The sequence below is a fragment of the Cyrtonyx montezumae genome, unplaced genomic scaffold (genome assembly GCF_038088225.1).
Source record: "Cyrtonyx montezumae isolate F1298 unplaced genomic scaffold, pur_monq_1.0 scaffold_7, whole genome shotgun sequence".
Lineage (NCBI taxonomy): Eukaryota > Metazoa > Chordata > Aves > Galliformes > Odontophoridae > Cyrtonyx > Cyrtonyx montezumae.
In genome coordinates this window covers 18,838,439-18,910,527 of record NW_027072078.1, presented here as the reverse complement: position 1 = coordinate 18,910,527, position 72,089 = coordinate 18,838,439, and the positions used below count along the sequence as shown (strand labels likewise).

Sequence of the window (72,089 nt, the reverse complement as noted above, 5' to 3'; positions counted from 1 at the left end):
CAGGATTATAAAAAGCATTTGCAGGTGACAAATTACTTGTAAGTGATAATAACACCTCTGACACAGAATCATTCTTAAAATTTGAAATACTATACACACATTAAGAAAATATTTTTTATTCAAATTGATCATTGCCAGAAATATTTCTGTTCATGGAAGACATTTCTGGAAATGTTGAACTGCTAATTGTTTATAAATTTATCCCTGCGTTAAAAGGCAGAAGAGTTACCCCTTAGCTTTACATTTCAATTGAAATCTCTCTGGTCTCATTTATAGTTTGTGTGTATTTCACATTTTACAGGTATAGCTCCTGCAAAATGTTGCAGTTTAAAATTAACTGAACACCATAAAACAAAATAGTAAATATTTAGACAGTAAGCACAATATAGTAAAAAATCTTTTAGGTATTTTCAGATGCCTACAGGTTTAGTTCTGAACATAACACTGAACTTAGTAAATTTATCCCCACTTTAATAGTAATTTAGTGTATTACGAAAGCATCCAATGTTCAGTTGTCCTAAAAGATCCTTCTTATGCATCATTAGAAATATAGCATAGGATATTCAATATAACAACTGACTTCTAGAAATCTCCAACTAACGTTTAGACAATACTGAAGGCTTTTTTAAAGCAACATTTCCCATACCTCAGATTTCACTGGACATACTGGTATAACCAGGTGCTCAAGCTCTACACTAGCAGTAAACAGTGTCAAGAAAATTCATAAGGTACCTATGTATTATTTTAAAAGCTCCTTTGATGGCTCCTTAAACTTTGAGTCATCTGATGATGAGCTCTGAAACAATCATAAGACTTTATCAACACGAGCAAGAGCTGAAGAGCTTAATCCTTGGATTGCTTACATTTTTAATGTTTTAAACTTATACATTACACCACAATTGTAGAAAACAAAAATGTATAGATTTCTCAATCATATCAGCTGCTTCAATGCTAAGATAAAGGGAAACAGACATGATTTCCTGCCCTCTACATGCAAAAATTCAACTTGAATTTTTACTGTCTAAACAAATGAGAAGTTTTTGATAGCTTGTAAACTAAAATAATTTCTAAATCAAGGAAATCTGCAATACTTGCATTTACTTCATAAAATTTTGTCTTCCTGTGGGTGCAGTAAAGATTTCTTCCACCTTGGATGCTGTAGGAGCGAACATCTTAATGGCTGAAGTGACAACCCAACAGACCCAAAGGAGATCCCATACTTGCTCTGCACACAAGGGACATGGTTGTTAGGCAAATCTCCATTACTTCAGCCCTGAGTTTTCAATCTTGCAGATTTCAGAGTCTGCAGACCTGACAATATTGCCTTAATGGAAATTGTGGTTCACAAATCCTCATGCAAATATTTATCTGGTTTACTACTGTCTCTGCCTCAGTAATTACCATGCACATATTTAAGAGAACTGGTGAAGAACAGCTCAGTAAGTTACTGGTGCAGTTGCCACAAACTTCCCAGCACTAGTGATTATGAGACAATGGGAGATTCTGACTTTCTTCCATGTGTGAAAGGATTCATTTAGAAGTCCTTATTTGGTTGTTCTCTGCAGTGCAGTTTCTTTACTGAAAAAGATTTATCATGAACTCCAACTTAACATAAAAGAACAGAGTTCTGTTTGAGATTACCTTGCCTCAGCTTGTGTGCTGCAAATAATATATTTCTTTAGATTATAAATAACTGTTTTAAAATAAATTTTAAAAGCTTAGATGTTCAAACATGAAGGAACGATGCAAAAGAGAACATTCTATATACACAATTAATAAAGGGCTAAGAACACCATTTTCTTTCTGAAATGTGAATGTCTGAAGAAAATTTTATCAATGCATCAAGAAATCTCTTTGATTCTTCACAGTATCTCATTCTAGTTGTTCTAGGAATTAATTCTGCAAATTGTAGTGGGTAATAATTCATCTAAATCTACAATGAATAAGCCATCCAAGATCCTCCATGGAAAAGCAAGTGTTAAAGTCTCTTAAGTGTTTGTGGAACATATCTGCCAATTAGTTCCTTCAGAACAGATAAACATAGTCTATTTCTTCAGCAACTGATCTTTGACACAAATGAAACATTTTTCTCTACTAAATGCAAATAAAAGCACTACCAGTCAATGAAATATCAGAATTTATGAGAGCTCTGTCTTATGTAGAAAGCTTGTAAATTGTATTATTATAGACTTAAATTTAGATGCTATATAAGATAAATACAGTTCTTATCAATTTTACTTTTTCAACTTAGCACTAAGAGCATATATTTCTCACCACTATAATACATACATATATATATACACACACACAAACGACTCAGTGAATGTGGGTAGACACTATCTGAGCTATAAATAAATTTTTTTGAAACTTCAGTCTAATGGGCACTTCCATAATTTGCTCACATTACATCATAAAAACTGGTATTTCCATTGTTTATGTTACACACACAATTCTATAATAATTTAATTAACACACTTCTGTACAGTTTGCTCAGTTTTAGTGGCATTTCCAAAGCTATGAAGAGAGCATACAGTCCATTGTAGATCAGAAAACAACAGTACTGTGAATAAAAGAGGAGAGAAAAGTTTTCTAGAAATTCAGTTGTGACATGAAGCAAAATAATGAATATTCAAAGTAAGATTCTGATGTAGCCATGGACTGGATAATCCTGTTAAACCACAGGAAAATACCAGGAGGAGGCAGTGACTACTAGTGGTTCATATTCTGCATATTAGTGCATTTATAACCTACTTTACAAATCAAATTCTATTTGTCTGCCTTAAAGTGATATACCAGAATATAGTAATATACAAATCACAGAGTGAATTAGGTTGGAAGGGACCTTAAAGATCACCTTGTTCTAGGCCCCCCTGCTACAGGCAGGGTTGCCAACCACTAAATCAGGCTCTAGAACAGGCTGCCCAGGGCCCCATATAACCCAGCCTTGAGCACTTCCAGGCATGGTACACCCACAACTTCTTTATGCCAGTGCTTCACCACCCTCTAAGTAAATAATGTCTTCCTTTTTCTTTATAGGGCAGTATGGTTAGGTCGTGGTTGGACTTAATGATCTTTGAGGTCTTTTCCAACCTGAGTGATTCTGTGATTCCTAAAATCTGACCTAAATCTTTTCTCTTTTAGTTTCTCCCTTGCCATTCTCCCTTGCCCTATCACTATTAGGCCACGTAAAAAGTCAGATCCCCTTCTGCTTATAAGCTCCCTTCAAATATAATAATATATAAATATACATAGGAAACATCATTTTCTAACACTTTGTATCCCAGTTCCAACAACTGCAGTTTTCTGTGCTGAGAGTTACTTTGCCTGTTCTGCGATGAACAACAATGCAGACAATAAAGGTAACATTTCCAGAAAGAGAATGCAAAGTATATGATCATAATAATGCACAGTGCCAAAAAGTGTTATTCTAATCTCCTATACTACAGTATTATTTAGATAGTTTGTTTGCACAACATACTTCTGTATTTTGTACTATAAAATGATGTCTATAAAACATGCAATATATTCTATAGCATGAGAGGTGATTTCAGGATATCAAAAACATGTCATATATTCTTCAACACAACTTCACTTCTAGAGTAGTTAATAAAAGCAACAGCCTAGTTTAGTTCTACTAAATCACTAAATAAATCCACATAATTATGAAACAATAAAGAGAACAAGAGCTTTTAAATGCAATAAGAAAATTATTAAAAAAAATAACTACATTACTTACAAATAAGAGTTGAAATGAAATTTTATCAGTTGTTATTGCTAGAACAGTGTGATGAACCACTACTTTCCAAGGGAAAAGGGGGGGAAGGGGGGAGGAAGGACGCATTTAAACAAATTCCACTGTTCCCATCAAAATATTATATATTTATATATAATATATTAATATTCAAAGTCATTTTGAGAAAAAGACCTTAGCATTTATTCCTAGAATGAACAATTACCTACTAGGCATGACAATTCTGTGAACATCATATAGTTAATAGATAATAATTTAGTATTTTTTGTTCTGCTTTGACAGCCATTAACATAAAAAGAATGACGTTTGTATTGAATTATGTTAATACATTAAATGAAGTCTTGTTAGAAAGCTGCTAAATATAACTGATTGATACACATGTTGAACAAAGTGTATCACAGGTATTTTTAGTATTTTGGAATTCATTAATGTATCTTAAATTTGTAGTATGCAATTATTACAAATTGCCAACTAGCATGAAGTAGACTGCAGTGACGGGAGAAAAGAAGTTGCTGTCCAAGGTACTGCATTTAAATGTGAGTTTACTAATTATAATTTATTAAATGCTAATTGTCCTTAGCTACCAAGCTTGCCTTGTTGAAATTCTCTACATGATACTGCAGCATCAGTGCTATGCTGTTACTTTCCAGGGCCTCTTCTGCTGCATTCCAGTATAATCACACGTTCCAGCACCTGACAGTCCTCTGTACGTGTAATTCATTTGATGAAAAATCTGTTCTATAACTTATTACAGACTAGTCTTCAATTGTGAATAAATATATTAAAAACCTTTGAATTCTACATGGTACCTGTAAAACAGCTACACTCTAATGCAAATCCAGCTATGATACTGTTAAGGCATTCTGCAGAACAGCCACCTCATGTAATTTCATCTGCAGTATTCACCTTATATATTTCAGAAGTATATTGATTCTTGTACTAAAGCAGTAAATAGGAAATAGAATCCTGGATATAATTGCTTCCTACAAAAGTAATTAGAGTGCAAGAAAATTTAATACAAGGGTTTTGGTTGTTTCTTTTTTTTTTCCCCTTTTTTACATTTTGTCTAATAAAAGAAGAGTATTTGTACTTCAGAGGGTAAAACAAAGCAATAGCCAAGAACTGCAGTAAACCTCTCAGAGCTAATAGCTATATCCAATAATGCTTCCCAACACCACGCTCAGGCAAATGGATTTAATTCACAGCTTAATCAGTCAAATCGACAATAATCCCCATACGGTTAGAAAACATGTTTGTTAAACAAATCCAGTTTATGATTTATTCATTTGTCAAGTGTCTTAAAGCTGAGATGCCTAGAAGAGCTAGTCTGATAATTCAATCATGCTGACAGAGCTGATTTCACCTGCAATTCTCTCTGCAATTCACAGAATGGCTGACAGTTATCTGCATAGAAAACAGCACAGTAACCATTTAAATCATGCAAAAACATTTACCCAAGAAGATGTAGCAAAGATCAGGATCCAGCTTCCAGACCCCATGAAGCATGAAGCTGAGGAAGCAATCCACTAGCTTGCTCAGGCCAGCAGTCTCTCCTACACTTGACCTAGACTGCCTTACATAATGAGGAATCAGTGCTGTATCCTGTGTGGAGGAGCAAGCTGAATGTCATCACTGGCAGAAGTAGGGAGAACAGGCAGCAGGCAGGCTGGTAGTTAGCATGGAGATCACGAAGTCTGCTTTCCCCGAGTGCTCTGGGAGAAAACACAAGAACAGCTCAGAAATGCTGGTGTCATTCCTCCCCTGGAACGAATGACCGGAAGGAGTGAGGGTGTTACAAACGTAAGGCAGACTGCAAGTGCAAAAGCTGCATCTGTACTTGCTATCAAGGTAACAGAGTTCCTGTCACACTGTCTGCAGGACTACATAGCTACAGCTAATAGGAGAGCAACAGCACAGCAAAATAAGGAGAGAAAGGAGGGACACAGACTACTGCTGCATACATTTTTCTATATATTACTCATTGCGGTGAGTAAAAGAAAAGCAATGGTATAAGATAATGTACCAGGATTAATTTCCAATTGGAAGTGCTGTTCCTTTAAATAAATCTTACTGCATGCAATAAGTTAGTTTCTGGGAAAAGAACCATTTGTTATCTGTTTCAGCTGCAGTAGCAGAAGTTAAACAGATTACATTACAGAGATTTTAATATTTACAAGAAAATGGTAGTTTTTTTGGTTTTTTTTTTGTGAAGGTTTGTAGTTATTTTTGAGTTGGTGTCTTTTTTCTGTTTTGTGGGGGAGAAGCTTTGGGGTATTTCCTAGTTCATTATTGTTTGAAACTTATCAGCACTTCTCTGCAGTGGCACAAGAAAAATATATCCAGGCTTATCCAGCAGACAAAACTTACACCACCTTGTTGTTTAGAAAAAGCAGTTTTATTTTAATTAAAATCACTGCCTATAACTTGTATTCCATGTTTATTTTATCTGAATACTTTAATTGGAGGTAAAGAACCTTAAATACTGATAATGTGTAAAAAAAAATGTTCTTCAATGAATATTTTGAATAGTATAGTTTGTCCTTGTAAAAGAAAGATTTTTTTTTTACTAGGATTGTACAACTTAAGTTTTTAGTTATATTTGAGACAGTGTTATTCATTGAGATCAAAAGTAATTTCAATTGGATGCATATTTCTAATGTCAGTATATTGTTGACAATAAATATACTAATTGAGAAATAAATGAAAGTACAATATACTTAATGTTCTATCTTATGAAAGTATTTCTATGAAAAAGTATAAATGAAAGCAGATTTGAAGCTCCTTCAGTTTTAAATTAAATGTGTTTGAGATGAATTTCTGAAATAATGGACATAATTTTCAATGAACGCTTACTATGGGATTTCTTAAACAGAAGAAAGGAACTCGGCAATAACGCCCCAGCAACATCAAAGTACAGATTACTGAACTTAGCAAAAGTTGTAATGTCACAAAGCACCCATACAAAATTATTCCTGCTTCAAAATTATGAGATGTGGAAGATAGGCTCGGTTTTATAGAAGTCATCTTAAGTAAAGGGACTGTTATACTGAGTTATGCCATCAGGAGAGTAAACGCATGATTTCAACTGAAATGGCAAAATCAAGGTGAAGATGAAAGGGATAAAAATAACACAAAAATCGATTTTAATTATTTTCTTTTCTAAATAAGCATATTATTGATTTTCCAACCAATCTGATGAAGTTAAAAAAATTCAATTATATGATTTTTGGTTCACTGTGAAAGGATTTGTTCTGCTCTCTTGAGAATGGCAAAAATAAAAAAGTAAGGAAAGATCACACAATAGATCACTCATGACCCAGGACATAGCAGCTGTGCATCTCAATTGTAATTTGAAAACCAGAAAAATGCAAGATAAATATAACTTGAGAAATATTTTTAAATAATCACTTGTGTATTTGAAATAAGTAACTTTTTATCCAATCACATCAGCCTCCACAGCCATAGCATGGTTTAAATATTACCAGGAAAATCTGCATACAACAAATCAAAAATCGACTGCATTGCATAGAAAAATAAATTTTATGGAAAAAGTTACAGGTAAAAAAAATCTAATACACAGGAATTAGGCAGAAAACAACATATAAATGAGTAGACTAACTAACTTGAGAGCTAGCATTACAAAAGGCAATATTCAATTTGATATTATAGATTAGGCAAATACTTGTTAGAAAAGTTTGGTACAGATTATTCAATCTATGACATAATTACGCTGTTTTTCCAGTCTTATTTTCTACCTTCTCTATAACATATGTATATTAGCAGAATAATTACTGTCATCATATCCTCCATCACAAGCATAAGTAAAATATGAATAATAACCTGTAAACATGAAATTATTGTCATTCATAATATGCCTGCAGTCCATAATTTTGTCCAAAGAGTAAAAATTATCTCTGTAAAGAATTAGTCAAATTGCTCTGGCACTGGACCATAAAGATCCTGTTTTGTGATAATTTTTATAACCATTTTTGTTCTGGATTACCTTGGCTTTATGTTCCATCAAATCAAGAATATCATAATACAGACTGATACAACAGCTTTCATATAGGGCTGGTAGTGAGCAACTATTTCTGAGCCATCTGCACTGGTAATATAAGTAGTCGACACTAACGCTTGACAGGGGAAAGAAAATTGGTCATTTATATCATTGCTTGAATTTCATTATTCTGACACCCCAGCAGTCAAAGATTTCTGTCAAAATAAATAAAAATAGTTTAAAAGAAAAAAATAGTATAATTTTGCAAACCCTTGGAGGACAAAGATTCGAGAGAATGGACTGGATTGCCCTTCATGCAAGGACAGATGTAAACATATAAATGTTTGAGATTTAAACATGTAAGGAATACAAAACAAATCAGACTGTTTCGACATAATATGCCTTGTGCAGATACTGGCCCTGAAATTTCACAAAAGACTGGAAGTCTATGAAACACGTTTAAGAATTTTTCCTTTTTGCAAAATTTATCAGAAGTTAACAATGCTCATCACTAAATTATCCTTACTGGCTAAGTTTATTTCCACAGGGTTCTATTCCATGCAGAAATGAGGAAAGAAGTATATCACAGACATTATTTCTGCCAACAACCTTGAGTAAACAGGATGCTTTTTTTTTAGACACCTTGCTCTTAAGATGCTTTGGGTATAAATAAATCATTACTCAAGGTTTGCTCATACTAAGATAGATTCCATTTGGGATTTGATGAAACATTAAAATGTACCAGTATCATTGACTGGAGAGAATTCTACAATATCTTGAGGCGCAGGGTTTTTTTTTTTTTTTTCTTTTTCTTTTTCTCCCCAGTCTTTCCCTAAACTTGCTTTCTTTTCTCAGAACAATTACTCCCTTGTGTTTCTGAACAACCTTCACAAGTGTTTGATGCAGAAATGTGTAAACAGTTGCCCAGTTTTCAAAAATAAAACCCAATACCATTATAGTGCCCTGTATTCAGACCTGATCTCATGTACTCATATCTGTGAATTGTTTTTCTTTCCTATATGATGAGCTCATTATCCCATTCTTTTTCAAACCTTATTTTTTCCATGAGTGTTTGTTGTCAGAATAAATTTTTATTTGGCCACTCTTAGTTGATTTACTGCATTATACCTCCATTTAACTAAACTCTGTACTAAAAACTACACAATTTGTATAACCTTCAGTAGTATTTTGAAACTTAAAGGACAGTCATAAATCTCTGCTAATTTTTGAAAAGATAAATTATTTTGCTTATCTTGCTCATCTTTCTGACACAGCTGTCTCTTTTTCATTCCCTCCAGTGTGAAAGTGAATGTCCTTGTGAGTGACTGTTTGGTTTGCTGTCTTCCAAAGGAAATAAATTAACAATAGATTGATGAAAGCAGTACATAAATTGCTATGTGTTTTAACAGTACTGAATGTTTATGTTAGCCTCTTCTGGACCGTTTCAACAGTACCTAAAACAATGAGATCTCACAAAAATCTACTGCAGAAATTCCCTTTTTTCTTCATCGTTTCTAGTGAGTTATTCTCCAAGATTCAGCTGCAGAAACACTCAATTTGTTAACTGAAAGTCAGTGAGGAAAAACACTTTTCCTATTTTTTCCATGATGGGTTCAGCAAATTCTATTTTACATGGCACTTTAATGACACATAATTATTTCCTGTGTATTTACTCTTTCAATGTATTTTTACTGGAAGCTATGGTAAAGTGACCTTGAGAAAACAAGTTATTACAACTCATCCTTCAATCACTGGATGGGTGCCTATCATAACCCTGCCAGAGACCATGAACCTTGTGGGACCAGTACTTCAATTTACATCAGCTTTGAGTTTTGCAAAAATGCAAATCTTGGTGTCTAAAGGTAGAAGTAGAGTAATACAAATCTATCAGCTCTCTTGCCTCAGTCTGCAGCGAACTAAAAGCTCCCAGATATAAATGGAGTTACTTGAGAAGGAAATTGACCTTTCTCCCATAAGAAATGTAAGGAATTCTGTGATACACTCAAATAGAAATGTTAATAGAAGACTCTCCCTTTAACCACAGATCTGTGGTTTCAAAAATTCCTCAAGGATTTCTATTGTGATTTACCAGCTTCTTGGAAATAGACCGTTTCCCACCTAATTTTTCACATGCCCTTTTCCAAGACTCAGGAAGCAGGATCAAGTCATGATTTTAATCTTTTAAACATAAGTCTTCTGTGAGGACATTAACTACATGGAAGCTGCTCCCCTAACCCTAAGCTAGGTTACTTTGATACTCATAGGGAGCTACAGACATTTTTCTTCCACATCTCCCCAGTCTACCTTGTCTTACTTAGAGTCTGCTATGCAGTAAGGCCAGTCTGGAACTGGAATATTATGTTTAAGTCTGTCATTGCCAAAAGACAAGCTTAAGTATTTTCAATGGGAACATAGAAGTAAATGTTAATTCCTAGTGACTTTACTCGATTGCAGCCACTTTCATATCGCTAAATTATTTTCAGCAAAATAAAAAGGTGGAAAATACAAAAGGAGCAGTGTTTCACAAAACTAGATCTAATTGGCTAGAAAGCTTAGTCTGAGCTTCAATCCAATAGATTGAGCCTAGTTACTTTGCTAATGAAACCAAAGATTTATTTATATTGTCTGAAGTCAAGTGGAGATTAAATAGTTGGATGACAGAGTGGAAGAAATGTAGATAATGCCTTTTAAGGCAAGTGATTACCAGGTCAGAAGCACCAAGATGCCTCGCACTGGAGGAGAAGGGAAAAGCCCAAGCCTTGCAATCTCTTTAAAGCCAAGTTTGTGAGGAAGATACAGCTAGCTGGCTTATTCCCACTGGTTCTTTACAATACAGATGTATTCAAAAAATAAAAATAATCAAATCTCTAAGGGCTAATTTGTGCTACCTCAAAGGACTTAAGAGAAAAAGAGATGAACAGAATTCAACTGACTTATCTGTGTATCAGGGAAAAGTTCTTTCATGACCTCAAAAGGAAACAATTTCATTACAGTCATCATAATATAGAGCTGCCTATATAAATCATAGGAAAATATTCTTCTAAAATGAAAGGAATAGAGCAATTGCTAATCTACAAATACCAGAGTGGAAGTGAACAGCTTAAGTCTTATTTGCTTTGAACATTAATTAAAGGCCTAAAACAGGGATATATCCTTTTGTATTAAGCTATTCCAAATTTATTTACAATAAACTGCATTGTTTTACAAGGTGAGTTTATCTGCAAGGACCTGCTGGCTGTTAAGCTATATTATTTCATTTTCAGAGCTGTTGAGAAGTCCCAGCAAAATATATTCTCCAGTAGTCATATATGCTTCTTAATTTTCTCTTCAGCAAATTAGTAATTCTATCCTTAATTCTGGATAAATTTCATTGTCAGACCTTCAAAACACTTTGGTATGTCTCAATATGTTAGTAAAATTCTGAAATCTTTCTTGAGGTCTCCTCATGATATTTTGCCTTTTGTTCATCAGGGCAACACACCTCAACTGATACTATGCTCATGTTCCTGCTTGCCCTCAAAGCTCCCCTTTTTTTCACCACAGGATCACACTGGCCTTCTTTCCCAGACCATTCAATTTATGGCTGTTTTTTACTTTTAAAACTTGCATTCTTACTTAATTTGAAAATCAGCCTTTCTATTCTGCATTCTCAAGTTCCAATTATTGTAACTTTGTATTTGACTATACAGAAATGCTTAATTTTGAAACCAAACTACCCACCTTGCCCTGAAATAGTGAATTTGATAAACTCTTTCTTTTTTCATGCCATATATCAACTTTTACTGCCAATAACCTTACAGCATTTTTTATATAATTGACAAATATACAAAATACACCAAATAAAAATACTTATTCATAGGAAGTCCTTTCTATAAATAATAACGCTCATTCACATAACCTTGTTAGTAAAATTTAAAGATCTACCAGGCTGTAGTCCACCTAACATATTCTCTGACATTTCCAAATAAAGGAAGTACATTCACTTCCTTTATGCATACACTGTGTACATTCACACACACACTTTTGGACCAAACTGAAAATCCTCATGAAACACTTAGAGGCTCTCAGATATTTCTTTGTTGGTATCATTTGGGACTATCTTTAAGGAGGAAACTTTCTGGGGGCCACATCAATGTCTGTACTTATTGCCTGTTTCCACATGAGAAACAGAACAAGCGATTTAAGTGAAATGTGGCTCTTTTTTTCTTTAAGAGGACAGTAGCAGGAAAGTGCTTCTATGCTTTTAGCAAATTTTATTAAGATTTGAAATTGAAAATAAGGGGTAGCTACAGGCCAATGCATGCCATGATATGGCCATGAGATGTGACTCTTGGTATTCTGGAGTTAAGGGGTGCTCTGCTCTCCAAATTGTGTTCATACTGCTATTTTTTTAATTTTTCACATCTGATTGAATTTTCATTGAAAATAATTATTTGAACACAAGAGTTCTATTTTTGTCTTCCTTTCATAAAATCTATGCAAATACATTTATCTTAATGTGTTACAAACCTTTGAAAGCTGATGTAATTGATGTTGCCATTGTAAGCGATGGCCAATGTGTCAAAAAGATTTTTTTTTTTGTGATTTACTAACTTTTTAAATGCAACTGAATTACAATTGAGGTGGACTTCTTTGTGTTTGTTTTTGGTGCATCACAAGAGATGCAGAAGAGCATCACGAATGCCAGAAAATAACCTAAATCTTGGTGGAAAACTATTCATGAGGAGTATATAAAAGGTGGTCCTCTTTCCTAAATGGTATCACACTGAAAATCACAATAACTATTTAAGCTATTCCAGTCATGCTCTTACCTTGCTATGCATACTTCATATTCAACATGAGACTGAAGCTTTAGAATCACAATTATTTTTTTTTTTAACTAGGAAAAAACAGCCACTACAATACGTTAAGCTTGAGGAACATTTCCAAGACCCCTTAAGCATTCTCCCCAAAATATCTCTTTCCTTTTCCAACAGTCTCTCTCCTATAAATAGAAAAATTATTCACTCTGTATAAGTGGTGAATAATGGAGCTTTCTGACTCTTTTTTTTGTTTGTTTGTTTGGTTGGTTTGTTTTGTGGTGCTGAGAATTCATTGTTTACATAGGTTAGATTTTACTGTCTGCATAGACAAGGAGCTCAACACAGCTACTGCAGGCCAAGAACTATTGATTTTAACTTCTTATTGAACATAAACAAAAGGGAGCTGAGAAATATGGACATATAAAGTGTCATTCTCTCAAAGGATCTTAATCTTGTACTAATAACAAGAAAAATAATTACTAAAGATTACTTAAATCATTTCTAACCAATATACTGCAAGCAAATGGAGGGCAAATTACTTATTTTGTCAGAGAATAAAATAATAATTAAAAAATAAAAACTTTAGATTAAAACATTGTCTTGCCCATTGACATCAGCAAGTTGACAAGACTTCAGCAGTTTTCCTCCCTCCAAACCAAAAAGAACAAAAACCCAAGGCATCATCAAATAACAGACTCTTGCAAACCCTATTTTTTTCATGTGACAGGTAATCGCATCTAGAGAAGTATTTCTCTATTGCCTTTGCTTACACACTGCAGTTCAGGCTTGTGAGACCTGATTTCCCTGCAGATGCTGTAGTCTAAAAACCACAGGAACTGAGAAGCATTTCTACTACTGCATCTCTTGCTGTTTGTACCCAAATGACATGTAAATAAAACCAGTCTAAAGCACATCAAATAAGACAGAATAGATGATAAGCTGGGAATTGGAATTTGTTTATCATGAGAAAAAGAACTGATCAGAGATTGAAATTCTCTGCCTCGGTAATAAAAGCATACGCATGTGCTTCCACATAGTAGAGTCTAGAAAGTATATATGAATGCTATATTGTTCTGTCATACTAATCTCCTATTTTTCCAAATGTGTCTAGTACCATATTGCTATTCTCAAGAACATCTAAGCATTTCAGACCCCAGTAATTTGAAAATCTTAGCAAAGCAAGTTTCTGAAGATCTCAGTCTATCATTAGTTATTGTCTCAATGAACAAATACAAAATAATTTGTTGACAGAACATCCTTCTCAAAGTTATTTTCTCTAACCATTCTGATATATAAATGTCAGTGAAATTTGAAAAAACATTCTTGTTTGTTGGAACTAAGCCTGGGCCTAATTTTACATATTGTCACTCACTAAAGATTTTTTTTTCCAGCACTCTTCAGTTTTTTATTGCTTTCCAGTGATCTGTCTAAATGGTTACAACTAAAGTAAGGTTCATTCTCCTCACTCTCCATTTATGGTGCCCAAGTATTATCCAGAATGCTTAATTTTAGAACTCATTATACAATCAAGAGCTTCAAAAATGAAAAATACTTTCAATTATCTATTTTTGAGTCATTACACTGAAGCTGTCTTTAGTATTTAGTATCTAAGCTTTGCTTAAATTTTGTAATAAATATCTGAAGTATTGATCCTAGACCTGTCATTTCCTTCTGTAGACTATTCTAATACACTTTCAGAGTTCAGTTGGCCTTTTTCATCAGTTGATCAACTCCCATTAGCCAAATGTACTGTGCAGTAAAGCTGTACTTGTATTAGCATGGTATTCCTCTTGGCCTATTCTTTAAAACAAATCTTAGTTTCCCTTTTGATGACACGTATTATGTATATGCTGATATTCATGATGTTTTTAGATCATTTAGAATAGTTTACTGATAAACAGACTTGAATGCCTCTTTGTAGGTGTTCTGATTTTTCTGGACAGGGTTGTAATGTTAACGAGGAGATAATGTTAATAGTAATATCCTGAACAGAAAAGTGATATCATAGCAAGCTGAATGGTTACATCTGAATTTACTGAATTGTGTTTAATCATCTCCAATTGAGACTGACATCTATAGATCTTCCATCTGGGAATTCAATGAGTGGATAATAAGAACTAGGCAGCTACGGTTCAACAGAATGAATCAGGTACCAACAGAGAAAGGAACAATCTACACGGAATATCTGTTTGGCTAAAGTTTATTATCTCAAGATGTCCTAAGTACCTATATATTAAATGGGAAGCTGAACAACTCCAAACGTTTACTCACCCTTTTAGAAGACAGCCTCCCTCTTTTTTTTGCAGTCAAGTACTCCTGCAGCCCTAACCAGTTCCAAGCACAGGTTCAATGGGTTAACTTTGGTGAGACACCTGCAGTCAGCAGAGCGAGGAGTCTACCTGATCTGTTCTGACCTGGTACCTTAACAGTCTTCGGTCAAACTGACTGTTTCCAAAATCCTTTTTTTCACCGTTATAATCCTCTGTCCAATCAACTCATTCATAGACCAGCCTAATGCAAGTAAAACACAGTATTCAAAAACTATTAAAGAGATGCTTTATGCTTATCATGATCAGATCACATTTTTTCCTTCAACCTCTCCTCGGTTACTGAATGTTTTTACAGTATTTTTCTTTATTTCTCTCCATACTTTAGGTCACTATTTTCCTACCTCTTTGTTTTTTCTTTTTTTCCCCCTCTTTCAATTTTCTTCTTTATTTTTAGATACAAAATTCTCCCTTATCCAAACAAATATTAACATTTAGCACTTTGCTACTAGTTACAAACCCTTACAAATACTGATGACTACACTTGGGACTCTGACATGAATTGGATTGAGCAAATAAAACTGTTGCAATAAAATATCCAATGTGCCATGTAATAGAGAGGTAAAGGCATAGAAATAAAATCATATGCATTCTAATTAAAAAAAAACAAACAGGGTAATATATATACTCCCTTTTTTGAAGCAAATGCCACCTTTGCTTAATCTATTATTTCCCCTTTTTTATTCCTAAGAAAATCATAAAAATTTCTTCTTAATTATTGAGGAAGGAACACAGACTAGCCTGAGATTTTTTCTTAGTAGTATCATTCTTGTAATATCACGCCTCCCCTGCTGTTCAGTATGCAACATCTCTGACTTGTCTTCCCACCTAGAGTTTCTCTCTTTCTCTTCTTGAGCAGTTTAACATGCAATTTGATAGCTTTCAAAAACGGTTTGAAACCTTGAATAAGAAATGAGAGTAGTTGGGACCAATTGTTCAGAACAGTGAAATCTGTCACACTGCATATAGCCAACTACATGCTGACAGTTCTTTTCACTCTGAACCGGTAATATGAAAATCAGTAAAGAAATGTTATGTAACCTGTCTTGAGGCCCATATCACCACAGTTCTAGATAATTTGAAAAAGCACAAAGAAAACTGTATTTGTTGTACAGAAATGTACAGAACATTGTTGTACTGTATTTGTTGTACATTTGTTCATCTTCTAAAGCAAATTCCTCAGGACAAAGATTGTACCTTTTCACATTATTTGCTATTGTGATAGCAAGTGTGCTGCAAGCACTTAGCAACTAATAATAAATAGGAAGAAAATTCAAAGCTTTTGAGAGGTGCCATACTGACATCTCTGGATAATTTTCCTGCCTATTTATACAGAGAACAGACAGAGCAGCAATACAGGATTTTTTACACTGCTCTCAAAATGACTAATACATTTCCCATACAGTGTTGTACAAGCATCATAGGTAACTACTCACAATCACTATAGCCCTAGAGACCTAGACTGCTGTTTTCATATTGCATAGCAAAAGTGGGGCTTATATCTTATTATCAATCACTAGATTTAAGTAACTTCCTTTACCTATTTTACACTGCAATGAATCTCCTCAAATAAATACATTTTCTAGTGGATAATTTTGATGGTTAATAACAACAACAATAAATCTGCTTGTTATTAAAAGCAGAGGAACTACTTTTTAACAGACCTCTGTTTATATACTGTAGTAAGTTTTTATTAGCATGAGAGTTAAAAGTATATTATTTCCATTTTATCTACTTATTTTTTTAGTTAGAAAATCTTGTTAATTTTCTAAAATGCTGAGAAACATCATTATACTATACCTGGTTTCTTACCATTTCTACCATTCTTAGGTAACATCTAATTATTCCCTATGAATTTCCCATTAAAAATACTCGTGCAAAAAACTTTTTAAAGATATACCAAACAAATTGCAACTTCAATTAGTGTTGTACTTACCAGTAATTCTTTGGGTGTCAGAGACAGAAGAAACTTCTCCACACTGCATAAAAAACCGCCAAAAACAAATTTCATCTGATACGTTTTCCCTATGCCTATCTCATTTAACAGAACAGATTTTCCTTTGCATCAATTGCTTTGCAATTAGTACCAAATCTCAGTGTCCAAGGAATGGAAAAAAAAATGAGAGCAATAGGGCATCCATCTGATTTTGCATTGAAAACAGCGAAGGGCTGGTATTGGGGCAATGTTAATACCATAAATCTAATGATCTCCTGCAGACCTACTCCCACACGTACTTGTATTCTGAGTGCTCTGGGCTAAAGCACAGTGCCTGCTACCCCTCGACAGCTGTCCCATCCGAAGAACAGGCCCTTTTCTCACCACAGAAGTCTTTGGTTGTTAGCCTCCCTGAACATCAGTGGCTCCTTCACCATTCAGTAGATAGAGATGAACTCCTCTACAGTTAACTTGCTATACTGGTTATTAGTTATCAATAAAATACGGCTTTTTTGCTACCATTTTGGGTTATTCCTCAAGCTACAGTGCAATAGCATTTCATGTGATGGTACTTTTAATCAGTATTTCAATTTTGCCCTAAAAATAATCAACTTCAAAAATGCAACTTAAAAGCATTTTAAAGCATGTCAAAGATCGAACTCAAAATAATAAATTGACAGTTTTCTGTTTCTACTGCACTCCTCCTCATTCCTAAAAATAGTCACGGTGAACAAAATTAATCTTTTTTTTTTTTTAAAGCTGAAGTTCATTATCAGATCAGTTTATACTCTGCACTTAGAACATGTCCCACAGAAGTCAGTATCATTATCTGCTTCTACACAGTCAGTAGCAGGTTTTTCATTATTGATCACAATAACACAGACACTTTCCTGAATCTGAATAGCCAGACATCTTGTTAGCCAGTTCATGACTCTGGAGTTCATATTTCTCACTTATTCACACTAGCCATTAAAAGATCGGGAGTTGACTGATTTTCTCAATATTCGTTTAAAGGGCACTGGAAAATCTCTGTTTCTGGGAGCCTGAACTGCAAAAGGCTGCTCTCCAAACTATACCTGCAAACTACTGCAGCACAGGCTGGCTGCTTGCTTCAGAAATTTAACCTCCTGCTTGGAAAGCATGCTGCAGAATTAAATGACTCTCACACCATTTTATCCCTAAAAGCCTTGATACATTTTCTGGGCGTACCAATGAAAAAAAGTTAGTTTTTTCTATTTTATTAGCATTTCTGAAGAGACAGCCTTTAGTCTAATTCGTTGCCACACTCAGGAATCTGGGCAGAGAGCCCAAAGATGTGGGAAGATGATTCTACTAATTTGTAGGGGAGTACTAGTTTGATTAAATCCTTTAAAGCTAAGAAAACAAACAAACAAACAATTATTCTCTTATCATTTTAAGAGGCACTATATAATTAATAGATACATCTTTGAATCATGTTCATCAATTATTTTCAGATGCATAAGATATAAATAGCTGAAACAATGATTTATGCATGTGCACTGTCAAAAGGTTTATTCCACTAAAAGCTGAATTTCTTAAATTTAGTGAGTGAGGGGGATCTTGAAGGAGAAGGAATTTTTGCCTTACTACTATTTGTGTTACTTTACTAGTCAGATTTAGACTGAAGTGGACACTATATAGATCTGCTTACAGACTTCCATATCAGTTCTTCAACTAAAGGGAAAAAACCTAAATGGCTCCCCATCAGACAGTGAAGGAAAAAATTAAAACATATTTCTGTCACACTGACTTAAAAACTCACCACCAAGGGACCCTTGCATTCAGCTTAGGTACATTCTACTTCCTAATGTTACAACTCAGCTTGGAGACAGCAAAAAACATTAAAAATCCATTAAAGGTGGGGCAGTGAGACGCTAAAAATAAACTAGAATAACCCCACTGGGACACTACATCTTAGTGATATTGTATATCCTGGTAGACATTAAGAAGTGATTAAACAAATATAACTCTCAAATTTTTATTAAAATACCTTAAGAAAATTAGGGGGGGAATTAAAAAAAAACACAAAAAACAAAAAAACCTTCATCATGATAAACATGTATACTTCCTACTTTGTAAATAAATAAATAAGAATTATCCTAAAATCATCTCTGGAATTCAAATAATTTAGCTTTGATTAAATAAAAGCTTTTAATAAAATCTCTTCTAATCCGTGAAAAATGTGACTATAGCAAACATACTTATGCTTGATGTGCTCTGAATCATGTAAATTTGAAGACGAACTCATATTAATTCCCTGATTCTGTGCAGTCTGGACTAATCTTTTTTTTTTTTTTTTTTATGTATGCCCAAAATGCACTAATTAATACCTAATGCTTTTTTTTAATAATAATAATTTAAAAAAGACAAAAAAATGAACTGAAAAACGGTATAAATAATATGCTAAGATACAACCTATTGATGAAAGTAATCCTGAATATTAATTCACTGAATGGATGACACATTACATCATTCTGGGTCTGGTATAACTACCATAAACCAAAGGTATTACATCAGTTATCTATGGTAGTTGTTCCCAGATATTTTGAAACCGAACCTCAATGATTATGAGCCTCAGTTAGTTAAGGACTTCCTTGTAGCCATACTACTTCCTAGTTATATGAGGCAAGACTGGGTAGGGATAGGTAATTTCCAAGAGGGGCTATTAAGCATCCAGGTTTAAAAAACTTCACTCAAAAGTCGACAGGCAACATAGCTTTTATTTCTCTTATGACTAGGCAAATGATTAGTTTATAAATCTGCAGCTACACATGCACTAATTCACTTTGAAAGTGGCAATTATAAGGATTACTGTGATTAAGACTCTGAAAGAGCAAAAAAGCATTTTTCTCACTGGGCAAAACTTTGAAGAACAATTCTTCAGATAGTTTGCATCATGCATGTGAGGCTATAAAATGAGCTGCATCAGAATGCATGCAAAATGCAGTTATGTAAGCTGAAGTTGCTTGAGTATATTTTAATTATTGTGATTGAATTTAGAGGAGAACAGAAGAACAATTGTGAGGTACTTATATTTACTGCTGATGTAGTGTATGATAACATTGTAAAGACAATGGAGTCTTTAAAATAACCTTAACGTAGCAGAAAGTTAAATAATAAACTGGAACTTGAAATATTAAGTGTACACAGACAAGTTGTTCATTATTCAGAACACACAAAAATTCTAACACAATGGTGCTAAGTTTCTGTAAATTTTGAATTTCTTCTTGCTATTATTTTTTTTTCTCTTCTTTTCTTTTTATTAAAACTCTTCCACCTTAGTTTATTAAGAAATTATGGTAGAGAAATAATTCAGTAAAATATACCACCACACTATATAATCTACTGTTTGGACTACAAGTCAGCAAGCATTTCCATAGAGGGAAAAATAGCATGGGGCTGAATTAACAGTATGCAGCATGCTCCTGGGAATTGTGAAATCGTCAGAGAATGTTAAGACAGGTTTGTTGCTGGTACCTAACTTCTAGCTCCTGAAAAGTTCTGGACTCATTGGTATGAAGCAGCAGCTCCCATTTAACTGGTGGCTGAGTACTACCTCAAATAAATGCGTACAAAATATATTAATTTCAAAAGAAATTGTATTTTCAGAATTTTTATGAATATCAGTCTCTGTTATGGAAGAAGTTTTATTTTGGGAAAATGACTTTTTTATACAATAAAACTACAAAGGGAATTTTCATTCATATTACAAAAGTGAAAAGATACCCATTTTAATTAACAATTTTTTATTTTTAAGAACTGACTATGTGAATAGAGCACTGTAAAACAAACAAACACAGAACTTGGAGTTTGCCCTAGACTGGCATTTCCATTATTATATAGGGCATCATAAGCTCTGATTCATGATTTTTAATTCTCTTTACATGGATACTTCGCTTATGACTTTATCATATTCTTTATTTTCTAGCAGGGAAGAAAATCATTAGGTTTTTAACTTCAGGAATCACCAGGAGATATCCAAAGCTATAGCTTCACAAATACCAGATTATTAAAAAAAACAATACCGCCTGCTGTTGCACACCACCCTTCTGCCTGTCACAAGCATTTGTATAACTAGATAGTGAACTGAATTGGAAACATGCTTAGGTAAAATATAAACTACCTTTGTTCTCACTGAGTTTTCAGCTCTCCAGGTTAGTCTTTTGCGTCACACCACAAAAGTTGTCCTAAACTAGGAAAAAAGGAAAGGCAAGGCTTCTTTCACTTCATACCACCAGCTCATGACAGTTAAATATGTTTGTGAAACTACAGCCTAATTTAGGCCTTCTACTCGACAATTAGTAAGGATGAGACACTTCCAGAGATCTCAGCTGTCAGAAGTGCTACTGAAACAAAAACACAGTGAGTCACCAGCACCAGATCTTACCAAACAGTTCTCAAGATTATGAAGGAAAAAAGGAAGTCAATTCCTCTCCTAAGAGCTACTACTCAAGTAGTTCTCAAGAACTACTACTAAGATTAGGGAAGAGTGATATGGAAGGTTAAGGGAAATATACTGTTATCTGTAACAGTAATAATCAATCATGACTATTGACTGTAATAGATCTAGATTATTTTAAGAGAATTTGTAGTAATACCTTAATACTTACAGAAACTAATCAAATGCATCCAGAAACACTTGAATATGTGTGTTGTATAAAATACAGAGAGCTGTGCAATTACTCAATAGCCTTACCCTACAGAATCCTTTTACCAAAGTCATTTTTATGTTTAGAGTAGCCTTTAGTTTATTGCATATTTTTTCTTAATGTTAGTGTGTTGCCTATTGTGCTTGTCATAAAACAGCCTGACCAGTAGCCACTCATCTCTAAAGAAAAGGTTTCAAGACCAAAATCTCAGTAGTGCATATATTTAGTGATCAGCAAAATTTTAGAAAAGGTATTTGGAACCACGAGAGGACTTATCTTTAAGTGTTAGAGAAGTTAACAGCTGAAGCTATGCTGAAATTTAACTACTCTAGAAACTGTTAACAAAATGTCAAACCTAAAGAAACTATCATAGGGTTATGAATAAACCAGATACTTTTCAAAAGTCCTTATCACTTTTTTTCAGATTAGACTCATTTTAAAAGGATATAGCTTCAATTGGAATATATATATATATAAAATTAGCACAAGTAGCAAAATAAGTTGATCAATGATCTTTAAGAACAAACTTTTATCTTCTGCTTACAGGTAAGCAGGACACATTTAGGTATTGTTTTTGTCATGCTTCAAAGTTGGTTTAAATCACTTCTAGAGTGTCTTCTATCTCTTCAGGGGAGGACTGACTGCTGTGTATCTGCTATTTGACTTATACATACAAATACAGAGTTTTAAGTGGAATATGATATTCCTTGGAGTTATCAGTTATCTAATTAATTCTAAAAAATTATAAATTGTCTCTTATTTCTTTACTGTCTTCTTTTCTTAACATCTAGTCTAATGGCAGCTGAAATCTATTTGTTAATGAGGTTACCTACCATCATTTGCTGGTGCTGTCACATGTGAAATAACTGCTACAGCTGATCCAATTACTCTTCAGCTCCACTGTTTGAACCATCTGCTGCAATAAACTGATTTTGAGTCTTCCTGCTCAAAAGGTATTCCCTCTCATTTCCAGACTAGGAAAAAAGCAGGAAGAAGGAAAAGAGATGGAGATGATATCATACTTAACAGAGCTGACTAAGAAAGGAAAATAACCTGTGTTTAGAGGAACAGGTATAAGCTCCAAAACATGGCATTGAAGATGAATATATTGACCCTTTCTTTTCAAAACAATGATACATTTTTTGAAACTTTAAATATTTTCAGCTGTTAGACATAAAGCTCAAGTGTTCAGTAATTCTTTATGCCTGTAAGGTAGTACCACCACTGTAGAAGATAGATAAATTATTTCATTTAATTTGATTGTTTTAATTGTTTCATTTGATTACAGTTGGTCTTCACATATATATATATATATGTATATACATTCCTACAGAACTTGCTATCCTAAATCCAAGACTTAGGAAATAACAAGGAATTTAGGCATCTGAAATACAGTTTGAAATACATCATGCTACAATATTGCTTGCTGCAGTATTACTAATTCCAGCTTTCTTCAAAAACAAAATATTCCTTGAATGTTTGAACAAAAATTGCTATACCTTGCTCAAACAAAGGTACACATCTTACTAAGTTAAATACACGATCATAATCAAATGTGCATTTCAAATGCATCTTCTACACAAACAGAAACATTACAGCAGTAGCCTAAGAGAAAATTTATATTGAGAATGACGATTACGTTTTTGCAGAGGACCTTGATGACTATTTTTATTATTGCTTGTCTGTGTTAAAACATTTGTTGTATGGCTCATGTCCTTGCCTTTAGACATAAGGCTTTCTACTGAACTAGAATTTTCTGAATTCCGAACTTTTAAGCTTTGTTTAAATGAGTAGACCCAAGCCTCATGATAATTGTTAATACTTGCTTGTGCTCAAGCGTCTCAGTTTTGCCTGGGCTTTAACTAGCTGGCTGTCCTCTGAAATCTATTCTCTGACTATTTTGAAATAAGGGAGAAAAATAGGAAGCCAGCAGATGGTATTCTAACATTTTTCAAGTTTTTTTTCTTGTTTGTTTGTTTTTTGTTGTTGGTGTTGTTTTTTTTTAATGTGCCTTTCTCGTGGATTATCAGAAATGCACAGGCATGAGGTCCTTTAAAATATCTCAATATATGCTAATTTTGAGCTCTAGCTCAATAAGAACTTCAACTTGGCTTCCCCAGACTTCGGGAGAATCTTCTTTGATCATTCATTTCCTAATAGATGTGACATCCTTGTCGATAATAAAAGATAAAATCCAGTAAACTCATCAAGGCAGGGAACCAGGCAGCCTACTTAATCCAGTACTGAATTCACATGACGACAACATAGGTACTGACTTAGACTTGACAATCAGGGAGAGCAGTGTCAGAATCAACACTTGGGGAAAGCTGACATATATAGTAATAAACAAAAATTATAAAAACAAATATTAGCAAAATTATCAATAGTACACCCAGAAGGATTAAAGAGCTCCTTCTTGTATGTGGCACATAATTTTAACCTCTAAATAAAGTACTGGTAAGATTTTGAAAAAAATGATTGTTGTTTTGTGATTTAAATGTAAATATTAAAAAAGTTACATTACAACTTCATCCTTATTTTGGTCAGAAGTAGTTCTAAAATATGCTATAGAAATATGGGTCTTGTACTTCTGTAAGTAACTACGTTATTTCTGTTTCTATACTGTCAGAGAATTGACAAATCAATAACATACACTTTAAACAAGCTATTAAATATGCTACACTAAATGTAGTAACTTATGAGGTTTAATGACTTAGTCTTGCAAAATTCCACATTTTAGATTAAAGGACAGAAACCCTTAATATAAGAAAAATTATACAGCCTCTCTTGTATTTATATCAGTATCAGTAATCAGAATACATTAAGTTCTCCTAGCATCAGTATTGAGCATAGCGTTTTTACTTTTATTTTCTATTAGTTACTGTCTGATTAAGCATAGCATTATTGTTAATTAACCTTAGTTATCTTCTCTAACAATGATATGCAAATCTAACCATGGTAATCCAGGTGGAGGCTAATTTAGCCTTGTCTAATTACAAGTGGACTTCATAGAATTTAAAAGGGCTTATTGATATTATTTTCACCCAGAAAGATTCCCTAAATATTATCATATTCTATTTCAATAAAATTATGCAATTTCCAATATATAACTTCTCCAACATTCTAATTGTTGGCTTCCAAGAACTCAAACATAAAGAAAAAAAAGAATATTCTATACTTCTCACACAAAATGCTAAGTGAGAGATGGTGACATTGTTAACCATAGATGCAAAAAAAAAAAAAAAAAAAAAAAAAACAGAAAAGGCTTTTTCAGATTACCTTTGTTTAAATTAGGGAGGCATTTGTATCCGTTAGTGGATAATGCAGTCCTTCCTATCCATTCCTTCACATACATGGCTTCTTTCAAATCCCGTGAACTCCAAGGGAGTAAAGTATAATGTTATTACATATATAACATTTCAGAGGATACGCATCTAATGAGATCCTCTTAAACTCACTTTTAAAAGTTTCCTCCTTACATGATATACCTAGAGATTATATATTTGAATAATCTTAGGTGAAATAATAATGCTAATTCTGTTACCTTTTCTATATTTTACTTCCAAGCTGAACAGTAATGGCTGATGTTATCCTGTTTGGTAAAGCCAACTTGAAAAAAAAATTAACATTCTTCCTCTTAATTTTACTTTTGAAGGCATGTCTTGTATTCTTCCCTACACAATGCAACAAGGAAGTGACTCATCTGTGTAAGGTAAAGACTCAGAGTCATTTTATTTACACTCCAGAGGCACAGGAGGAAAAGTAGGAACACTGCACTTTTAGGAGATCCAGAAATGAAAAACTAAGCCAGTAGCAGCTTAATTTTAATTCCACTGAAAGCAGCTGTACAATAATAAAAAATATTTGAAATGGATACATTGAGAAACTAGATTCCATTTTAGGTATGATTAAATATATTTGGCTACTGGCGCAGACTTAGCATAACATGGAGATGGGACAGGAAAACCAAAGGTGAAGAACAAGTATGTACCAAATAACACTGACAACCTGGGGAGGTATGCTCTGGCTTTTTTGTCCATGAGAAAATTTGGGAAATTTTTACTCATTAAAGTGTTTCAAGTTCTATATACGATAATGAATTTGAATTAAAAGAGTACACATACATTCACACTTTGAATGTTGACAGAGATACAAACTAGTTTTTTAACTCCAGGTTTTAGTCTGCAGCTTCCTTTCTTGACCCTAGTACTGAGACAACCTTTTTCAATCACTGCTGCATAACTTTTGCAATGCCATATTCTTTGGTATTTTCTTCTAATTACAGAGTGCTTTGACTTCCAATTAATTTTGCAAAAGATTTTACATTAATAACTTCTCAGAACCATCTACACTGTAATTTATTTTACTGTAATCAGTTCTTTTTCATACCTTTTGAAATTTCCTATACATGAAGCTGTCCTCATATGAGGTAAAATTCAAATTTGAAATGAAGGCTTTATTCCTAAAACACAAGTAGAAAAACCATGTTAATATTTTATTGTTTTCTCCACATCTGATGTTGCTTACTGTCCTTTCAACAGGAACATTCCCATTTCATTGCTCTTTTTATTTTCCAAACAAACATACGAATAATCTAAAACACTGCTGCACCATGTCAGGGAAAGAATAATAAAAAAAGAGCTATAGAAGTAATGTTCACAATGCTTTTGAACACCACTCCCCTAATTGTTTTAATTCTTGACAATATATGCAGCTCCCAACAGAGGATGTCAGGGACCTGCATTTATTTCCTCACCTACCCATCGCCACAAAAGACACATTCAGTTTTCAACCATACACAGTTAAAATCTCTATACACATATATAAATAGTATTGGAGGAATGCTGCACGAACCCCTGAGTGTCACATGTGACAGCCATCAAGATGAAGATAACAAAGATTCATAATGCCTGTCATTAGAGGAAAGTATTTTTCTAGCTTTTTTGCCTGGTAACCCAGACATTATCATCACTGGCACAGTTTAGTTCGCCACAATCAGTGGATGAAGATGCAGTATTTACTAAACTGCTTTACAGATAGATATTAATGCAAGTATTGCTGCAGAGTATGGGCATAAAGCTACTTCAGTAATTGGAAAGTACCACGTGACGGGGGGTTGCTATGGTATCTGCAAGCGTGACACTTTTATAAAGCAATACTATGAAGACGTATACAATTCCTTGACCATTTATGAACTTGCACGTTACAGATCCTACTTTAAAGAAAAAGCTTATTACATTGTTTCAGATATGTATGTCCTGAGAAAGTGTTTTTTTCTTAATTAGCTGTCACGTTTCACAAAGATTAACATCAAGATTATTGTTAAAAAGAACAAAACGTGCTTTTAAGACAACAGAAAATACAAGTGCACAATGTATCTGACACTACTGTTTTTCAGTGTTCTAAATTGTTGAAGTGTCATTCCTTATTTTCATCAATTGTTATTCTTGCAGCAGAGCTCATGTGTGCTTCAGCATGCAGTCTGCCCTCTCCAGAGGGATGAGAATGTGCCGCAGTGTACTTTGCTTGTGTTACACTGCAGTATGATTTTTTCAGGCAAGCACTAAGATATATGTATTTCTCCGTGCTCCCGATGATCAGCAAGGTAAAGAAAATATGCGAAGTAACAGAGGCTGCATGCTGGATCATACAGACAAAACCTAGATGTGTTCAGAGAAAAGAGTTGCTCCATCCTCCATTGAAAAACACATTGCTAATGCAGGGGTTTGTGAGCCACTATGCATTCTCACACTGCAGGTATTTCAGGACGTTTCTCCTGCTTAAAAGGCAGATAAGGTTTTCTGAGTATGTACTACAAAATGAGTACTTTAAGAATTTTCCAGACTCACAGAACACCAAAGCATTATTAATAACATCTTGTTATTTCATGATTGTTAGACATGCAGATGAGATATATACTTGAATATTTGACTCTATTAGAAGGTTGGAGGTGGTTTATGTGTGCACAGTGGAACGGAACATTTCCTATTAATAAAGGTAAAGCGATCTGTGTAATTCTCCAGTGCCTTTCTAATAGACACCCTCAGGTTGTATTTCAGTAAGCTTAGATAAGTGTGGCAGTTCTTATTACCTCTAGATAGAAGGCCACATACTGTTTAACAGAACCTACATGCAAAAACAGCTGGCCCACTCGCAGATGTATTACCAAGTAAGACCACGTTTACAAAAGCAGATGAATTATCATGTTCACTAGAACAAAGGAAATGTAAAATCCATGAACTGTTTGAGAAGCTAGAAGCTATTCACTGCTTCAGTGACTGCAACACCTCTTTCTGTGGCAAAAGAGGCCATCAGCACAGTGATCATCTGGCAGGTGCTTGTGCCCTCTGCTGGATGTAGCCAGATTTAAATATTATGTATATATAATTAGTATTTATAATTATATTATATACACATATATATTACACTATATATGTTTTAGTTATATTATATTTAATGTAATTATAAATGTAATGCATCTAACAGATAAAGGAGAGATGGAATTTAATTGAGGTTAATGCATTTTTTGTACTCGGGAATATACATTTCTGCTTAAAAAGAACAAAAATATCCTTCCAAAATGATTTCAGACCTCTAAAAATAAGAGAAAGAGCAATATCTTATCCTCTCCACCTGCCATCTTTCTCTTTTACATTTGTACAATGTAGGTAATTTTTGCATGCTGGATGCATTAGTGCTGTCCTTAGATGTGAAACAAGGTCTTACTACAGAGTAAGGCAAAGATTTTTAAGAACAAGATTTGCCTCCTTTTCGTGTACTTAAATTTATATAACACTTATAATAAAGATGTATATAAAATAACATATATACAATTATATATGTACATATATAAGTTGTTATTGATGGCACCTTCATTCCAAAAAAATATCTTGGATTAAAAACATATAAAAGTCCTGGGTGAGTAAGAAAGAGTAAGGGTGCTTATCTAATTCCTCTTTCATTCTCTTTGATCTACCAGGAATTGTAATAAAGTGCAATACTCTCCTGCTCTTGGAGTTTTGTTTTACACAGTGATACATGGCTAACTCATTTTGAAACATCTGTTGATTATCAACATTTAAAATGCAAATGTATTTTATACCTGCAGGTTAAGGAGAAAACTGCATGTCAACTGTGTCTTCCATATTGGCAAATCATTTCCAGGTATACTGGAATAATCTCAAAGAAATGAAAAAGAATACAAATTTATTCAAGTAAATACTTAATACATTATATATATATTTATGACATCTGGAAATACAGTACTCTTTGCAAAGGAATAAAAGGTTTAGAACACAACAGAAGTATGAATAACTTCAGTTTGATTCTCATTTTAATTCAGAAAATGTTAACATTAATTGTAAATTTCTAAGGTAAAATGGTTTTAAAATGACCTCGTACACTTCTGCACACTACTGAATTGGTAGGAAATTTTTTGCATAACTATTTCATTTTTATTCCACTTTTTTTTTTTTTTTAACTACCAACCTATCTAGCACTGACTTTAAACATTTTTATTCTTTGAACAGCAATTCAACAGTACAAACAAGAATTTTTACAGAGCATTTACATTACTGCCTTGTATAAGCATTGTTAGTAAACAGAATGCTAGTACAACAACTATTCTGTATTAAAACAAACAAACCAACCAACAGGCCAAAAATAATAATAATAATAATAATAATAATAATAATAATAATAATAATAATAATAATAATAATAATAAAATCAAGTTAGATATAATTACAAAAACATCCAGATTGACCTTGAAAACATCACTGTTGAGGACTATTTATTTACTTATTTATTCATGGCTTCTTCTAGCCCAAGTCTACAACAGGTCTTCTTCACAACATGTGAAAAAGAAAACTGCATTAATTACCCCCACACACATCCTCTTGCCCCACATCCTGCTGCCTGTTTGTAACCTCCTGCCAGGGACAGTGCCTGTTAGGCACTGTAATTGCACTGGGTGCCTGAAGCCACCTCTAACAGGTCCTTTTGCATTCTTTTGGTAAGCACTGGGTTTTTGGAGTTGGATTTGGATTAGAGGGACTGTTATTACCTTCTGGGGTTCCTCCTATGGCAGATCTCTGAGCTCTCACCTCTGGGTAAATATCATCTGATGGATCCACTGCTCAGCAGTACCTCTGAGACATCCAAAATTTGGACTTGGCTGCCAGAGGTTATTACTGGAGCTCTTCCTAGAAAACTCGTAAAAACCTGACAATACTCACATAGTTGCAATGGATTTCCTGATTTAAAAAACAAACAAACAAAAGCAAAGAAACAAACAAACAACAAACAAAACAAAATAGTGTCCTTTCTGTTCAGGACAGTTTAGACATTTCTGTTTACCTACACAGTGACAAACTGATACTGATACAAGTCATAAAGTAACACGTAATATAGATGTTTAGAAAATATTGCTTCAGTGCTTAAGTGGTTTACCCTCAACTTCAACAACTACTTGTTGAATGTATTAGTTTCCTACAATAAAAACACAAAGACTAAAACAAATACATAAAAAGGTTATCTTTATTCTTCTGGGTTGTTAGCAACGTAGTTATTTTTCATAAAACATTATCCTGCATGCAATTTACCAGTACAGAAACCAGTTTCTGTAAAAGCAGAAGCCCATCTATATTTTGTAAGCCCATCTACTCTTTAAGGACTGCAAGGTCTTCCACTGCCCATGACCCAAGTTCACTACTCATTCTCATAAAGAAAGACTTTTAATAGCAAATTATATTTAAGGCACTACTACTGCAGGATGAATCCACAAGGACAAGCAGGCAGTAAGAATAACATGGCAGAAAAACAAAGTTTCTATGAAAAAAATTAACCTCAAAATTGATAGATAGGAATATGATTTTAAAAGAAAACTTTCATCCATCTTGTGTCACGTACAAGGAACTATCTCCTGATCAGAAAAAGACCTATGCTGTTCATTTCTTTTAAAAGTACTACTTATTAAATCTGTTTTCATATGATTAGCAAAAAACTGCAACTACCAATTCACAATGTATCTTAGGTTCCCCTCACAAAAAAACAAACCAAAACTGTTACAGATAAAAAGTAATATAAATGATTAACATAAAGGAATTTGTACTATCTTCTAATATGTATAAAATATTGTAAAAGGAATTAGTTTGCAAAATAGCATGAATAGATCAATATATATATATTTTATTGCCTCACATTTTAAGCAAGTTAAGCAGTATATTAATCTTGTATAGTCTATTTACTTATGGCATATTATTAATAAACTCAAAATAAAATCTATAATAGGAGCAAACTATTGCTTACTGTTCTGAGGAATGATGGTCTTGCTGAATAGTTTTTTCCTCTCTAACACTCACATGTCTTTCCATCTTAGACTTTAATAGCTGTAGAATAATAGCGGCAAGCATGCATCAGTTAAAGCTTCCCAATTATTTGGAGTATTACAGAATATATCATACGTTCTACTGAAATATTAAAAGCTACACTTATGAGGGTACATATTTAATGCAATAAATGTAGTATTTAGGTCAGTTTCTCTCTGTTCAAATAGGTACCGCTGTGTAAAATGACTGACTAAGTATCAGAGAACATTTTACCTACATAGGTACTATAAGCCATGATGTGAAAAAGTTATCTAAACCACAGTACAGAACAAAGCTGATTCAAATATATCATTTGGACATCTCCATCTTCTATGGAAGACTGCATTTCATAAATTGGAAACCTGACTAAAGTTCTATGGGGCTCAAAATTACCTTCAGTGTACTTATGTCTCCAGCATGTTCAATTTCTCAAAGTATGCAAATTTGAACCTCAGGTATAAGGCAATATTTCTCCCAATAGGTAAAACTTGCTATCAATTTATACATGTAGCATTGACTACTGTATTAAATGGGATTTAATTATGTGAAATGAAATTTGAAGAGACTGACTTTGGAATGAAGTATGGAAGATATTTACTACAAAGTCTACATTTTTTTCTTAACAAAATAAACTACCACTTTTTTTTTTCCCCAGTGATTCCCTGTAGGCAAAATTTGGTGTTTATAGCTATCCTATGATGAAATTCCATTTAAAACACACATGAACAAAGAGTTACCTTGAACCCTGAAAGTAAGGTAACTCTTTTTTACTGGCTTTATTTTTATCATAAAAGAAATTTTCTGTAGCATGAAGCATTTAAGTCATTCACTGAATAGGACTGTAAAAATGAAGAATTAATAAAAAGTATTAAGCAAATATAGTCAAATCAAGAGACAAAACTAACCTCTTCTGTGATTCTTCTCTTGTTTTGTTTTCTGATAAATTATTTTTCTAAACTCTATTTTTTTATCATTTGCTGTTGATTTGATGTAGATTCTGAGGTCCGAGAATCTGGAATCTCATTTTTCTGCTTTTAGAAGTGGTGGCTTGAAGAGGACTATGTTCACATTATAACACTGTAATTACCTACTCATGACATTTCTGTTCCTCTGAAAGAGCGTTTCTTCTCCCTCAACACAGAACTACAAATAATAGAATGTGAATTACAGCAAATGAGATCACCAAAAGAAAACAAACACATACATAGTAGATGAAACGTACACAGTGGATACACATATTCCACAAAATACAAACTTGCTAGAACTGGTAAATTTGCACTCCATTAAGAGTCCACACAGTCCAAGTAATTTCTTTATGTCTCTTCTGTACTAGTGCCAGCTGTTAATAAAAGCTATTCTTCTAGCAAGGTTGTTTCTCTGCTACATACAGGGTTTGCTAATGACAAGTCATTATCTTGGTGCAGGCACTGACTGCAGCACTGGGTAAATAGGTAAACTTGTCATTTTGGCATAATCCTTCAATAAAAGTGTTATTGATAAAAAACTTCATCTTCTGAGGCTTTAAACAGCCAGCACTGCCACTTCTTTATGTATTCTTTTTATTTCCTTTTGTCTTTCCCTTTGTCTTCTTTTTCTGATTTGTCATCTTCATATTTTTCCTTTTCTTGTTTTGTTACACTGTCATAGGAAGGTGGATATGTGGTAGATGCAGTCATATCTAATTTTTCTGAAGTTGAATTTTCACTAAACTTACCAAAAGTCATATCATTTTTGCTAAGTATATCAACCCCATCTTTGCGATACATATATGAAAGTTTCTTTACTGATCGTCTTAAAAGATAACATCTATAGGCACGCTGAATAATAGTAGCAGATACCTCCTCCTGCTTCCGTTTTAATGTGGTTGTGATTGGTTCATAGGAGACTTTGGAAGGATTGGCTGCCATAAAACGATCTTCCATCTGTATTCTGAGGGCATCCATCTCATCACTCTCCCCTAACACACGCTTTGTGAAAGCAAACAAAATGTCAAGGCAGTGAATTCTGTCACCGCTTACCATGGGCAGATCCATTGCAATCAGCTGGACCTTGTTTGGTTTTGGTATGAGAAGAGGAGGATCTAATGAAGCTGCAAAATCTGACAGTTTACTGTATTCTATGAATTGTGTTGCATCTGGATCATATTTTTCCCAAACCTCATAGAACATCTCAAAGTCATCCTCACCCAAGGGTTCAGCACTTTCTTCAGTAGCAACACCAAAATTCTCCAGAATCACAGCGATGTACATGTTCACCACCACCAGAAAGGATATGATGATGTAGCTGACAAAGAAGAAAATCCCAACCGAAGGGTTGCCACAGTCGCCTTTGACAGAGCTCCCTGGATGAGCTTTGTTAGGGTCACAGTCTGGCTTCCCACTGTTAAGGATCGGGGCTAACAAGCCATTCCAGCCAGCAGATGTGGTAATTTGAAAAAGGCAGATCATGCTGTTGCCAAATGTTTCAAAGTTGAACATGTCATCAATTCCATCTTCCCTCTTAACGTAGGCGAAGTTGGACATGCCAAATATCGCATAGATAAACATGACCAAGAACAGCAGCAGGCCAATGTTGAACAAAGCAGGAAGAGACATCATCAGAGCGAAAAGCAGAGTGCGGATTCCCTTTGCGCCCTTAATGAGACGCAGGATGCGACCTATTCTGGCAAGTCGGATGACTCGGAACAAAGTAGGGGACACAAAATATTTCTCAATCACCTTAGCTAGAAACATACCTGTAAAACATAAAAATAACATTAGAAGAGTAACATAACAGTAACAATCTACAAGAGTGTGAACAAAGAACAAACCTATCTATGCAGTTTCTGAAAATTGTAATTGGAGGAAGGATCAATAGATTTTATCTGCTATTTGTAATTTGTGCTTTTTTTCCAGTACTCTTAGAATAAATTAGTATTATTGTTTCAGAATTATTGAGAAAGTACTACTCTGAAGCATGCTTCTCATTTCCTAAATAATCAGGAGAAATGATAATTAAATATTCCTTTAATCTAAAAACTTTTCAAAGCATTTAAAATATACATTACTATCATTCATTTGAAATGTTAGAATTTCTTACCTACTATTGAAAGAATAACAACCACAAAATCAAAGATATTCCAGCCAACAGTGAAGTAATAATAACGGAGTGAGAACAGTTTTAAGACACATTCTCCAGTGAAAAGGACGACAAAGACAAAGTTTATCCAGTATAAAATATTTTGCATAACTTCACTCTGGTCATCTGTTTCTATCATCATGGTGACCATGTTAAGACAGATGAGGACCATAATGCCGATGTCAAATGCTTGCTTTGTTACAATATCAAACACCAAACCTTGAAATTTATTCTGAGGGGAGAGAAAAAAACAAAATGTGATAGTAACTTGCATGTAATGAACATTCATTTTTTCTTCTTTTTCTTTCTCCCTCACTCAAAATATACAACCAAACAAAAGTCTGAAAAAACCTAAAAGCACTCTTTAGTCACTTGTCTGGATTTATGTTTTCCCCTCAAAACCCAACATGTTCCTACTTCTTAAGATTTTCTGAATCTGTATTTCTCATGTATAACAATTATGAGAGTCTTTTCCTGAAGGATGAAAATATGAACAAATTTCAATTTAGAATGGAGAATTTCAATTAGGACTAACTCACTTTAGAGTTAAGGGACACTTTTGATAATTAACATACTGCTGTTACCCAATGTAGATGACACAGGAATAGCACACGTTCTTACCGCTGGCCTAGGTATAGGTTTTTGTGGTTTCTTGGAACCTAACTTCTTCATTGCATTGTAGTATTTCTTTTGTTCTTCTGTCATAAAGATGTCTTGACCTCCAAGGTAAAATAATAAAAATAAAAACCAATTACAGCCAAGCCTTTCATTTCATTAATTCACAGTATTGCAGAACATAATTTTTATGAAGCATGCATTCATTCTTGTAATACATTGTTATAAAAACATAAATACAATAATCATATCAAAGATTACTGAAGTATCTCAGAAGCTTTGACAGAAAACCAAAACAAATAAAGGAACAGAAGTAAAAAAAAAAAAGAACTCCTGTTATTTAAAAGAAAAATCAGACATGATTAAATATAATTCAGTTAAATATCAATGAAAAAACTTGTAGAAATACATATTCTATAGCTAACTATCATTAAACTCCACACTGTAAAACAATGAACCAGAAATAAAATAAGTTTCAAAAGTAGAAACACTCAACATAGCTGTTAGGTCAAGAAAAAGAATGCATGAGGAAAACAAGATTTCTGACACTACTTATTTTTTCAGTATGTATGTTTTATCATGTGAGTACAAGTATCTCAGTTCAGATGCTTTCTGCCACAGTAGAACTACTTCCACAGTGAGTATGTGGGGTTAGATTATCCCCCTACACTGTGCAGAGAGCATCAATAAGTACAGGTATACTCTCTGAGTTTTCTTGTCTGAATCTAAGGAAAGCAATTCAAGTAATTTTGTATCTAGACTGTTATGTGTAATACACACGAAAATATTTAGCAAAATTGTATTTTTGACAAGTGACTTCTGTTTCCTTCCACGCGTTTGGTTTTACATAGAGGCATTCATGATGCCAAAACACTGGGAGATGAGTTTCCATTACAGGTGAATCTCTGACTTTGTGAAAAATAGTGTTGATCATATTCAAGTAATAATTAATGTGAAGACGTGTTTGAGCCTTTCTGCTATGACTACTAGTAGACATGAAGATTTCAAAATCAAAGGAGATTTTGTACAGTATGTTCTCTTCATGAACCACACATGCAAGTATAATTCAGTCATTAGAGACCATGTGTTTCTGGAAGAAAAAGAAAAATTGTATTTGCTGATTATAGCATAAGAGCAATGAGAAACTATCAGCAGATTTTACTCAGCAGGAATATAAAAAAAGAAAGCAAACTACAAAGGAACTGGCACTGAACTGGGGACAATTACTGCTCTCTCACTGATGTAATCAAGAGTTAACATTACTGTCACAGTGTGCCATTCATTGGGAGAATAATTGACTCAAAGCAGGATACACATTATTTGACTTAGAGGACTTTAATGGTTAACAATTTGACAGTTAGTGGAATGCACACAGGGACCAAAAAAATGCAGACAGTTTAACTACACAGAGAAAGTATATCACAACATAAGGTCTTTCATGTATCTCAATAACACTGCCCCAGACAAATAGTTCATCGTGATGTGAAGTCAGAGCAAAGACAAGAATATTGTTGGGTAGTTACACACTGCATGGTTGATGCGTTTCCATGAGCAAAGGTGCCTCTACAAATCCAAAACACAAGCCAGTAATGGTTGTTAATTTGCTCTATTAAACTGAAGAGTAGCACACAGACAGAACATTCCCCAGCCTATTCAACTATTTTGGTGACAATCACAATAGCTACAAAAGTACAAAGGATGTATATGGATACCACAGCAGAAAGAGACCTTATGAATGCTTCCCTGCCTTTTTGAGTCATAATGTCTATAATAGCCAGCTTTTGCTAAAGTAACTAAATAGATCTATAACCACTTCATTACTGGGCATGCTCAACTTTAACATACAGACTGACAGAAATGCCAATTACATATATGTATATAACTTCCTAAATCTTCCTCTCCCAAGATCAGAAGTAACAGACCCAACTTCCTCTAAAGTTCTGCAATCCTCTATGTTATTCAGTGTGCCTATGTGGAGGAAGGAACTTACTGAAGGATAAAGATAGCATCAGTTTTATAACTACAAACTCTTTATTTCTATTATTTGAATAGCAGTCATGACACTCGAAGGATCTGATGAACCAGCATATGAAGCTACAAACTACAATCTCAAGTGGTATGTACTTTTCCAAGATTATCTTTGTGAAAACAACAACAACAAACTTGTAATCAGGTATACTGGACTGGTAGATTAAAAAAATAATGGTCTGACTCCACAAGGTGGATTTCACAAGCCATGCTGGGTGACCTCTATGGTATAGGCCAATCTCTCTTTCCTTCTGTAGGACTAAAGAGAGAAATGGAAAGAAAAACTGAATCAAAATAAAAGAGAAATCAGAATAAAATAGTTCCTGTACAACTATGAGGAAAAAGATAAAAGCAGTACCAAAGTCCCTATCTGAGAGGCAGGAACAACTACCTACAACTCAATAAGTTTACACAACTATTCATGGAAAGAGAAAAGCATTGTGAAAGAGAGTGAAAAAGCTAATTCCTCTCAAAACTCAAGAGTATAAAGACAGTCATCAAATAATAATACGTGTCTTCATATTTTAGATTTCATAAAACCTTTACTCTTTTTTGCATTTAATGACAGAAAACATTCAATTGGATCTATTCAGCCATGATTATCTGGCAAATTATTATCAGGATTAGACTACACTAACAGAGGGCCTTAAGAGATTAAGAGATGAAAAAAGTGTAAATTTTTGCCTAGGGTATATATGGAAGCACTGGAATTTTCCAATGCAATACGTCTAGCAATATCTTTATTTTAGTACAAGGAATGAAATTTGACAAATCACCTAGAATCGTAAATGAGTCTATGAAATGAGTCTCTCATTGTAATACATCATGTTCTATTTTGCTATTATTTAGTGGCTTTAAAAAAAAGAAAAAAGACTCTATTACAATTCTGCTCCATTTATATACAGAAAAAAAAGCCTACCATAGACAACACTCAGTTTGGATAGCAAATAGAATTTAACTTGCCATCATAGGATACATTTTAATCTATTTTAATCCCCCCTGGAATTTTTGACACAAACCTGTGTTCATTTGAATAATAGAATGTATTTTAATTGAGGAAAAAAATACCACACAAAAGACAAAAAATAAAACAACAAAAAAAAACCAACAAGACATCTTCACACATCAACTATCTCCTCTCTCTTGCAAACTCATTTACAACTCATGACAGTTACCCAGCACTCTTTATCTTGCAATAGTTTTAGGATCTTTGTATAGAACTGCTTAACACTTAATGGCAATGAAGTATTAAGAAAATGAAACATGTAGATACTTATCTTCTTTTTTTGTTGGTTGAAGTTATCTATGATGACACCAATGAACAAGTTCAGCGTGAAAAAGGATCCAAAGATGATAAAGGCAACAAAGTAAAGATACATGTACAGGTTTTCCTCATACATGGGCTGTTTCCCTACCTATAGAACACAGAAAAACAGAAATACATCACCAACAACAGGAAAAACAAATTACAGAGTACTGAGTATAAACAGAAGCTGTGACAGCCAACCAGCAACAGGGAAGGAAAACAGGGCTAGTGAAACAGTTATTTTGCAGAACATCCTAAACTTGTTCAACCTTTGATTGTATAAATTTATTCAGTGTCTTTTATAGCATACAGACACATCCAATTCCTCTCTAAGGACATGTATAGCTTACTAAATTTGACAGAAATAGGCAAATCTCAAAAGTAATTCACTTTCTGTAGATTTTGTACAAACAGAAGCTAAACAAGAGATGGAAAGAAATACCTGTATTAAAACAGGCAAAGTTCTGCCATTTTATTTTTTGAGATCATGAGAATGTGCCTTTGGATTAGCTACTGCAGGTGCTGTCACTTGCTTACTGGGCTTACTTCTGAGAACAGGAAAAATCCACTCCATACAATCTCAGTCATGAACATCCATACAAAACTAAATATCATTAGTATGTTACTCAATTTATGAAAATATTAGTACTTCTATGTATATTTTATATTTTATTTGAAGTATATGCATTTAATTTCTTCAGAACTTTAGACCCAGATAGAAAAATATCAGGATTTTATATAGTTTTTGTTACTTTACTTCAATTACCATTCAAGAATCAATCTTGATTTAAAATTGGTAAATTTTACATCACACTTACATCCCTAGAGTCAACAGCAGCATACATGATTTCCATCCACCCTTTAAATGTTGCCTAAAAACAAAGTTTGTTATTAGTTTCCATCAAAGATTCAAATAAGAAGAAACATCAAATATTTTTAACATTTTGAACTATAAAACCTTTTTGCAAAGTAGTCGTACAAAGAAATAGCAGTAAATATCAAGAGATGATGGTAAGAAGTGAATGAATTTTTCAAAAAGTAAATTTACTATGGAATATTTCTTCTTAATACATAAGCATTGAATAAATAATAATTTTCATGAAAATTCATGTAAATTCTACGTGGAGTGAGTTGAAATAAATATCTAAGCATACAAGAAAGACTGCAGTTTACACCAAAGTTCTCAGCTCTTAAATTTCTGACAACAAAAACTGGAGAGTGCCACCACTCGTTGGCATTTTCAGATGGAATATATAAATAATTCTAAAAGAAAATTCTGAACGTAAGTAGTACTGAGAAATCTTGTTAAATTATGCAATTGTTTAGTGCCATTTAAAAATAACTACTGCTTTTCCCTTGAGCAATCAGCTGCCAGCTTACTAGCATAACACTAACTACCCACTACCAGCTGGAGAGTTTACAAATGCAGAATAATGGCCAAGTGCTTATGAACACAAATGTTTTCCCAGAAGCAGTTTCTCAAGTGAATCTGATTAAGAGTGCAAGTTTACATCCTACTGGATGCAATTTATGTGTTGCTTCCAAAAAGAGTCTTGTGCTTACAATTCCAGCATTAGTAAATACTGCAATTGATCATCTAGAGTTTAGAAACAAGCTACAAATTACCTACAAAAAAAAAAAATCCACTTTAACAGTCAACGACTTGAATGCAACTATTAGGAATAACAGAAAGAGAAAGAACAGTAATGAAACAGTGAATTAAAAATCTTTTCATTTCTTTATTTCCATATCAATAGTGAAATGTGTAATTGATATGAGGATATCCACTATTTTTATTGGAATAAGCCCTACAACATCTTTGAGTATGATGCTAAAAATCTGCATCAACATGCCTTAACACCTTCACAGATCAAGGAAATAAAATACTAAAAGAATCCCAGTTACTTTTTTACATTTTTTATTTCTGTAGAATTAGAAAATGAGTGGCTGGTTGCAAGGGAACTTTATACTTACATGAAAGATATTAGATATTTGTCTTCTTCAAAATCAACTATAGAATCTATCAGACTGTTACCATAATCAGCAATAAATAGCTTCATAGAACACAAATACTTTAGTAAAGTAAGGCTGAAAATTATGACATTAAGTGCTACTGTTACATAAAGTTGGAGAAAATTAAAAAATTTATACACTTACTACTTGAAGCAGAGAAAGATAGCCAGCTCCAACATTATCAAAGTTTACTTTCACATTTTTCCAGCGAACATCTGATGCAGTGCTCCTAAGACTTTCACACATAGTTTTGTTATCGACTTCATTTGGTTTGAACTGAAGTCCAGTTGTGGTGTTAACACAGTAAAAGAACTTGCCAGCAAACAGATTTACTCCCATTATGCTAAAAATTAGCCAGAATGTCAGACAAACCAGAAGTACATTCATTATGGATGGGATTGCTCCAGTAAGAGCATTTACAACCACCTAGTGAACAAACACAGAAAAATATGCTTATATTTATACATAAATAGCAGTGATCAAGTTGTTGTGTTTTGTTTTTTTAAATAAAAGGCGTAGAGTAAAACATCAAAATATACTGAAATAATTAACATAAAGGAAAAGCATAGAATCATACATGCTACTGTTTGCCTTGCTACTCAACATGCAGTTCAGAGTTTCTCAGTGATTTAACAGTTTATTAGGCACATTTTGATGAAACTGTTTTACACATAACCTCATGCTCTCCTCTTTTCTTACCCTCATGCCTTCAAAGCGTGACAAAGCTCTCAGAGGTCTCAAAGCCCTCAGTGTTCGGAGAGATTTAATTGCACCAAGTTCTGAGAAACCAAGGGCAGTAGCTACTAAGCTAACCAAGGAGACCTAGAAGGAAAAAACATTTTTTCTTTTAATGAAGTATCCTCACAATACAAATGCAATCACTAGAAGAAAGAAAAATTTTATCTGGATATCAGGTGAAAAAAAAAAGAATATAAAGTTGTCAGTAAATTTCAGAGCAATTTAAACAAAAAAGAGAGATTCATCTCAAGAAATTAGCCTTGCAACCTAGAAAATAGTAGTAAGTACTTTACTAGACAAAATGAGGACTGCTGATTCACAACTATTTGTCATTTTGTCTCCTCAATCACTGATTGGAATCAAAAACAGTAAAACAGAAACTAAAGAGATGGAGTTAACAACAACATATAAATGAAGTAGTATTTAGTTACTCATTATATAATTACAGTGGAAACTCATTCATCAATTTTTTTTTAACTCAATTTGTGTTCTTAACTACGTATTTATGTATCAGATTTGAGTTGCATAAAAAGACAAGCCTAAACACCAGAAAAAGGTTACTTAGAGACAATAGTACTTACATCAACAATCAGGAAGTCCAGCCAGCACCAGGCATTAGTAAAGTAAGTTTGAAAACCATAAGCCACCCATTTTAGCACCATTTCCAGAATAAAGATGTAAGTGAAGATTTTATCAGCATAGTCCAGTATGATCTTGACAGTCTTGCGCTGTTCTATATATATATCTTCAAAAGCCTTTAAAAATGAGTTGTATGTAAGTCAGTTATTAATAGGTTTTTGGAAACTAAGAAGCCATCAGAACTAAAGAAAAAAAGTCATAGAATTGCTCTTTAACATTTAATTTATTTATTTTTTTACCTTGAAAAGACTATAGGTGTATTTTAAGTTTTAGATTTTGTTGTCTCCTGTTAATGGAATTACAATATAATGACTAAAGTTGTCAAGAAAGATTTTTAAAAATTTGATTAATAGTCAGCACGATTACAACCTGTCATTCCGATAAGCCCACTTAGGCTCAAAGTGAAGGAAGTCTCCTGATGATAATAAATACAACTAACAGAAGTGAAAAATAAGAGAACAAAGAAACAGATGAATAACTGTTCCAGTTACTGTTATTATTTCTTAAACAAGATTTTAAAGTGTAACTTTCTTGAAAAATCACTCTTTCACACATCTATCATCTCATATTCATCAAAACCTGAGCTGAAGAAGATTATTTGACAACAGAATTTTTATGAATTTATATGCACTGGGAAAATATTCTGGAAACAGTTCCAAGCTCTCTTTTTAATCAACACTTTTTTTTTTTTCTCAGTGAACACAAGTTTGCTCTAACCATATCTTTGATAAAACATTCCTTACAGACACTGTTTCTATGTATGTTCTACTTACCAGAGTACCACTGCTGAGAAGAATCATGAAGACAATGAATGTTTCAAACCAGTTGTGTTCTACTATCTTGAAACAAGTTTTCCTAAGGTTCCACCAGATTGTTCCTCTTCTGCTTTCTGTATTGCATCTACAGCATTTAAACCTTTGCATACAGCCTAACAATACAAAGTCAAGCCATTATATAGTTTTTGAATCAGAGAATCACAGAATGCATACAGTTGGAAGGGGCCTTCAAAGGTCACCCTTGTCCAAGTCCCCCGCAACGACCAGGGATATCCACATTTAGATGAAGTTGTTCAGAGCCTGACAGACCACCCACCACCTCTCCATGCAACCTGTTCCAGTGCTTCACCACACTCATCGTAAAAGACTTTTTCCTTATATCTACCCTTTAGTGTCCCCCATTTAAGTCTGAAAAGATTTCCCATTGTTATACCACCACAGACCCTGTTAAAGAGTCTGCGCCCCCTTCCTTCCTGCAGCTCCCATTTTTTTGGCCCTACAAGAGAGGAAATTAATTATGTTCTAAGACTTAAACCAGGATATGAAAATGCACTGGCAAAAATGCTTCCTTGAACTGCAAATGTTGTTTCAAACAACTCAAATGTAATTGTGAACTCCAAATTTAATTTTTATACCTTCTGTAAAACATGTCTGTAGCTCTGATGCCTTTTCTGGTTCAGTCTCAGCTTTTTCTTCTCCAAAGAGAGCCAAATTAACTGTACTTCCTTCAGATGAACTGGAAAGATTTAGCTTCTGAAAATAAAAGTCAATAGTAGCAGTTAAATATTATTTACATTTTTAGAACTGTAATTAATAATAAGCATGCAACACAGTGTACCAGTAACAATAAGAACAATATTTGTCACACAAACATCCACATATAGCAGTCAATGCTGTTGAAATGTGCACATCATCTACATTCTACCTACAGATAGTAGTATTATGCAGTCTTTCACTGAATTCCAGAAATTCTGGAATTATAATACAGTGTTAGAATTCCTCAAAGATAACTGCTAACAAGTAGATCTTTTTAAGTACATACATATATGTATATATATATATATTGTTTTTTTTTTCCTGTGGTCCACTATTTTCTTGATATATCTCTATGTTGCTACACCATAAATCAATATGAATTATACTGTATACTTTAGTTAATATATATTGGTAACTGCTTTCATCATAGCAGTCTTCACAACCTTGACAGCAAAGTTCTTTATGATGGAAGCTAACTATTTCTGGCATGTGACAATAAAGATACAATAAAATTTGGCTATTGAGTGATTAATTAATAAATTTGCATTCTTTTTGTTTTAACATAATGATCATTATCTAGATTGGAAATTGCTAAAGTAAAATCCAGGATTAATACAAAATCCTGCTACAAATTTTAATATTAATTTGAACACTTCCCTAACACATTTGTAAAATGAATTACATATGCTCTGTCTTAAACATATAGTTATTACTTTTAATATGAACAGTTTTATGTGTTTTTCAAATGTACTGAAAAGTTTCAAATAGGAAAAAGTATTACCAATACATTTCAACTGGCATTAATATGCGTTTATGCAGTCTCTTTTATTTTTCTTTTTTTTTCAATGCACTTATGTATAACATTGTGCATTCTGAAACTACTCATTACTCTGGTACACATACCTGTACAGTTAACACCTTGAAAGAAAAGGATCTATATTTTTAAAAGATTGCAGTAGTAGTTAAACAGATGCTAATAAAATAATAAGTCCAATTTTATTTTTTATCATGTGATCTTAGTATACCTTGCACTGAGTGCATAGTCAGGAGATTTTAAATGAAGAATGTGGTGTCCTGTACACTTGATCTAGGTATGGGTACCAAACTAAGTTTAAGTAGTTTTTGACACAGCATTCTCTGACATCTTATGATCTCATTACCAAAAATACATAATGTTAGATATGGATTCACTGAAACACAAGTAAATGTCTGTAGGGAATGATGTAAGCACACTTTGTACAACAGCATGAATTTTGTACATTTAACATGATTTTTGTGAATTTACTAGATTAACAGAATTGGTAGGTATTTAAAATATAACTGCAGACAAGTTAAATTCGTTACACCACCTTTTTTAAATGAGGAAGGACAAAACTATTTTAATGAAAGAAAAGCCCAATTTCCATATACATACATGTTTGTGAAAGAAGGCAGACACTATTTAAAAAGAAAAAGTAGTTCAGTGTTCTGCATTAACTTTTAATAAAAGTAATTTGAAAATATTTCCTACTTTTCAGCTACTTCAGAAATTATTTGAAATTAAGCCCAAAAGTTATTCATATTTAATGTAAACATCTCTTTTCATTTTTAGAAGCATTAATTTTAAAATACAAATATTCACAACAATGACTTTCCCAGTCACCAATTCCACTGAATCTCAGAACAGCACTATAAATGTATTAATTTATGAATATTCTGCTTTCATCATTCCATAACATAGCTCAGTTTTTACAGAATGCTGCAGCAGTGGTTGATAAACTGAAATTATGAACTGAATTACAAAACACAAAGCTAATTACATATTTTTCCTTTTCAGTATTACAAAGAGCAATGGAAAACAACCGTAAAAACAAAAGAAACTGAAAAGAATCAGTGTGTTTAGAACATGAAGTTATGTATCTCATTTATGGTAGAATAATCAGAGCTTACAGAGTATTCTAATTTTTTAGTTTAAAATAAAAAATATTCTTGACTCTAGAGGAAAATTGGAAGCTCTATGAACTATGCTAATATAAAAGACATCTGGCTTTGTTTCCTTCTCCTTCTGAGATATAAGTTATAATCCTGGCCTAAAGAGCAACAGCTAAACTCCAGCTGCCTTCTTTATGTGGCATGCACACATCTTTCACTCATACTAAACACCACCACCAACAAAAAAAGCTGGCAGTAAAAAAAAAAAAAACAAACATGTACAGAAGACTTGTTTGTTCTGACTAAATTCAACACGGTTAGTTTCTTTGTTATGCAGAAGTTGGCAGAAATCCAATGGATTTTGTGAACTACTCCAGTGAGAGGAGTTTTAGGAGTGATAGATATGTTCATACTCCACCTCTGAGAACACTTCAGAGTTGACCAAACTAAGATAAGTGGACCTCACTGCTTATACAAATAACCACTGGATTGAATTGATTAACCACATATTCACAAGTTGATTAGGTGATCAGAGTTGCAAAACAGAAGCTAAAACATTTTTGTGCATTATTATAATATTTCCCTCATTGATACTTTTTTTCTTTTTAAGATGAAGGTATTAGTGTTGGCAGTGAAAAGTTACTCAGATTTGACATATATTAATTTTAAATACAAACATCTACTGCACTGATCTAAGGTCAAAATCTGGCGCTCAGGATTTATTTATTTCTTCTAAGGGACTGAAGGTACAATGGCACAAATACAAGAATATTTAACATCAAATTATCCCACTGAAGCCACTTATGATTGCTTGAGGTAACTAGTAATTGTAAATTTGTAGTGAGAATCATCTTAACAAATGAAAGCACAGAAAACTGCAGATTATGATTTACAAAAAACTCTACAAGACCAAATTATAATTAGCTCACTGATCATTCACATGGTGCAACCTACTGTGTGTCAACTTAGAAAAAATTCACTTTTTAATATTCAAATAGTAAGAGAAAATCCAATACAGTTCTCAAATGACAAAGAGAAGAGCAAATGTACCATTAACAGAGCAGTTAATGACAGAAATAAAAAGAAAAAATCTGTAATATATAAATGAAAAAGTAAATAAAAGTGTAATAGAAATGAGGAAATGAATTACTAGTGTTACTTAAAAGAAGGAAGACAAAAGAATGAGCAAACAGTTCACAATTCTCTATTAGTTAAAAATTGTTGGTATCAGCCCTTTGGAGAGTTTGTTTCAGAAACTCCTTTAGATAAAAGTATGTAATAAATATTATTATGTAGAAATGCACCAGAAATGCTTAGCAAAGCTCTGTTACACTACCTCCATTCCACAGACCATGGATTTCCTTGCTTAATCAGTTCTATTTTCAGCATGAAATACCTCAATTTCCCATTTAGCCTGACTGTTCTCAGAGCATGTTACTTTAGTGTAATTACAGCCAGCAAATTCACTTTTGAGGGGGTTATTTAATTTATATTCTTACAACAGAATAAAAATAGGCATTTCTAGGTAAGGGTCAAAAACTATTATATCAAGAGTTTTCTCCATTGGGCTTCTTCCTTTTCTTCTTTAGAATCACAGTATACCTCTCAACATCAATGTGACTTGGGGAAAAATAAAGTAAGACACGCACATTGATTTAAAGAAAATCAGGTGGAAAACCTTAAAGACTCACATTATCACTAGCATATAGTAATAGTAAGGTGATGTTTTATTCTCTCCTACTTAAGTTTCTTTTCTAAAATGGTTAGAAAAATTGTTAGGAAGACATGTTCCATCTCTCTGAACAGCTTGCAAACCCATGGCTCAAAAGTGAGATCTGAAATACTTCCAATATATAATACAGCACAAAAGAATACATGAGATAATGCAGGATACTACAACAAAGTCACATGAAAAATAAAATTTGTAAATGGAAAATAATCCCTAAATGTTAAGGTGAACTACCCATTTACTCAGAAGAGACAATCAGGAAACATGTAACTGATATACCCAATGTTTGTTACATAGTTTTGGAGTTCCTGAGTCAAGAGTTTTGTGAGTTTTATGAGTTTTGTGTACTAGTCGCTACCTTGTCTTTTTAAGAATTGTTTTAATTTTAGCCTTATCCTGGATTTTCCTAATTTTGTATTTTTCTTGCTATCTTTCTCATTTTTATTTTTTTAAATAGCCTAGATTTATTTAGACACCTAAATCTTACATAAAATTTTTGAATAAAACTGTCTTATATCTTTCTTTAAAAGTACAACTGAACTAAATTCACAAAGAAACAATCATTCATGATGAAGAGCAACAGTGGTAAGAGCTTCTAACTTCCAATCCTAGGCACACATAAGCTTCATGAGTATAATATAACTACAACACCACAACCAAAATCAAAAGGAGTATGCATATGCAAAATAAGTAGTAATAATAAGAAGAAACTTGTCTGGTTGTTCCCAGGACTATATCTTTCATCCTATTATTTTAGCTTCTCCTAAATGAAAAAACTGCAGTGTAGATGAAAAAACATTTTGAATAAATATGAAACAATTTATGTTAAAAGTTAAAACATTTTAGCATACATATAATTATAAAATTCAAGAAGATCTATAGGCATTCCAAAATGAACACAATCACAAAATGTTTGTAATTACATGACAGTTAAATACATGGTACTACAGATGAACAGAAAAAATGAAGATTATCTTTCCATTTTCTTAAAGCCACAAGCTGCTGATCATTTTAGATCCTGAATAATCTTGACAATAATTCAGTTAACAATAACTAAAGCCTATAAAGCATGCAGCTTATGCAACAGAAGTAGTACAGAAAATACCAAAGATGTAACAAGGACAGAGAAACACGTTGGGGTTCCCCCCAACCATGCTGTGATGTGAGCCATGGGACTCAGTGGCTGTGCGTGTTTCCACCACACTGCAATGGATGGGGAAAAATATATTGCAACCGAGTAGCATGCAGGCCAATCAATCTCAAAAGTGATCATACATGTATGATTCTTTTAGACAACCTGTGTAAACATGCTGACACGTTGCTCTGCCTGGTTAAAAAGCACCAGAGCTGCATTCTTGACTGATCCAACTTGATTTTACTCCTGTGAGAAGAATGGTACGCAATGAAGTTAAAACGTGGTACCCTTCAGGTTGTTTTGAGTTCTGGAAACAGTAGAAGTATGGATTGCTCAATTAAATATGTGCTTTCCAGACATGTTGCACATTTTCAAAACATAACACTTATTACTGTTGCTTAGAGCTTTAAGAATATCCAAGGACATCCTGAAAAAGATAAAATCAGCAAAATATCTGAGGCTCACAGGTTTAACTTCAGTCTGAAATGTGAAGAAAAGTTATTTCTGATCTGTACTACGTGCTAAATGTGTATCTAGGATGCACTTTCAGAAAGAAGCCATGAGACAAAAGAAAACAAAATGGAATTCAATTGTACTGGGTCAAACATTAAAACAGGTAAACAATATCACTGATAGTTTAAGGTGCATTATGAATTACAATAAACCTTGTTCATCAGCTCTTAAATGCAGATCAGTTAAGAACCAGGTGTGTCTTCAACTTCTCCATGATCTGCAGGTAAAATGTAGATTTAACATTTAACAGAGCAGGAGAAGAATTCCTGAATTCATCAGATATTCCCTCCACAAAACCAGGCAATATTCAAACACATAAAGGCCACTATCCTTCACTTTGATTAACAGTAAGTAAAAGATGTAGCAGCTGTTCCACAGACATTATAGCTTCCCCACAATGCAAAATTAAAACTTTTAAACAAGTTATGAACATATATTTATTTTAAGAGGTCACTTGGTAACCTACGTTTTACTCAGCTGAGAGTCAACATAACACATAGAGAAACAGAATCTCCAGAAAGCAGATGGAGAAAAATCAGGTGTTCGCTATTTCAATAGCTTGTTTCCTGACAAACGCAATGAAGTTGCTCATCGTATTCTACAATAAAACGAATACTTTAATAGTCACTTTATTACACCTTTCAAATTAAATTTAATTAGACTTCACTGCAATAAACTCATCTCTAAAATGAGCTGGAAAGAACAATGGCAAATTCACTGCCAACTTAAAACAAACAAACAGAAAAAAAAGCAAAACATCCAAAACACCAAAAAACAAAATTCAGTCGGCAATCCAGGTTGGAGAAGGGGCATTTGTGTCAGCAGTGACATTCTGAAAGTTGCCCCAGTTTAAGGTAAAACAGATGTCTTTGAAGTGACTGCTTAAAAACTCCCATAAAAAAAATTAAATATTTGTCATTAATAGTTATATTTTTTTCTCATCCATTCAATATGCCATTTTCACCTTATAATACTACCACTGTTCTCTTGGCTTTTCCACATTACGTAAGTTTAGAAAACCATTACTGCTACAGTTAGCTTGAGTTAGTACCTGGTTAGCTTATCCTGTACTAACAAAGCTGAATTCAGTGGACTTTAGAAATCAGACACAAACAGCACTAATATTCTTTTTTAAGATGTCTATTAATTGTTTTTAACAGTAGTTTACTTTCATCCTTATTTCATGAAAATGTTGTGCTCATACAAAAAGCCAAACCGATTGTCTGTCCACATGAAAAATGGAAAAGACTGCTTTTCAAAACTCTTTAGTAAGAGCTTTCATAAGTCTTCACATAATTTTGCCTTTAGCTCCATGTTTTTCAATTCACAATTCATTCTCAGTCCAGCAATCTGAAACTGTAATCATTTTCTATTTGCAACAAGTACTACAATAAGAAAACACAAGCCTTTTATGACAGAAGATCACAACTCATTCACATAAAATGGAAGTCATTTAAGTCTTACCTCCTTGCTTTCCTCCAAATCTGAGTCGCTGCTAAACTCTTCTGTATTCAGATGTTCAAAGTCAGATTCTCCAACAGCTATCGGTACCGTAACAGTAAGGCTTGGGTTGTTTATGAACGATGGATAGTCGTGGCTTCCTACAACACCGGCTGTTCCATTCTCATTTTTGTGGTATGTGGCTTCTATCTTTATCTCAGCAATGGGACAGTTGGAAACGCAATGCTGCCTTTCATCATTCAACTGATTTGCTGCTGTTCTTTCATTTGCAGCCACTTGTTTCCTCCAGCAAGATTTTTGGATATATTCACCTACTTTTTCCTTCACATAATCTATTCCCCTCTGAATTCTTGCAACAGCTATCTGTAAATTATTCATTTCATTATCATCTTCTGTAGGAGAAAGGCTGTCTGAACTAAATGAACTCAGCAGCAAGGCCAGAAAAAGGTTCAATACCTGAAAACAAAGACAATACAGCTGGGTTTTCTTTATTTTTAATTCATATGTTTCTTCTATCACCTGCTATAAAAAAATTGGATTTCATGCTCTCCTCTGCTGCATGATTCTGGAAATTAAATAGTAAATAAAATGTAAAAAAAAAACAAGGTAAGCACAACACCCGCTTTTTATACAATGCAGTTTCTGACAGTAGTCACGTAGCAATACAAGCTACAAAACACTATCAGTTCACCTTCTGCTCATGTTTGCAAAAGGATAAAGAAAGACAAATTTATACACAGCAATGTACAAACTGGTCTGATGCTTTCCCTCTTCCAGTGGAGAAAGAAGGTACAGTAAAGAGGGATTTTAAACCATCTGTAAAAAGCACTTAAGGATTGGGAAGCAAAAATGTAATAGGGGTGAAACAAAATGTGATGTATTTGAATCTGTTTTTCAAGCAACACTACTGCCTCCCCACTCAAATTTCTTCTTCCCAGCTGTGTAAAAACCCCTGCAGGGTTCTAAATGGCTTAATTCAGAGTCTAAGAACTTTAAAGCACTCTTTTGGACAGTAAAGAGCAGTGGAAAAAAAGAAAAAGAAAACAACTGGCTATGTGTATTTTCATATGATGCCTCCACCAATTAGGAAGAAAAGGCCCTGCTAAGTCTGCTTCTGCAGCTAGCAAACTCCCATCCCAGTACAATATTTTTGTTGACTATGCTACTTTAAGTAACCACAGAGTTAGCCCACAAAAACCTGAACACATCATGCTTCCCCTCCCTTCTTTTTCTACTTGATTTATTTTGGCTACATACCACAAGGTTTCCAATCACCATGACCATCATGAAGACAGTAAGGCACATAGGCTGGCCTGCAACCTCCATGCAGTCCCACATCGTTTCTATCCATTCTCCACACAGCACTCGGAACACAATCAAGAAAGAGTGGAAGAAGTCATGCATGTGCCAGCGTGGAAGTTCACAGTCGCTAGAGATCTTGCAGACACATTCCTTGTAGTATTTCCCAAACAGCTGCATCCCAACCACAGCAAAAATGAACACAATGATGGCCAGCACCAGGGTCAAATTCCCCAAAGCCCCCACTGAGTTGCCAATAATCTTAATCAGCATATTTAGAGTTGGCCAAGATTTTGCCAACTTGAAAACTCGGAGCTGAAAAATGAAAGAGAAACAGAGACAATATTTGTAGTAGTTACAAAAATGCTACAGAAATACATTACAATAAAGCATTCATTTTTCTGAAGGGGAAAAAATTGATCCATTAAAAATTAAGTAATTTATGAAATTTATACTACATTTTAAAGGAAAAATTACAGTCTTTTGTTAACTTTCACATATGGTATCAAACAAGACTACAAATGTTTATTTATTTACATCTCCTCTTAGTATACACTAAGTTGTATCCTCACTGTACTGTTACCCATGCATGTTAATACAAATTATAGTAATATAATGTCTCTTCCTCCTTGAAAAACATTGCTGCTTCTGAACCAGAAAATGGCATACACTATTCAACGGAAAATAATTTTGTAAAACCTGATTGCCAATATATCCTAAGATATTTCAGAAAAAAAAATAGCATTAATGTAATATTCATAATATATTAGCATATAAATACCACAATTATATTTACATGCATACAATTAAAATTTGGAACACTCTACCATAACACATTAGCAGATTCAATTTTATCATTAATTTATTTACCAATCTGAATGATCGTAGAACAGATAATCCATCCACATTTGACAGAAAAAGCTCCACCAAACTAAGGGTAACTATAAAACTATCAAAAATATTCCAGCCAACTTGGAAATAATAAAAAGGATCCATGGCAATAATCTTGAGTACCATTTCAGCTGCAAAAATCCCAGTAAAAACCTAAAAGAAGAATGTTTATTACTAATTTGTAAATGAGTACAAATTTGCTGAACCAGAAGAGAAAGAACAACTTAATAATGACACCTCACGAGCAGAATGTCAGTAAGAAAAATTATCACAGAGAAGTGTAAAAACCAAAATGAGCTTTAGTGCAATTCTGTTAACTGTTAGTTAAACCTGAGACACGTTTAGTATCTTGAGAAGAATAAACCATATCTAATGTGCCTCCTGTTTGCTCCCCACATCTGCCCTACATCTAAATAAAAGAATATTTTCCAGCAAGATAGATTCTCTTGCCACAATGAAAGCTGTTTTAACTAACATGTAGAAAATATATGATCAGACAGTGGAGAGTGATATGCTATTAAATCAGTTCTTCAGCATTCACAGTGACAATTCTAATGCCACTTCTTGCTAGCTGAAAAAAAGGTCAATTCTGTCAAGGCTCATGTATAAAGTAAAACTTGTTGCTGTTTCTCACAGGGTACAGAGAAAGCATACAATGCTTCTGAAGAGAGGAAATCCATTCTATTTACTGTAAATGTATGCCCACCTGCATCTATAGAAACACATAAATCATGTTTTACTAGGAAAATAAATTATATTTAACAAAAATCAAGAACATTTGATAGTCCTTAAAACAGTTCATAAAGCAAGAAATCAACTGCTGACACTACACAAGTACAACTGCACAACACTGACACTGGCAAAAAGTATCTGGATGCTATTCAAATATTTGCAGGAATGTCAGTATGGAAACTATACTCTTTAATATAATCACCTAAAGTATAATTTTTAGACTACATTTAGTACCATTAAACCTTTAACATTTTTTTTCTGAGATGATAATAAAAATAGCAATACTTTCTCCTTTAACTATAATTAATTTTGATTCAATTTTATGTTTGGATTACATCAAATAATATAGTTTGATGGACTTACCTGATTTCCTACTTTGAGTGTATTGTTAAAAGTCTCAGTCATTGGATAATGCTCCATGGCCATAAATAATGTGTTTAAAATAATGCAAATAGTGATAGCTAGATCAACAAGAGGGTCCATTACAATAAATGAAACGATACTCTTCACTTTTAACCAAAGCTCACAACAATTCCAAATCAAGTATGTGTGAGCAAATTTATACCAGCAGGGTGGACATTTTTGTCTGGATTCTTCAAGTTCTGATGAGGGAAAAAAACCAAAAACAAACAAATAAAAAAAGACCAAAAAAAAAAAAAAAAAAGATAAAGAAAGCAGATGAAACAAGTTGTAGAGGAAGTGTTTTATGTTTTACTTGCTTTTTCATATATTTATTCCTGGAATCGTTAATGATGTTTAGAGGAATCTTAAAACTTATATTAAGTTGTAGTCTGAAAAGGTGTTTGATGAAAATAAGATGAAAAACATTCAAAAAATTTTAGCTAAAATTTGAAAAAGTTGTCTTTTTGTATTTTACTCAGTAGAACTTCAATTTCACAATTGTCTCAAACGTAAATTCAATTATTTGCATGGAAAATAATATTAATAAAATAAAATAATATTAATTTCAGTTTCTGAAAACTAATCAAGCTTTTTCAAGAATATCATTAGTAATAATGTCTTTCTCCAAATAATCCTACAAAAAAAAAAAATCTTTCCTTAAAATAAGGCCTAATCTTTAAATTAATATAACCTTATTATAGTTAGTAGAAAACTTCTTCCAGTACTGCATTGCTAAGTATTAATCACAGAATCACAGAACTGTAAGGCTTGGAAGGGATTCCTTGAGATCACTTCATACAACCTCCACCATGAAATAAGTTGTACATGGAAGCGTCCAGACAGGTTTTGAGTTTCTCCAGAGGAGGCAGCTCCACCACCTCTCTTTTCAGACTGCTCCAGTTGTCTGTCACCCTCAAATTAAAGAAGTCTCTTTGCATGTGAACTAGTATAGAACCCGTACATTTTATCTGTTATGTTTTTACTTCAGCCTGCTCATCAGATTCCTTCACTTCTTTAACTATGTACATGCACTTTCCCCTTATCGTCAGTTTATGTATTCTCAAGGGCTATTTCTTGTCTCCTGTATTTGCAAGTGATACAATACATGGATACCTCCAGCTACATCAAGAAAATCAAGAAACTTCATTTATCTGCAGTTACAACATACCTTCCATTGTATTTGTGATAATGCCAGCTATACTCATGGCTCTTTGTCTTAGATTGGGATCCTCCAGCAAATCCATTGGTATTTGATATGAACTTGAACGTCGCTTTTTAATTTCCATTTCTATAGTGGTACTCTATGAGACAAACAAACCATCAAAAGTAGAAGAGGGGGATAAATTAAATTCATCTTTAGAAATGCTGATAGAGCAGGTATCAGAAAGACTTTTCAGTTTCAATGAATTCATACTGTATGCAGTATCCTATTTGTGGTATTCCATCTAAATTTTTTCCACTATAAAATAAACCTAACATTTGCTTTTTAAATGAGTATTTTCATATTACACTTCCAAATACTGACAAGTACCTTATAAATTACTAAAAAAGAGTTTTGGTATTTAATTTCCAAATCATTACTGAATTATAATTAATTACCAATAGCTTCATATTAGACACAAGTAACTTTTGGAAATCATGGCCACTGAAACTAATCAAACCTGTTACAGCACAGGAGTCAGAAAAATGAATAAATAAATAAAAGCACAGTTCCCAGTGTCATGCTTTCTTAAACAGTACTTCAATTCCAAACCAGTTCAATCACAAGTTACTTAAAAAAAGTGATTTATGTAAGGAAGTTCCTGCAGTAACAACTATTCTCTAAAACTTAACTTCTACAGATCAGTCTTGATCTCTATATCCATTCTTAAAAAGATATCCATACATTGAATAGCTATAATCTCTAATTTATTTCACAAATTTCATCATAAGAATTCACAGAAGTCTGAATTATCTGACACCCCAAATGGCTTTATTATATAAAACTGAAATTGCAAACCTGAATTCTATAATATAAAACTTCTCAATTGAAACAAAGTTTTGGATGCATGAGCATGGATGGACCTTTTTATACATTAAATAAATGTATAAAAACTAAAGTATAAGAGAGTGCAAGAAGTGTATAACTTTAAGTAACCTGGCTAATGTACACTCAGATGCTGCAACCCAGGTACAATCTTTGTTTCCTGGATCAAACCCTCTGCTCCATTCATAAAAGCAGACTGAGGAAAAACAGAAGAGTGATCAGAGGGAGGAAGTGAATAAACTGCATGTAACATTTTTAATTATACCCTGACCCAGAATGAGAAACTGAGATAATCTATGAGACTGAGGAAAAAAGATTTCAGAGGTGACACTGTAATCCAAAAGGCTATGCTACATTTCCACAGTATACGGTGGAGGAAAAAAGTAAAAGCTAGCAGATTAACTGGCTGAGAACTAGGAATTACATTTAAATGGTGGTCAAAACCACAAAGAAAAGAAAAAAAATCAATTCTAAATAATGTATGAAGAATATGAAGAGTTTAGAAAGCTGACTACCCTAATTCTGGGTTCTGAAACAGATTCAGCAATGTAACATTACTTTTATTCAGTACAGAGATGAAACCAATGAGACTACTTGCAAGACTACTTGCTTGTTCTTTTTCATTTTCATGCTTCACTCACTTTTGAGTGAATTGCTTCAGAATAATTTTCATTACAGTAAGATGTACAAAAGCATTCAGAATCTCTCAATCGCTTCCAAAGCATTCCATTTCAACACAACATTCACTGGCGCAACAAGGAACTATCATGAAATTCAGAGTAAAAAAAAAAAATTCCTTACATTGTCATCAGTTGTAGGTTTGTCTATTATCACTTCTGGCAAAAACTGCCCTGTAGGAGACAAGAGACATGGAGGTCTATCCACTAAAGAAACCACACCATTGCAATCCACAGTGCTATGCATCTTCCCATTCACTGGAAACAGTGTCAGTCTCCTTGACGATCTGCTGGCCTGACTAATGTTACTGCCACGTCGTTCACTGTGTCTCAGTGGTACAAAAAGAGAACCTCTTCTGCTTCCGTTATCCTCAAATGTGCTGTGTTCATCATCAGCAAAGTCATTTTCAGATCCTCTCTCTTTTCCATGATCTCTAAAACTGAAAAGACTTGTTCTGCTACTACGTCTGGGAGAAAACAGGGAGCCACGAACGCTTAGTAAAGACTGTAAAGGAAACAAACAAAGTCACTGGCTGAGGATTTTAAATACACAGTATACATGTCTACTCAAAAAATAACTTATATGCCCTGGGAATTTTCCAGCTTCATTCTTAATACAGTGCCATAGGTAGAATTTGGACGCATGCATGAGAGATGAAAATGATCTGAATAGGTAAATTTACAGTATACTTAAAACAATTCCTGGAGAACAAAAGGTGAATATGCATGAGGCCACAGTAATTTCAATATCTGTATTACAGAGGTAATAAAGATTTTAGGAATTCTAATGATCCACATAGATCATGAATTGTGTTTGAAGATATCAAGTATTTCATATCCTTTATCTTCTGCACTGATACATTACATGTAAACTTTCCTTTTATTAATTAAAAATGAATTTCTATTTCAAATGAAATATATAAATGTTATATTGCTGTGCACCCTGCTGAGAACCACCATACCTCAAAGTGTCATAAAATGACATCAAAATATTTGTTTGACGAAGTTAGTAGTGTAAAGAATTTGCATTACTTTAAATAAGTTGCATTACTTTGTAAGGCTATAACAAAGTCTGCAGGATATTACAGTTGTCTCACAAATCCAAACAAGAAAACCAAACTATTCACAGCACCTGGTGGGGTGATGTGAGCCGGGTCCCATAAGCAAGTTTGTTGCCTTCGAAAGAAAATCTGAAACCTTTTTTTCTTATACTGCCATCTGACTCAGATTTTGAAAGCTTTATATCCTTCATGTTATCCTCTTCCCCAGAATGCTCCCTCTGCCTTCTTTTCTTTCTTCTATTTCTCCTTTCTTTGGCACTTTTTGAGCTAAGCTTGGATGCTTCTGAAGAACTATCTGAAGGTCCACTTTCACCACCAAACTCTGTCATCTCCGCTGCAGCTGCTGCTATTGCCTGTCAAAGTAAATATTTTAATGTGACATTCAAAACATATCTGAACTACCAGATGCCTTAAAATTACAAAATATTTCAAGAATGCTATAGTGCTCATTTCTGAAGGTTGTATCATGACTTGTAAATGCGTGACAAAAGGTTAAATAGATTTGTATTTGGAAAAAAAAGCAGGTGTTTTTGTTTTTTTTTTAATTTAGTTTCTATCCTAACTCTGTAAACTGACTTTATCTATTGTAAATAACAACTTCCCTAAGATGCCTTTAAAGAAAAAACTTTGGGGGTACTACTTCCACTCTGATAATACAGGCAGTATAAGTAAATCAAATGCATGGACAAAATACTTTAACCTATAACAAAAACTGGGCAAGTATTTCACAGAACTACTTTAAAGCTGAGAATTTGAGAAATTCAGCATGAAAGGTTAGTAGATATTAGCCCTGGATAAACATTTGCTATCTGTGGGCACTACTTATTCTCTGGTCAGAATTCTTTTTAAATTTTAGACATGCAACTTCAAAAAATATAATTGGAAGAGACATTCTTTTATATATTTTACAAGTATTGTAGATCACTTTCTCTACAACTTCTTATTACATTTGGAAGTGTTATCTAATTGTAGGTTTTGTTTGGATGAAAAGCATGCAAAAAAGATATGCTAAAGCTCATATTCTTTTAAAAAATACCTCAGCTTCTTCTTGCTGCTTCTTCAGCTGTTCAAGCATCTGCTGCAAGTCTGCCTCCCTCTGTTCTGCTTCAACCATAGTTGCTTGATTTTGTTCTTCGTAGGCCATGGCAACCACAGCCAAAATCAAGTTAATCAAATAGAAGGAACCCAGGAAAATGACCAGAACAAAAAATATCATGTATGTTTTGCCAACAGCTCGTAAAGTCTAAAAAAAGAAGAAAAATAATTAATCTGGTGAAGACATGCATCAACTCCACTATTCAGAAACATTGTCTGAGTTTGAACAGTTCAGTACTGTAAGATTCAGTTGTTCTTCTATCTGTATTACATGAAATTATCTGAACTACGAAGTAATAAAAATAAAAGAAGCTTTAATGTATATGGAAAAAAAAAAAAGGATCAAGTTGCTTTGTGGCAAACGTCTAATAATCTTGAGAAAGAAGTGTGATTGCTATAATTCATGTAAATCACACATCACAGGTCAGATGCTTAGTATACTCACAACACAAAGCATGCCTTCCCCTTGGAATAAAAAAAGACTTAAAGATGGCACAGATGAATAAATAATGGTTTTGAAGGTGATGATTACCATAATTAACAAATTTCTACAAGCTATGTAATAGAAACCAGTGGTAAGAAAATAGTTATACAAAGGTGTCCTTTTTGTAACCAGAAACAGGATTAAAAGTGCACAAATTAAAATTCATTTACATTTTGCCGTCAGAGAATATACACTGTAAAAAATGAAAGCAATGAACAAAACACCCCTGTGTACCTACTCAGAACTCATGAGAGATTTTGTACTAAGTGCCCATAACTGCTTAATTCTGCAAATTAATTTGTTTCCTAAATACTGTACTTTTTCAACCGCTGCCATTAGCTGTGGTATATAACATAAACAAATGTCCTTTTCATGTTTGTTTTGGGGAGAGTCTGACGCTAAATAAGTTTTACTATTTACTCACCAGCTGATAAAGATTTTCCCAGTAGTCCTGTGTCATAAGTCGAAACAGGGACAAGAAAGCCCAACTGAATGTGTCAAAGCTAGTATATCCATAGTTGGGGTTTCTACCTGCTTTCACACAGATAAACTCTTCTGGACATTTGCTAAGAAAGGAAAAAAAAAAACAACGAGTAATGCTTATAAAAGAACATGTAACATTAAAATTGTTTTAATATTATTGTACATTGAGTTTCTAGTTGAGATTCATGTGATCTAATCTGGGAAGGGGGCTTCTGCTATCCACTGTTTACAATTTAAACACTACTGAAGAAATAAACAGTGTTTGGTTTTTTTTTTCTATTTTAAAGCCAGCAAGTAGCAAACAAATAAATGAAATCTCTTCAAATTTCTTTCATTTTTATACACAAAATAAAACTTAATTCCAAAGAGTTTGGTATTATCCCTGGAAGTATCTCTTCAATGGATTAACCCAGAGATTCCATAGAATTAACAATTCCATGCAAGAGAAAGGATGTCACTACAGATATTTCATGTTAAATTTTGTATGGTATACCAGTTTTCTTGGTTCCTTCAATTTTGTGAAGAATTTGTCAAGTCAAATTAACTTATTCTACCAATTCCAGAACAGGGAGTAACTGCCACTGTGATACTTTTAACTTCTGAAACTGTATGTATCTGTTCTGATATTATGTGATCCCAAACTTTTGCCTACTGTAGGCAAGTTATGATTCTATTCCTGAAGAGTATAAGAGGTTTTTGCCACCTAAATCTCCAGGGAAAGCAACTATAAAGATGTTTTTTCTGTCTTTACACACACACACACATATTATATTTACACATACATATGTGAATATATAATACAGATATTTATACATATGTATAATATAAAATTACCTAATGAATTATACATAAAATATCTACAAGGAAAGATAAAGTATATCTGTTTTAAAGACCTAACTATAAAAATAACAACAGATAGACTGATACATTGTAACAACTCAGAAATATGCAATTGTTAAAAATAATTGTCACAAAAAGAGACCAATACAGTGCCACGCATGAAGTCCACAGACAGAAACACTGATTAGGTCCTCCCCAAACTTTGACTTAAGTTTGAGTGCCCATATTAGGGATGTAAAATGACATGAAGTCATTGGTATAGAAGAATGTTCTGAAGTAACTGATAATGTAATATCCCCCTGTTGAAAATGGTATTTTTCTAGTTACATTAGAGTTTTAAAAATAAATTCACAGCAAAATATTTTCTCATTTAATATTTCTACTTATTCAAGTGCTTAGTTACTATGAAACACAACCATACACCTTTGATTAAGGAATTAGGTCATTAAATTAGCTTTTTAAGTTTATAGTGGTACTGCATATACTACTGTTTACATTAATAGGTGGTACATAGTTTTTAGCATATCTTACCCTGCATCTGAGCTATTGCCACAAAGCAGATAATCCTTTTGTCCTTCTAGACGATAAAAATGACCTAAAGGAAAAGTAATGCTAAATCATTATAATTAAGCTAAGGAAGTACTAGAATGATATACAGTAATATAAGGGTCAGAAGATGCATTCTTGATTTTTTAGGCCAATCCAAAGAAACATCACAAAATAACTCACACCTGCAGGGAAAGCATCAACACGGCTTCCACATATTTACCATCTGGAATGCAATTTTCTTCCATGAATTAAGTTATATGGTAACTATGTTTATACACTTTTATGGAAGGTTTTCTAGTGTCACTATTTCCCATGTCCACTGTGTTTTTCTACATCTTCTTTTCATTTTGTGTACCTACCTATGACTTAGCATTGTATCCTAGCAGTGATCTGCAAACAAGTTTTAAATTTCCACAAGGAAAAATTCTTATCTGAGTTGAAAATTATGTGAGTGAATATGTTCTTGTCAGTCTACTTAGTAACAACAAGTAACAGATGAATACTTTCCTCAACATAACCAACTTTCAGAATCTGCTTCTCAAAGAAGTTCACAGATAGCAAATCTATTCTTACTTCTACCCTATAATAATCTATCTTAACTAGGAAATCTCATATTTGCCTAGCATTCTTCCATCTCAGCAGTAATCTGAAAATAACCTCACAAAGAATACGAGGAGAGACTAAGATAATTGGTTTTGTTCAGCCTCGGGGAGATCTTCACGTTACATGTATCGCACAGAAGACTAATGAAGTGCACTGTGAAAGTATAAGAGCCAACTAGCATAAGTTTGAACACTTATTTTAAGGTGGTATTAAAAGTAAACAAACAAACAAAAAACTTATTAGAGTCATCAAACAACAGGTTCCTCAGAGGGGTTATGGTATCTCTGTCCTTGGAGATAATCAAAACCTGACTGAAAATAGCACTGAGTAGCCTGCTCTAACTGGACCTTGCAGCTGAGCAGCAGCTTAACTTTGGAGGTCTATTCTAACCTATATGATTCTGCAATTCCAACCTAAGCCTATAAACGTTTCGTAGTCCAGTCAACTGAATAAACAATCGTGTCAAAGTGAATATATAAAATACATAAACTTTGTCATTCTGTTTCATGAATTTTTTCTTCTAGCACAACATGGTAATATAATGTTTGTGGGTGTGTGCACTTATACAGAAATACTTCAACATATTACAACAATAATTCTTACTTTCATCCTCAATGTATGCTGCCCAGTCAAACACTGTATCATTAAAGTATGGAGCTAAATATTTTTCAAAAGAGGTTGAATTTCTTGATGGCCATAACAAACATTTATTCTTCAAGTTGCCCATGAACAGCTGCAGTCCAATTAGTGCAAACACACTCAGACAAAATACAGTCAAAATCATTACGTCTGACAGCTTCTTCACAGACTGAATTAAGGCTCCCACAATAGTCTTCAAGCCTGCAAACAAAGGTAGATTGTTATTATAATATTAAATATTTAAAATGCAACGTGGATTACTCCAACAGACTATTGAAACCATGCACAGTTGCAATGAAATAGTCTTAATTCTTTTTTCAAAGGAAAAAGCTACCTATAAGTCTCATACTTCATGATAAACCAATTAGAAACTATGAATGGTATGTATTCCAAATAAACAAGTACTGCTCTTCAATTAAACAAGTACTGTTTTTACTCATGCTCCCTATATGTTAACATGAAGAAAATTATTCCAGTTTTATTTTCTTCTTGATGTCTCTTGCTCCAAACGTTTACCAGTGTCCGTTTCCAATTCACAATATATTTTTTCTATAACAGCAACCAAAAACAAAACACAGTTGCATGGTAGCAGAAATTTTAATGGTTCTATTCAGCTGGAGATGGTATGGAGAAGATAGGCATCTTAAGATAATAACTACATCATGCAATTCACATGCTAATCTATTAGCTTATTCCTTTATAAGGGACTCAATTTTATACTTCTCAATACATTGAAATTTCAGTCTCTCAGGTATGCAAAAAGTAGCATTCGCATTAGTGAGAGAAGAATGAGAAGGTAATGTTGATCCTTAATGTGGGAGAGAAAATTTGACATCACAAAATGGAAATAAACCCACACTATATTGTTCAGTTTCTCATGCAAATATGTGTTAAACTCTGAGGCTGAGCATTTTAAAGAACTGGAAAATGGAAATTAGTTTAGTTTAGTTTAAGTTAAGAGTAGAGCCTAACATGTTAAAAACATGAATTTATCATCTACTGAACTGTAATCTGCCTCAGTGTTTAACCTAGCTCTCACCTGGAATGACTGATATTGTTTTCAAAGCTCGGAGAACTCTGAATGTTCTCAGTGCTGAGACATTGCCCAGGTCCACAAACTCTGTCACATATCTGCAGTGAGGGATTCCACATACAAACACAATGACAGCACACACAGAATTAAACAGAGGTGATATAGAGAGCCTAATACTTTACACAGTTACTTCTTACCTGGGATTACAGAAATAGTTTTCAAAGCTCTCAATACTCTGAAAGTTCGAAGAGCTGAAACATTGCCTAGGTTTACAAATTCTGTTATATACCTGTAGGATTAAATCACAGTTATTCAGAATTAAGGTAGAGTGTATACTACGTACCTGGACCTGTAATCCAGATTACTATTCAGGAAGGGACAAATTTAAATTAAAGACTTACATTCACATTTTCCTGTTTCAATTGAGTTTCCCCTAGGAAACAGAACCTTAAGTATTTACATTTAATGTAAACAGAAATGAAATGGATTACCCCACTTTTATTGTTTAGAGTTTAAAATAGATTGTTCAGTGGTAACCTCTATTTTGTACGGTGAGACAGTACACCAATTCTGCTATGTGCTAGATCACTGTAAAGTATTAAAATGAGAAAAGATGAAAACACATCTTGACTACAATTCAGTTTTAAATGAGCTAATATAATTCAATCTAGCTATTAGAGTTCCAAAAATGAACTGTAACTGGTAAGTAAATTGCAAATAAGTAAATAAACTTACGCAAAGGAAATGACAACAAAATCAAGCCAGTTCCAAGGGTCACGAAGGCAAGTAAAATCATCTATGCAGAAACCTCTCGCCAGGATTTTTACCAGAAATTCAAAAGTATAAATTCCAGTGAAAGTGTACCTGTAAGAAAACACCCAAATAAAAGAAAGAATTTAATTCAGTGATACAACATCATGGACAAAAATCACTGAAAATTAGTGATTATTAAATGAACTTTAATGGCAATTATGATATTACATAAAATACTGCTGTTTTCCTACCACCACTCCACATGATATGGGAATTTTTTTAGTTATTTTTCTGAAACATATTTTTTCAGTATGCAGTATTTTAGAAAAAAAGTATTTATTTTATAACTTGAACAAAAACATTATGGAATCATCATCACAAATACGAAGAAAATTTCTTTTTTTATATGAAAATTTCAATATTTCAGTATTTCCAGAAATAAAAAGCATGGGTAAGTGAAACTTTCTACAGTTACTGACCAGTTAGATTTTAGAATGTCAAACAATAATCCCCTGTAGAGCTTGAGTTCACCCTTTCAGTTTTTTTTAAACACGAAGGTGCTTCATAGGTACTATACAATGAATCGTATTGAAAAGAAGTAATGTTGTTTTAAATATGATGGGCTTTTTTAATTTGTTTGTTCTTACTTTTAATAAAAATGCATACAAAAGCTGAAGAGGGAGACTGCATCAAAACATTTAACTACTTTGAACAAAAGTATTAAAGTTTTCAGGGAAAAAGTTACCAATATCACAACTTCTCTCCCAATTAGAGGTCTGTGGTGGTTTGAGTTGCAGCTAGGATCAAACTACAGGCCAGAACCAGTTTCACACATAATAGTATGTAAGACCATATGGCTTAGCTCCTAATTTATCTCTACATTTTAACATTGCTTAGAAGTAATTAATTATTTAACTTACTCTACATTCTTTGTCCATTCTGGAAGTTTACTCCATGTCATGAATACACAGTTTGTCAAAATCGTGAGCATAATGAGCATGCTGAACAATGTTGACTGTAGTTAAGGAATAAGCACATCATACTTAATTTGCATCACACAAACCATAAGGAATTGACCAGGCTACAGGACACTGACAACATATATGATATAAATCAATTTAATATCACTAACAATGTCAAATTTAATGCAAAGATGTTTCATATTAATGATTGTTATATCGTTATTTCTATGAGTTAGCTTCGCCTCATTCTGAGACAAAGGCAGGAGCACATTTAAATACTAAAACAAATAAGAATTTGATATTTCAAAATATCAGGTTTTTTATTTTTTTTTAAACAAAGCCATTAAAAAGGAAAAGGATATGAATGAACTAAAATCTTAATTGCTACTCTTCTAATAACATTGAAAGGAGATAAAAGGTACAATGCAGATGTGGCACTGAACCTGAAGATTGTCTTCCCTTTATTCAGTACTATAAAGGTCTTTAAAAAGAAAGAGGGGTAGGGGAGAGAAAAAACAGGAAATTAAGGATAGAAAATTCTGCATTTCAACATTTTCCTGTAAATGTAAATGAGTGAAAAATACAACTAAAAATCATTCTTATAAAACATTAAAAATGCATCCGACTATACTACTTGCACTTCAGACCAACCTGGATTGCAAAACATTGCACACAATTAACCATTTTTGGATGCTTACCAGCAATAGTTTAATCACTTCAGCACCTTTAAAACTGCTTCTGAGGTCACATATCCTGGGCTTTTAAAAAAGGCTTTTCTGCCTGTTTTGTCTGCACAAGTACCATTAACTCAACTATTATTGATTTGGATTAGAAAACACAACCAATCAAACTGCCAACAATTTTTTATTTGGATTAGAACAATCAAACTGCTGTCTAATGGAAACTTAAGTCGACCTATATATTAGTATTATTCTCTCAAAAGGCAAATATCTTTTAGAAAAAAAGGAAATAAGCAGGTTTAACCCTGAAACTTCCTGTTTCCTGTACTATAAAAATATTGTTTTAATTGAGTTGCTTTTTACAAAAATACAGATTAGTCTCCTCAACCACATCTCAACTATACTTCTATACTTCTTTGAATCTCCAGGAAAAGAATAGCCAACTAAAGAAGTTTTTGAGTGTTTCAGCACTACATCAGATTTCAAGAGATTAGAATACATCATAAGAAAACATCAGACAGTAAAAGTGAAGTTATTTCCAAAAAACAACCAACCAACCAACCTAGAAACAATGCTGTCACTAGGAACCCACTTCTGAACCTACAGTGTTTACCATTTTATAGTTCAATAGGCACATTCTAATTAGAATCTTAATTAATGCTTACTTTTTTATTGATGTAATATGGATCCAAGTCCTCCAGGGGCTCAGATACCATTTCTGGAGGAATATCACCATAAATAAATGGCAGCGTCTTTCCTGCCTCCAAGTCATTATTTGGCTTTGGGTGAACTTCTCCATGACCACCATCATCTTTATGCTCAGCTTTATCACAATCAGACTTTGCATCAGCAATACGTTTTTCAATAGCTGCAAGAGACTCTTTGGTGAAATAGAAGAAGCATTCAGATCCTGGCGGTACCAGCATTGCCTGCGCCATCTTTTCATTCTGTAAACTTTAAATACTTTTAGGCTCTTGTGCAAGAAGATCCTAGGAGAATGCAAGGAAAAAACAAACAAACAAAAAAAGAAAATAGAGTGAAACACCAACAAAAATCAACAAATATAAGTTTTTAGTCATAATTGTCACCTGTCTCTTTTCTGTTCCTAAAGCACTATGTGAAGACAATAGAAAATTATCTACCTTAGCTTTTGTAAAGGAACAATATGGCAAATAGATACATTTTATGATAAAAAGTAAAGCATGAAAGGAGAAGAAATATTCATATTTTTGTGCAATTTATTTCTCATCTCACATTAACACAAATATCATTTTGAAAAAAAAAAAAAAGGAAAAAAACATTCTCACTTTCCCTAGCTCCCTAGTCTCTACATGAAAGCTAAACCACACCTCATTATGAAAAGCTAAGAAATATGTTATTTAACATGCAGCACTGAAGAGAAGTTCAGTTATGAGTTTCAATATACAGACTTATATAAAAGCTTGGCTAGTATCTTGAAAACATTTACAACTTATATTATGAAGAAAAAACAAAAAACAACAACAAAAAACGCCTTCTCTATACTCTGAATTTCTTGTGGAAACACTACTCCATCTGGTAGCTCACATCATACTTGCTAAACTACCGCTTATGCTACTTTATTAGACAAGTATACAGAAATTTATACTATGTTTAAAGCTATATACACAAACAAAGCAACCAGGCTGAGATTCAGTTCTTCCCTGCGTGGGTTTCCTGACTTGCATCTTCTTGATTTTCAATGTTAACTTGATGTTAACTTGAGTAGTGCTATGGTGTTTAATTAAGGAAGTACTGAGGGATGAAGTGCTTTAGATTTAGACCAAAAAAGAAAACAAAAAACAGACTGTAAAAGTCACAGTTCTCTCTCTTATTGCTAGACATATTTTCAAAAAACCCTAAAATAATACACTTATTACATTACAAACACTACATTTTCAACAGATTATTTTTTCTAGTCTCCTATTTCCTACAGTGGGCACAGTTAATACCCATGGGTACAATTACTTTAGGATGAACTGGTTTTCTAAACAGAAACAAAAAGGAATCAAATCCCACTTGGTGACATTCATCACTGCTGTAGTTTTTGTAAACACTTCAACAAAATTAAGAAATTACAGTGGGTTGACCTTCACTGGCTATCAGGTGGTGAGCCAGCTGCTTCCTTTTGATGAGGTACAGAAAAAGAGAAAATGGGTGAGGAAATAAGGGGTTAGGTAAGCTCGTAACAGTGGATTCCCCTCATGCTGCAGTTTCTATGGGGAGCATCTACCCCTGTTCCAGCACAATACTCAGCACGATGGATTGTGAGAAAATACCTGCTCCACCTCAGGCTGTCCCACAGGTTGCAAGGGAAGCTCGCAGGCCTTTATCCTGCACTTTTTTTTCTCATTCCTTCCTTACACCGCCATGCAGCATCTGATCACTTGAAAGTGTTTTCCCAGAGGTGCCACCAGGGGCTGAAGACAAGAAAAACATTTTGCCAGACCAGAAGCTAGAACTGCTTCCACTGTGTTTAGAATTAATACAACTAATGCTATAAGTAAGTCATAAGGATTCTGAAAGACACTAAAATCAGCAAGGAACTGTTTTTGCAGTTCAAAAATTTCCAGATGATGGAATCACAAGACAAAACAAGCAGAAACCCAGCTGTACCCTGGCATGGGGCAGCAGGAACCAACTGTCCTCACACAGGGCAGGCTGGCCTCTCCTCGGAGCAGCTGTGCCACAGAGGTCCAGCGCAGAACGTTCCAGGTATCAGTCAGGGTGCTGTGAGGTAACTCCTGAAGCTGATCGTGGATACATGCTCCATTTGCTCTAGGCCACTACCACAAAAAATGTCATACACCAACTTTTAAGTCACCCTCACCAGTTGAGGAGAAATTCTAGTTTTCAATTATTTTCTGGCACCAAGTAAATCCTCCCAGCCACTACAACCTAAGGTTATACCAGCCATCCTTTCTGGAAAACTTGCCAGTCACAGGCATCCACATACCCAGATCCCTGCTTTTTCAGAGGAGCTATGACAGCCTCTGCATCCTTAGCAATTACTCTACAGTCACAAATAAAAAATGTGTCTTTGTGCAGACAAATAAGGAGATGAAAAATTTCCTGACAAACTGTTACAGGAATCAGTCCTTTTTCATGTCAGCATGCAGCATTTTAGGAACAGGGCAGTAGCTCCTTCTGGAATCGGTGATCCAGGAATGCTACATCTTCCCGTATTTATTCCAAAAAGGAGAACTTATTCTATACTAACAAAGATTCACTATTCTCAAACAGGAGTTTGCTGTTTGACCTCCTCCAGTGGAATCTTCCCAAATCCATAGCTCCCACGCTACTGAAAAACTGCCTTGCAATATTTTGATCAAAACTACCTGCACCTCAAATTGAAACTTCTCTTCAGGAGCCACATGATGTCTGTGGGAACATCCACCTATGCACCAGTGCAGAAGGTGAGGTCTCTCTCACAGGATGGATACCAGGATCCTGCTCCTAAATCTCCATTTTTACCTAAGAACTAGAGGTAATGCTATTGTTATATGATAAATTTAGTTCCTCTTTTTTTTTTCTTTAGTTTACACTTCTGTAATTTATTGAAATAAAAATTTCTATATGCAATTTCCTATATTAATCAATACTGCTTGTGCTGTAGTAGATCCTGAAGACTGCACTGATGTACCATTTACTTTTTCTACACTGGGAGATGAAAACTACAGTTAATACCATATATCACCAGTCTACAATGCCTACCAAATGAAGGGGTATACTTGGTAGGCTAATAAATATTTATGCAACTTTATCTTATGATGATTCTCTTCAGAAATAAAACAGACAAAAATATTTTAAGAAGGAAGTGGAGAAACTTGCAGAGTAAAACAGGTTATCTACCATAATATTCAGCTTGCTATTTGGGGATATTATAAAAAAAACCCTATTTCTATTCTATTTTATGAATGCAGGCTCAGAAGGTCTTGAGTATGACCACAGAAAGTACTTTATATTGAATTTGTTCAGGAAAAATGTCACTAACATATATTTGTCTATACTCTTTAGAAGCCTATAATAGGTAAAACTAAAAGTTTATGACTGCTTATTTTGTCAAATACCAGTACAGTCTTATAGCAGTTTTTCTGATTTGTTACTGATGTTATCACACTGAAAACCAATTTTCCTTCTTGCATGCAGATATTCCAGTGGTTCATTCAGCAATGCTTAAGCATTATCTCCATGGTTGAGGCAAACTCCAGCATTTCTATCTAGTGACACCAAAGTCAAGGACTGAAGCAAATCTCAGTCTCAACATCAAAAAAAGGTATTTTCAAATATTTAATAGCAAACTTCTATATTAGTAATTTGTCCTAACAGCCTAATTACAACCCAGGCCTGGAAAAACACCATCATCCGTGTTAAACAAATCTTGACTTACCATACTGTGGCCCTATTTTGTCATCATGGCTTGATCATGCACTGATTACATGACTTAAATTTTCTCTTATTTTTTCTGCAACCTTGATCACTACTGTATTACTCTACCCACAAAGGAATGATAAATCAAATCAGAAAAGAAGTCCTGAAGAAAAAGAAGAAAGAAAACCAGCTTTCCCCTACACAAACCACTCTCCACAAAGGAAAAAAAAAAAGCCACCAATAGTAAAACAAACAAAAAACTGCTTCTTTCAGCTTACCATTAATAAATACACTTCTAATATAGCATGGCACTATTGTGCATGTAAACCTGACTGGAAGTGCTCTTAACACACAGGATAGAAAAAGCAAGTTACAAACGAAGGATTAAAAACAACTGCTGCATATCACTGCCTGCCTAGTGTCACAGCTCTAGAAGAAATGTCTCTGGATTAGGAGCTAGCCATTAACATTACTATATGAATGCTAAAACCATATTTCTTAAGAAATATGGTTGAATGAGAAAAAATAATGAACTTTGGAAACATTGGTTTCATACATAAAGTAAAAAAGCATCATGGTTACATTTATGTTATTTTATAGACAGTACCTACACTTATTACTCTGTTTTCTGCTGCAATACATTCCCTATTAAGTCACATTTAAGCCTAGTCCTACATTATTTTACACACTGAAGTTCGAAATTTTGAGTCCAAATCCACTGGACTAAAATAGGTGAAGCACAAATGGACTGTTTGTATTGTCAGTAAGCACCTAAAACATGTTTAACATCTATAAAGATATCATTCAAACTTATATGCAAACCATACAGCATCTAAACCTCAAAATGAAGGAAATACATTTCCCTTGCAGACAAAGGATAAGTATCTTCATTTTTTTTTTCAGAGTTCAAAACACATCTGCTCATACTACTCTATATTTTATAAAACAACAATGGATTTTTACAGTGTTATTTTCAGTGTTCTCTAACTCCTACTGTTTATTGCTATGATACATATCACAGGGCTACTTAAATAAGAAAATCAGCGTACTACAGGCTGGCTAAATTAATAAGTCTCAATAACCATGTAAGTCTCATAAGTAAATTAAGAAGAAAAAAAAAGAAAAGAAAATTAATTAAAAATAAGACACTGCTACCATGATAGTCTGGTGATGATGTATACTGAAATTCAATTTGGCAAATGATCAAACTTGATGAGTCATCAGTGAACCTATATACATGCTCTTTGTTTTGTTCATCTGTATATGAAAGAATGTGGGTTTTTTCAGGGATATTAAACTTGACCAACTGTGTAAATTACAACTTTTATTATTAACTGCTATATTTTTGTAGAACATAATGCAGACAGTCTTACAGTTGCTCCAGAAAGGAAACTGTTTTTAGACCTATTTTAAATCTTCAGTATTACTGTTCTCAGTTGGCAAAATAACAGGCTTGCTATAATAAGAACCCTGAAATTTATTAGGAAAATTGTTTAGTCTAGAAAGCGTCAGCTCTAATCAGCGATTAAAAATCTAGTACCCTTCCTTCTCAAAGAATTTCTGTACAGAGACCAATAGTACCATACACCATTCATCCACTTGAGATCCTAAACATCAGGAACTGAAACATTTCTGAATTATTAATAGTTCTCAGCCTCAGTAAATTAAATCTTTCACACATTTAATCCCTTGTTCTTCTGGCAGATTATTGTGACACTGAAATAAGACTAACTTGGACAACTCATATGAAACAAAACATTCTGCAATGCCTTTCATTTACGTGTTGTTTCTTTCCTTATAATTTGTTCATGAGATTTATCTCAAAGACTAAAACAAACAGCTCCTGAAGGCAGACTGAACTTCTGGAAATTCTAGCAATTCAACTTTCCACATGCAACTCACCCTTATGTGTCCTATATTTTTCCCCAAATTATTCCAAACTAGTTGTTTTCAATTCAAGAATCTCTGAATCAATGCGTAAGTTTATTGTAACAATTAGAAAATATCTGAAAAATATTAATATTGTTAGAATGAAAAATGCTAAAATGGCAGAGAATGTTACTGTCTGTTGTTAGAACCCGCAGCCACTTATGGAAGCCGATTGTCCTATTTCCTTAATTTCTGAAAAAGTTCAAGCACAGATACAGGAAACCGAATGCGCGCAGACAAGAATTCATCACTGATGTATCAAACAGAAAATCTTCAACAGAGCCAAATCAAAGCAAATGCAAAACTGTGAAGGTGCTTATTTTTTACTAATAAAAACAAAACCACTGAAAAACATTACCTGCTTTGTCAGAAATGTGGCATGTGCTCATTTTTATTCTATCAACTATGACATTCTTGTCATTCACATGCATGACTACTACATATTTTTTTTCTGAAATACAGACTTCTTACAGCTTGTGTGTCTATGTTATTTTCTAAGACAGAATTGCTTTTGCAAATCCTGCAAAGTTTAATTATCATGTTTTGTTCTTCTTATCCTCAGTTCTCTTCAGCTTGTTGTTGTATTTATGAATTATCATTACATCACTCCATTAACTGCTACAAGACTTCCAGTGAGACTTCCAGTGCTCTGCATTGGAAACTACATAAAGGGTGCTGAGTGACATTTACTCCAGAAAAATTCTCTTTTATGAGAACAAAGGTGAAGATATCAAGATATTTACATAATAACTTTATCACCTTTAATCAATTTTCTGTATAAATTTTCTATAAAGACAACTGTCAATGCTTTTAAATACTATTTCTATCTGCTGATGGAAATGAATATGCATCTAACTCCTTGTTTTGATGCTTTAAAGATAAACAGAAAAATTAAATATCTCCATGGATACTGTATAATTACAGAATAGCTGCTTGAAGATGGAGCTATGAAGCAATGCTCTCTATATTTTTTT

The 72,089-nt window shown here is 33.6% G+C and overlaps 1 pseudogene; it reads right to left on the bottom strand.

Moving 5' to 3' along the window:
• Window positions 1–31,783: 31,783 nt before the first annotated feature.
• LOC136058071 (sodium channel protein type 2 subunit alpha-like) lies at window positions 31,784–65,735 on the bottom strand (annotated as a pseudogene).
• Between the last annotated feature and the right edge of the window lie 6,354 nt (window positions 65,736–72,089).